We start from the raw sequence: 70910 nt of genomic DNA on the forward strand, positions 1-70910 counted from the left end.
GGGGCTGTATCACACATGTGGTGAGTGAGCCTCCTGATGTAGCCTCGGGAGTGCTAGGATTATAGGTGTGGACTACCATGCCTACCATCACGTCTGGCTAATCAGTTTAAAAAGTAGGTTGGTATGTTTCCCTACGTGAGGAGGCAGGAGGATCACTACAAGTCTGAGACCAGCCTAGGCTAGGAGAGACCGTCCTTAAAAAAAAGAAAAAGTACTTATACAGAAACTAACTTACAGAATGGCTGACTAAGGAAGTACCTTCAATAGCCTACTCCTCCTTAGAAGCAGTAAGAATGCTAGCAGAACCAGTCACAATCAGTATTCTACAAACTTGGAAATTAGTAAAGGATTCTTTTTTTAAAGGCTGGTGGCTCTTGAGGCTCAGTGGGAAATGGTGCTTGTTCCCAAGCCTAATGATCTGAGTTTGATTTCTACAGACATGCTGTGGCACTTCAGAATTAATAATTAATTTTAAAAACATTAAAAATAAGGAAAACTTAGAAATGGCTGAACCTCAGTAAGAACAAATAAATCATAGTGCATTTAATTCAACTCAGTCTCTTCCTCCTCTCCACACTGTAGGAAACCTGAAAGACACAGCCTCCTAACCGTGGTGCCAGGAAAAACAGAAGCCTGACAGCTACTAGGGCGACAGAATGCATCCAGCACTCCTCAGAGTCCAAACTCAAAGAACCATCAAGTGTCCGCCTATCCTTCTCAGGGCCTGTTTTTATCTGAGCTGACTCCAAGTTTAGTTAGGAAACATGAACAGAGAATCTAAGAAAAGCAATCAGCCACAGTTATTGATCATCAGATGAGCAAACAAGAGGCTGACAAAAAAAAAATTTAAAAAAGAACAAGTACTAATAAAAACTAACACTGGGCAAGAGGGAACCTCATTTCCAGAGCTGATGTAATACAATGTCTAGTTCTTATGTTTTCATCCCAGTGTTGAAGATTAAACCATGGGCCTTCTGTATGCTAAGCGAGAACCATTACTGAACCACACTCCAGTCAGACAAAAAAATTAAAATTTAAAATCAAAATAAAAATTTAAGACATCAAAAAAGGAAAGAAGTAAGTCAATATAGAGAATACATGAAATCACCAATAGGAACTATCTCTCAGGTAGCTAATATGCTGCTCTCATTAAAGAAAAACTTTAAAGTAAGTATTACAGATTATCATCAAAGAACTAAGTCATGTATAAAGTCATTAGTGAGTATGAGAACAGGATGAGAGAAAAGCATGGTAACAGGATCACACTCCATTTTAACAAAGAAAGAACACCAGAACAGAACATATCCATAAAAAGAAATAAACCTGGCATGAACACGGCACAGCAGATCTGCAATCCCAGCCTTCCAGACACAGAAGCTAAAGGACCATCCCAACCTCAAGTCAGCCTAGCCCACATAGAGACTCCTACACTGTATTAGCAAGGCAGACTCAAGAACAAAACCTATCAGCCAGGCAGCAGTGGCGGAGGTGGCAAACCCTGTTATTAGCAGCTCAAGACACAGAGGCAGGCAGATCTCTGTGATCTCAAGGCCAGCCTGGTTTAGTTAGTTCCAGCACAGCTAAGGCTACACAAAGAAACCCTGTTTTGAAAACCCAAAACACACACACCAAACAAACAAACAAACAAACAAAAACCTCAAGGGGCTGGTAGGATGGATAGCTCAGCAGGTAAAGGGGCTTGCCACCAAACCCGATGCTCTGAGTTTATGCTCCAGAATCCACATGGTAAACAGGAGGATCCCAAAGTTATCTTCTGACCCCCACACCCAAACTCTGCACATGGGAGTGCTCACACACAATAAATAAATGTCATAAAAAAACTAAGGACACAAGATTTACTTCTTTGCATGCGGACACACATAAGAGGATTAAAAGGATCACTACAGCATGAGAATTGAGGTCTTTGTACTGTGCCCTGTACTTTCTGATCATCTAAATCATTTATATACTCGTAACTTCATGTATTTTTAATAACTACTTAAAATACAAAATTTTAATTCAAGATGCTTATATCCTATGAGCTTTTTTTATACAATGTGAATCGAAAAAAATTTTAAACTACTGTATTAGTTTCAAAGTGTAAAATGTGCTTGGAAATAACCGTAAGTTCCCAAAGAGCATCGTGCATACCTGGCAACCTGTAAAGGCTGCTCACTCTGAAGTGTCTGTTTATCTGCAGCCAAATCCCAGAGGGCTGGTGGTGCCAGGCCAGTGTCAGACTCTTTAATACCTATAGAGAATGATGACAAGATTCAGCAAAATGTATTACATCGCTCTAAGACTAACTTTCTCAACCCCAGCTCTATTGGCATTTGGGCTGAATAACCCCTTTTTCCAGGGAGTGTCCTGTACATTTTGCAGGATGCTCAGCAGCATCCCTGCCTTCTGGCCACTATATAGCACGAGTACTACCTTACTTGTACCACAGGCACTAATGCCTAACGCCTTCAGACACTATCATTATCCTATAGCCCTCCCACCCACAACCACTGCCCCAAAGCAACCAAAACCAAAAAAGCAACGCCTACTTGACTTTTGTTTTTTTGTACTGTAAGACTTCACTATTTAAATTCCCAAGAAAGTGCCAACAATCAGGCAATAGCCATACTGGAAAAAACAAAACAAAACAAACAAACAAACAAACAAACAAAAAACCCACATTTTTATCCAATATAAGTTTTAGATATATTAGAGTTTGCTCAACTATTTCTTCTTTGACCAGAAGAAATATTACTTGTATAAAGGATGATGTTACTCAATTACATAAAGATTAAATACAGCTATAAAAAAGTATATAGTAAAAGAGTATTAAATGTGTTTATTAAGATTTTTTAAAAAAAAAAAACCTAAAATTCATGATTTAACCTCAAATTTTACTTCAAATTTCTACTTAAAAAATTTTAGCACAATCAATAATTCATTTAAAGAAAGGAAGTAGGGATAAATACATACCAGTAAGCTCATTAATTTTTTTGAGAAGTTGTTGAATGTCGTCCTCAACCTGCTTGATCTGCCTAGAATAAGTACTCTGACCCTAGGTGATAAAGATCAGTTTAATTAAAACATCTGAATATCAGCTGTTTACTCACGTCAGCTACAACTTTCAACAGTGACAGTCTTACTGTGTCAGAGCCTGGGGAATGAGGAGGCAAACCATTTCAGACATGTTCCTAAGCTGTTACTTGTTACTTCCTGACAGTTTCAGCCTGCAGTTGATCTGCACCTTACCAGGTACCCCTGGCTGGCCTCCCACCGTGGCAATCCTGAGTGCTGGCGACAGATGAGAGCTACCACACCTAGCTGAGAAGTACCCGATTTCTATATACCTAAAATTTCCACTTCAAATCTAATTCTGACACATACATTTTAATTTCAACAAACCTCTATACATGTCACATATCCTTCAGTATTTTGCCACTCCTTCTTAGAGGCTACATGAAGATCAGGAGTGAGTTAAAATACCCTGCATACCCACTCTGTTGCCACCTAGACACTTTGGGCAGACAGGCAGCTCTTCTTAATTACTGTGAACTCTTAGCTATTCCCTTCTCATCAGTTTAGAGACAAACAGTTCTTGTTTAAACACAAAACATCTACACACACACACACACACACACACACAATGTTGTAGCCATTTAAAAGACTTACGTAAGTTTTCAACAAGGCGATATCCCCCTCATCCAGAGCTAAAACAAAACAGAAACAATATATGACATGAAGTTCAACAAGACAGGGCACCTGGTGAACTTTTCTGTTCAAATCAGTGTTTTAACTGAGCTCCAAAAACTGAGTAAAAATGAGGAAGAGGGAATGAATTACATACAAGATTGCCGTTTTATATACTTTATATACTGCACAAACAAAACATACTCATTATGGATCTTGGTTAAATAGCCATGCTATACTCATACAATGAAATACAAAGCAGCAGCAGGGCAGTGGTGGCACACACCTTTAAATCCCAGCATTTGGGAGGCAGGGGCAGGAGAATCTCTGAATTCAAGGCTAGCCTGGTCTACAGCCAGGGCTACACAGAAACACCCCCCCCCAAAAAAAAAAAAAAAAGATAAAACCAACAAAAAAGAAATCCAAAGCAGCCATTAAAATGATAACAGTTCTTATTGAAAGCTATTCAAGTATATAAGTCAAATAAAGTTTAAAAATTGCTGAATATGCATATAATTTCTCTTTATATAAAGGGTATTAAAGCAGATGCTGAGACTCATAGCCAGACTTTGGGCAGGGAATCTTATGAAAGAAGGGGGAGACAGAAAGACCTGGAGGGGACAGGAGCTCCACAAGGAGAGCAGCAGAACCAAAAGATATGGGCACAGGGGTCTTTTCTAAGAATGATACTCCAACCAAGGACCATTCATGGAGATAACCTGGAACCCCTGCACAGATGTAGCCGATGGCAGCTCAGTCTCCAAGAGGGTTCCATAGCAATGGGAACAGGGACTGGCATGAACTCAGTGGCTGGCTCTTTGATCACCTCTCCCTAAGGTGGGAGCAGCCTTACCAGGCCACAGAGGAAGACAATGTAGCCAGTACTGAGACCCGATAGGCTAGGGTCAGATAGAAGGGAAGGAGGAGTTCCCCCATCAGTGAACTTGGGGAGGGGTATGGAAAGAGATAAGGGAGGGAAGGTGGGATTGGGAGGGGATGAGGGAGAGGGTTACAGCTGGGTACAAAGTGAATAAACTATAATAAAAAAAAGCTAAGCATAAAAAAATATGAAATGTCATGTAATAGTGATGTCTGGAGGGAAGCAATGTTAAGGGGGCAAGTGAACAGGGCACCAATTAACAGTATCAGTGTGTTGATTGGTGCATTCATGGTATGCTTCATAACTTACATATTATCTTTTATGTATTAAACGATTCATAAATTTTTCAGGATTGCACGCATTGTTCTGAGAAACTGTTGGAGAGAAAGGGTTGAGTACAAAACCCTAATAAGTTATTTCTCTGATCTTCAAAGAAATATATGAAGAGGAGTCTTAGATGGTGATTACCTAAATGTTATCAGTGGTCATCTGGTGTCACAAATGATTTAATCTGTAAATGACATATAGTCTATACTTCTTTAATGGTACACTGTGCACTGTGAATTTGCCTAGTCACTAAAATTTAACTATGACCTCCGTGTCGATAGGCATGTGCTTCTGTGTGCATTCAAGAACAGAAGGCTCATCGATTTCAAACAGAGGTGATATGACAGGGAGGAGCCAATGCAGTACAGTTTCAGAAGCTCAGCCACCAGTCTGACAAAAATGAATCCCAATTCTGGCATCTGTTAGTGGGATAGCCTTGGACAAGTAATATCACTTCTGTAAAAATAAAGAATAAACACCTATCAGGATCAGTTGTTTCTAGAATGTAACATTAAAATCTGTAAGATATACATTGTGTGTGACTGTGTGTGTGTGTATGTGTGTGTGTGTTGTAAAAGAATTCTTTCCTTCCACAAGCAATGGTCCAGCATTTGCAAGACTTCACAAAATATATTTTCTATGGATATAAAAAAATCAACCATAGGGGCTGATGAACTGTCTTAGAGGTTAAGAGAACTCGGCTGCTCTTCCAGTGTACTGAGGCTGGATTCCTATCACCAACATGAGTTACTCACAACCATCTGTAACTCCAGTTCCAGGGTATGTAATGTTGTCTTCTGGCCTCTGCAGGCACACATGTGTTACACATACATACATGTAAGCAAAACACCCATAAACAAATGTTTTTTAAAATCAACTGTACATATAATAAAGAAAGCTTTTCAATCTGGGAAGATAATTTCCACACGAAGGGTTCCTTTTTAAGTGTGAGTAGAAGAAAAAGCATTCTTGATTAACAGCAACTAGAGCAGTCTTGGTGAAGCAGTGTTCTTGTTAGGGAGTAATAGGCCTTAGGTAGGGGAGATTTAGGGTACTGGTAAGATAATCCATGAATGATTAGAAGAGTTTGTAAAGACCACAGCATATGTTAACATTAAAAAACTGTACCTTAGCTGGGCGTGGGTGGCACACACCTTCAATTCCAGCACTTGGGAAGCAGAGGTAGGCAGTATCTCTGTGAGTTTGAGGCCAGCCTGATCTACATAGTGAGTTCCAGGACAGCTAGAGCTACATGGTAAGACTCTTGTCTCAAAAAAATCCACAGACCTGTACCTTAGGGAGAACTGGCTAAGCAACAAAGTGGAGTACATGAGGCCAATCAGAGGTCACAAGACTCTCAGAATGGTGCAAATCACAAGACAAAGTTGGGCCTAGCATGTTAGTAGTTGGAGGTGCCAGGTGTAGTGGCACATACCTTAATCCCAGCAACTCAGAGGCAGTGGCCAGGTGGATCTCTGTGAATTTGAGGTCAGCCTGGTCTTCAGAATGAGTTCCAGGATGGCCAAGGTTACACACAGAAGTCCTGTCTTGAAACAACCAACAAAACCACACACACACACACACACACACACACACACACACACACAAGAAATAAAGAGAGAGAGCAAGCTGGATGCTCAATCCCTAGCACTGTAAAAATAAAAACAAAAACAGAACAAAACAATTAAGAAGAAAAGAAAAAACCAGGATTAGAAAAACCTGGAGAAAAAGAATCCGAAGCACAGAGCAACATACTAAATTGGAAGCTGAAGAAGAGAAGAATCAAACACAATTTACAAGCTTTGTACCTGGGAATTCAGTGCACAGAAATAACTAGGAACTGGCTGGCAAAGAGATATACTTATTTCTGTCTCAATATTGCTAAGCTTCGGGTATCTCTGCCTGTAAAGAAGAGTCAGCAGAGTGGCTGGACTGCTATCCTTCGGGTGCAGAGATTTTATCATTCCAGAACTGACAGAATAGTTCACTGTGCCAACTATTTTCACAAATAAGTTTATGCAGAATACCAACCAACTTTCTTTCTGAGAGTCTGCAATTTCGCTATGTACTAGGCAAAACCTGCCTAGATATTCAACTCCAGCCAGAAAAACAAAACAAACAAAAAAACTGGGCTCTGGCCCTGAGTCTCCAACACCCTTCCCCGACTGGTAATTATTTTATATACGCCTTTGTATCTTGTTGAGGCAATCAGGAGCATCTATCTGTGCAATTTCTATTCCTGGTGTCCTCTGGATGTCACCTCGTGTCCTCTGTCCCTTTTGTCTTTGCAGATTTTGCTTTGTATCTATCCATAATAAAGTCATAGGCACAACTAAATGTCTAAGTTCAATGGCATGTTCTATTAACTTCAGAATCTAATAGTGGTCTTAAGACTCCCTCACACACCAGAATATCCCAATGTGGCAATCCAGAATGCAGAGATATTGGACAGGAGAGTTTTAGTGCCAACATGAAGATTAACTGGGTTCCAATCCTTCTGGTCTTGGCTACCACTGGAGAGTAGCAGCCAATGGACCTCAACAAAGACCGGTGTCTACAGCTCGCTAAACACACCAAGTGCTTTGACGACATGGTCCAGGAGGTGTGACTTTATTTCTCAAGGTCTCCAAGAGCAAACGGAGGGCAAGTTCATCGAGAAGTTCATCATCAAGTTCATCCTCTTGGTGGGGATGCACCAAGAGAGGAAGCAGTACGGAGCTGAACAGAACATTAGTGGCCACGAGGAAAGCGGCTACCAAGGACTGATCCTACCCTACTTGCCACCTCCCACAATAAACTTTTATAAAGGTTAATTGAGAGTTATATCTGAGAAGAGACAGTTCCAGATGAGAATGGATGAAATCACCAGGAAGGAAATGTTAGAGAAACTATTACAGGACAGAATGAAGGAAGGAGAAACAGCAGGGAAAGATACACAATGAAGGTCAGTTACAGAAGCTTAGTAAGGCCCAGGTTACCTAGTAACCCAGCTGACACAGGACCACAGAAGCCGCCCCTGACCAAAGAGTCATGTGAGACAGTGATTAGAGACAAATGTAATGTATATTATGGACATATATTTCATCCCACAAATACAATTATTCCCAAACTACACTGAAGAAAAATAAATGTAGGTGATTTGTTTATTATTACATGGCCAATTAGTAAGAACCAATGTCAAGATTTACATCTAGGTCCTCCTTTCTGCTGTTTAGGCAATAAAAGAAAGGAAAGGAAAGGAGGGAGTGAGAGAGAAAGCAAGACAAGGAGGGAGGGGAGAAGAGACAGTAAAAAAGAAAATGGGTTGCAGATTGAAAAAAAAATATTTCCTCAACTGTATGTTTTTAGGACAGACAAAGTAGATTGCTAGTATATTTACAGAAACAAAAGGAGGAAATTCTGTAGAAACACAAACAGGGGCAGAGACAAAGTCCTAGGGGAAAGAGAGAGATAAGACCAGGAACGGAGGAGGAAAGACCTGACAGAAACTAGCACAAGTCCTCAGAGGCAGAACTGAGTGAAAGGAACCATAGAAGAGAACTCCTGGGGAAAGGTGAAAAAAGTCATCAGCCAGGAATACAGAACTACACTGAGGGCTTGCAGAAGAGGTTAAAAGCTTGACCAAGACTACTCCAGCAAACAAATGGGGTCAGCAGTCACAAGACCATAATCAGCAGGAGGGGCCAGGAGAAATCAAAGCTGGAATTGAAGTAACTTGATCAACAAGGTTAAACTGCTTTGAACAATGTGGATGGCCTGTGAGCCGAAAGAGACTCAAAACAATGAAGTTCCCAGAATTAAAAAAGGGGGAGCAAAAGGTGTAATGGGAAGCTTGCCATTTCAGGAGTGAAAATAGTGTCTAAGAGCCATCACCTGAGACACAGATGAGGATGAAAGTCAGAAGTCAGGTGATCCCAGGGTATCAAATTGCTGAAGGGACTCAAAATGATGCCACAGAACCAAGGCAGAAGCCAAAAGTACATGGGGCTGGAAATTGCAGCAAAGACAGGCTTAAATAAAAGGTCATATTTCTCCCAGGTTACCTTAGGAAAACAATTTAATTTCTCTAGCACTGATTTCATCATCTAACATACGGGGACTTTCCCTTCAGCATTTCTGTAAAGAGCACATAAGATACACGTAAAATCCAACACACTGTAGCCATACTTGAACTCCAAAATAGTCTTACTCTTTTACAAAACACCATTTCCAGAGAAAGACATTGGTTACTACAAACAAACGAAATACAAACTTTCTGACTAAGCTTTCCAATAGATCCTGAGTACCTCTGAAACTTTCAATGGTGTAAAACTTTTACCAGGCGTGGAGTGAAGATAAAAAAAAAAATGCCTTCTCTGGGGAAGAGGCATAATCAGTGAAGGATGGATGCTAAAAGAGGTTGAGGTTGTTAAGAGAAAAGTGAGTGGAGAGAGGCATGGGAGGAGATGAGGGAGGGAAGGTGGGATTGGGAGGGGATGAGGGAGGGGTTTACAGCTGGGATACAAAGTGAATAAACTGTAATTAATAATAATCATATGTGAGACACTACAACACTGAAAAACAAGTCTTTAAGGTTAAAAAAAGTTAAAAACAAAGCATGAAGATGAGACTAAAAAAAAAGAGGGAGTAACTACATGGAAAATGTTGACCACATCTCATACACCAAATGAAAAAATGTCAAGTCTAGTCTCTATGGGGAGTAATTTGGCAAAATGACAACCCTGCTTCTAGAATTTAGCCTATAGCTTCCATGTGGTGAGTTATATGACTCGGTCATCTATAGGCTGGAACATTCGAAATCTCCATCAATAATTAAACGTTTCTGTACAACCATAACATTTTGTATAGAGACAAGCACTTGCTATCATGAGTCTCTAAATTCAAGATGCTGATATACAGCAAGATACATTAACACACACACACTTCCATGTATATTTAAAATTATCTAGAAAGAAATGTAAAATGGCAACCCATTGCTTGGCTGGCATCAGCATTGGTTAGAACATGGGGACATGGACGAGAGACTTTATCTCTTCTGACTCGAGTTCTGAACGTCGCGTTTCAGGATCGTCGCTACACAGTTAGCACCAAGCTACCACAGCTGGGGAGGGAGGGATGGGGCCGGGAGGTAGAACTCAAACCTCATCAGGCCACTTTTTGGAGACCTGCAAGGCCACACTAGAGACGGGAACTTTAACGCCTGATAAAACATCGATTGAAAAAAAAAAAAAAGATTAAAAATAATCGGTCGTCGGGATAAGAATCCAGAGCTTGAAGTGAGCAAGGAGAAACTAGGAGGCAGGCAGGGGCTGCGGCCCAGGCCTGTCAGCACTCGGGTCCAAAGCGGGCAGAGCACCGAAGCGGCGGGACTCCCGCGCCTCGGCGGGGCCGGCGCTGGCCTCTCCCGGCTGGGAGCGCGAGCCCGCGTCCTCTTACCTCTGATGGGCTTGTCGTCCTTCTCATCCTCTTTGGTTTTCCGCTGGTCCGCACCTAGGTAATCCGGCATTTTAGCAGGCGCCAAGCGTCTCCGCGTCTCACTGATTACACAGCACCTTCCTCGCTTCCGGCGGTGTCTTCCCTTTCTCTTCCCCACCGGAAATAGCTGAGCGCACTGGCTCCCATTTACAGCTGCGCCTAGGGGCTGAAGAGACTGGCTGGTTGTGCTGAGCCCAGACTTCGGAAAGATTTCATTTTAGGAGACATTTGTACCCCCCCCCCCCCCTTACCAATCCTGATCTTTTTAGGTACCCGAACAGGAACTTCCAAGATTAACCCTGGCTCAGTTGATGAGCTTAAATCTTGATTTCGTCATTAATAAAAAAGACATACAGTCGGGTAATTCATTACATCTCTAAAATTTTAATTTCCTCTTGACTTCACAAGATTGGGAAGGCACTAAATAACTGTGTGTAAAACGCCTGACAGTTTAGACACAGTTAATTGGTGGCTAGGTCTACAAATAGAATGAAGGTAATGCATTTCTGTTAGGGAATGTGTATTCAAGTTATACAAAAAAACTACAACTTAACAAGAAAACAATCTGGTTTTTATGATGGGAAGGGGAATAATGTTTAAAAGATAGGGAAGTAGGAACTTGGGCAGACATTTCTCTAAAGTATACACACAAATGTCAACAAATGAACACAAAGTTTCAACCCTTGGAAAATGCAAATCAAAAGCACTTTGGTTTTTTTTTTTTTTTTTTTTTTTGAGTGGCTATTTTTCCTCCTAAAGACAGGGTCTCTCTATGCCGCCCTGGCTGTCCTAGAACTCGCTATGTAGACAAGACTGGCTTCAAACTTACAGACATCTATGTCCCTGAGGGCTGGGGACAAAAGGAGTGCATTACCACACCCCATTCATGGACGGCTGGGTTTTTTTGTTTTGTTTTTAGAAAATAAAGTTTGAGAGAATGAAGGAAAAAAAATAGAACCTTTGTACACTGTTGGTGGGTGAAATGGTGCAATGGTTGTTGAAAACTGAAAACAACTAGAATAGAATCTATATAAGCTAGTAATTCCAAATATTTGGAAGTGGGTTTCAAGGAGATACTTGTACAGCCATGTTCATGGCTGCATAAGCAATAAAAGATAAGTAGGAATGAAGAACAGCCCAAGTATCCAGATATATATAAACAGATAAAAATGTGGTCTTAAAAATCTGGCCTTAAAAATAATTCTGTGACCATTATACTAGTGAATATAGCATTCACACAGAGACAATGATAATATAATATATAATGTAATGTAATATAACTAATATGTGGTTACATGATTCCACTTACATGAGGTACACAGGGATCGGTAGTGGTTTATGACTGAAACCTCAGCACTTGGGAGATTGAGACAGGGTTTTCACGAATTAGAAGCTGGCCTGGGTGACATAGGGGGTGAGGCTCCTCTATTTTCTACGTCTTGGCCTCATGTAAGGAAAAAGACTCCTTTTCCACGCAGGAACCGATGAGTCTAGGAACTGTTCCTTTGGGCTCCGTGGTCTCCAGCCGGTTTAGAGTCGATAGAGGAAGTAGGCGGCCGCGCACATTGGCGCGAGTGTGGGGGGGTGGGATTCGCGTCCGCACCGCGAAAGCCCCATCCCGGAAGTGCTTACTGATCGTCTCCATGCGCCGGTTCCTAGGCGTAAAGCCTGGGCGCGAGGCTGGGACTAGCAGGTAGAGCGGACGCAGAGGGCCTGCCGGACGGACGGGAGCCGCGGCGTCCGCGGGACTAGCTCCAGCCACTATGCTGCTCCTGCCGAGCGCCGCGGACGGCCAGGGCACCGCCATCACCCACGCTCTGACCTCCGGTACGTGCCCACCAACCCATTTTCCGTCCTGCCCCAGGCAGGCGCCCCTGCCTCAGCCCCCTCCCTAGCAACCCCTGCGTCGGTACCCTTGACCGCAGCGGTTTGCTCCGGGGCTTGTGGGGCCAGGACGAGCCCTCGTTGCTCCTTGCTCTAATTTAAAGTGTCCCTGGTTTATTAGAAAGGAGGGTGGGGGCGTCTTCCTTCTGCACCTGTGGTTCCTCCTTTCTCCTTGGGCTGCTGACTCATGGAGCGGGCTGAGCAGTTCAGGACCGAGCCCCCCAGCACCCTGAAAGATCGAAAGCACCCCCTTGCCAACGGCGGAGAGACCCGGCTGCATGCACCCACGTGCCGGGAGTTGTACAAAGCCGGGTTCGTGCTGTTAAGCACCTCTACCTTTGCTCCTGGCTCTGATTTTGAAGTGTCAGAACTCAGAACTTCCTCGTACCATTGGAAGCCCCCTGCGGGTGCTTTCGGAGAGCTTGGCTTACACTGAGGAATGGTTGAAAGTGCAGTTTAGACTCTTGCTGGAGGCGTTTTGGTTTATAACCCGGCACGGCCGAAAGTATTGCAAGCGTTCGGCTCCCCGATTTTAGTGATCTGCATTAATTCCCGTAGCCACTTACCGTGGGCACTTGTTGAATGTGAGTTTTAAATGTTTCCCATGGCACGTGTTGCGTCTGTGAGTCTCGATGTAATCCTATACTAGAGAAAAAGGCTCCTGAGGCACTGTTTTGAAAGCCACGCCCCCGCCACACAGCCGGCTCATATTAGCATTTGAATCCTTTCCCGTCTTAGGTGCAGGAAATCTTAATATCATAAACCAGTTAAAACGTGAGTAACGTTCTTTTAAAATGTGAACCCAAAACCGTGCAACAAAAAAAATTGCACTTTGGTTACTTAATGAAATTAAAATGTTGATCTCACTTTTTTTGGACTCAGATTATCATTTTTGAATTTTTTTTATATAGATATACAGTGATTGATTCCATAATACCTTCTCTATAGCAGTTTGTGGTTTTAAAACTGCATTCAGATATTCTAGTAACTGGATGAAATATATGTGTTATATGTATTTTATTTATTTATATATATTTCTTTTGTCTTTGTTTTTTTGTTTTGTTTTTCTAGACAGGGTTTCTCTGCATAGCTGTGGCTGTCCTGAAACTTGCTCTGTAGACCAGGCTGGCCTCGAACTCACAGCAATCTGCCTGCCTCTTACTCCCGAGTGCTGGGATTAAAGGAGTGCTCCATCACTCCTGGCTTGGTCCTAGATTAAAACCCAGGGATTCAGCTGGGTGTGGTGGTACACACCCAGCACGGCCTCTGTTGCACAGAGAAACTCTGTCTTGAAAAAGCAAAACAAAACCAGGGATTGGAGGTTTGTATCCAGCCTGTGTCCCCAGGACATAGACACAGTAATTAGTCTCCAACATTAGGTTGGAAAATTGTCTATTTGAACAGATTGTTGCCAGAGAATCCTTAGAATTATTAACTATGTTAATAATTAAACTATTAATAGTTAATGGGTATAGTTATTGTTTTCTCAAGGTTAGCTCTTGGTGGCTTTTTATCTTTTATTTTATTACTATTATTGGTTCCTCGCTCTCCTTTCTCACCTTCTAGGGAAAATATTGATTAGCTGCTGAATTTCTTTTTCTTTAAAAAAAAAAAAATACTGGGTATTTGAGTGCCACAGCATGCATGCAGAGGTCAAAGGAAAGCTTTATAGAGTCATTTCCCTCCTGTCTTTATGTGGGTTCTGGGCATTGAACTTAGGTCATCAGCCTTAATGGCATGTTAACCGGAAGAGGTTGCTGGAACAATAAATGTTACCAATGTTAATTTGCTATCTATGATGCAACTGGGTGTTTGCAATTATTTTTATAGCTGATGGCTTCAAAATTATATTCTGACATCATTGTTTTGCTCTTCCTAAGAAATGGTGCTACCTTGAAAAAGCCGTGTTCAATAGATTAAGTCTTACTGTTCTCCATCACAGCCTCTGCACTCTGTCAAGTTGAACCTGTGGGAAGATGGTTTGAAGCTTTTGTTAAGAGGAGAAACAGAAATGCTTCTACCTCTTTTCAGGAACTGGAGGATAAGAAAGAGCTATCCGAGGAGTCAGAAGATGAAGAGTTACAGTTAGAAGAGTTTCCCATGCTGAAAACACTTGATCCCAAAGATTGGAAGGTATTTACTGTTTGGAGCTTCACTTATTGGAAGCATCTACACATGGGCTACATTCCCAGTTTTCCCATCAGTACACTGTATTTGAAGGCAGTTCAACATGAGAGGCATAAGTAAGCACTTTTAGTGCTAAGCCCAGAGTTGGCATAGACCAACCATACTATACTGCCTCAGCTGTAGATGTCCAGTAAGGCCCCAGAGCAAAAATAATGTCTCCATGGGAGTGGTCATATTCACCTGTAATCCTAGTACTTGGGAAATAGAGACAAGAAGGTTAGAAATTCAAGGTCATCCTTGACTACATAGCAGTTAGAGGCCAGCCTGAGTTACCTAAGGCCGTATCTTAAAAGAAAACAACAAAATCCAGCTGCTCTTTAAAAAATGAATTGGAAAATAGTTGAAATGGTAAAAGAACATGGTATGGAGAGTTTCTCATGGGAGAAGAAAGGGTTTATTTTCTCTTATACTTCCAGGTAACAGTCCATCACAGAAGAGGTCAGGACAGGAACTCAAGCAGGGATCTGGAGGCAGGAAATGAAGCTGAAGCCATGGAGGAATGCTGCTTACTGGCTTGCTCAGCCTGATATCTTATACCATTTAGGACCACCCCCAATGAGCTACTTGACTGTTTTCTTCAAGACTATATGCCCTCATCTTCTCTTCATGTGATAGCTAGTTCATTGTCCAAGACAAAATGGGCAGTGTGGGTTATTGCGGCCTTACTACTATTGCTTCCTCAATGTGTAAATTCACTAGGATGTTAACCAAAGCAGAAATGAAAACAGGTACTATGTCTCCAAAGAAGCTGCATCCATCCGTGTCTCAAAAATTCCACCCTACTTACTCCCTGTGTTTCCTGGTTCTATGCTGTCATTGCCCACTGACCCAGCCTACTGGGTCTAGTCTCAGAAAATATCAGAGCCTTCACCAAGCTTGTGTGCATAGACCATCAGGAAGGCTGTATAGTCATCCACATGTCCCTAACTTAGATGACTGCATATCCCATGCTATCTAGAGCCTCACTGGATTCTGCTAAGGATATTTCACTTTTGTTTGTTTGGGATGCTGAATATTGAACTCAGGGCCTCATTCATGCTAAGCAGGTGCTCTGTGGCTCCAACCCAGAAGCCTCCCTTTGGAAAGTGGTCTTTAATGGTAGCAGAACACAGAGTTGGATATGCTCTGTTCAGACTAACCTCCCTTTTGTGTGTTTATCAGAATCAGGATCACTATGCAGTTCTTGGACTTGGCCACATCAGATACAAAGCTACACAGAGACAGATCAAAGCTGCTCGTAAGTACTTGTTTTGAAGTAGTTGAATATTTAATATAGTAACTGTAACCCCAAACTCAAGCACATGAGACTCTTAGAAAAGGAAGGTGGTGGGGGAATCTTGAGTGTTCTCAGAATTCAGGTAGAAAGTATGAAACGATGAAGTTTTCTACAGGAAAAAAACCAGGTCACAAACAATAATCGGGAAATTCGTTTTTTCTGTTTGTTGGTTGTTGTTTAATTCATTTGGGGGTTTGGTGGTGCTGGGCATCAAGTCTGAGAGCTTGAGTATTAGTTCTGGGGTTAAAGGTGTGTGTTAGGACTGAGACACACCAAATAAACAGATTTTTACAGTTCACAATCTTGGGGTTCACAATGAGAACAAATATCCTGCAACATTTCCCCCTTTTTGTCTAAATAAAGGCTTTTTATCTAATATCAATAAACTATATTATTGGGTAAAAATTACATTCACAATGTTCAGTCTGTAATAGCAACTTGAAGAAAGTCCTATCTATCATATCTTGGTGTGTTCAAAGTTCTTTTCCTAACTCAATTTCCAATGATTTGCATTACCAATTAAAACACATCTTTTTAGACCTAAAACATCATCTTAAATCCCAAACAACTAACCTTAATTGTAAGCCTGTAACTATCTAGTCTTCAACCTCATCAGAAACCTGACAAGGAAAAATATTATCTGAATAAACAGGAGGTGCAGAGCAAGCAGCTTCCAAACTATAGAAATGACAGACAAAGTTGGTTGCCTGGACAATACCCCAAAATTTCTCTGTAACGTTGGAGCATCATCTTCAGTCCTCTGGCTCAGACTGTCTGACAGACGTTTCTGTGAAGCAGGTATTATGAAGGACTTGCCTACCTTGTCCTTGCAAAGCTTAGCTCGTCCACCTTCATGCCTCTAGTTTGTCCACTCTGTCTGCAGTTGAAGCAGAGGCATTTTCTTGCTTAGTGGCTACTTTGCCACATATGAAGCGAACACCATATGGAGATTTTTCTGATGCTCTTTGAAGTGGAATGGGGGTGCTGCCAGGAGCTGACATGTCTCATTGTCAAAAATGTCTTAAATTAATAAAATATCTTTAAATGCCATATTCTATAGATCTCAGGTTTTTGAAGACTATCTATCTCTAATATATCTAAATTGCTTGTTTCTGATTAACTAGAAAACAACTGTGATTAACTAAATTAGTACCTAACAAAACAAGTTTGATTGATTATTAGTTTGCATTTTTTAACTATCCTAAACAGTTTGTGATGGTAGATTTCTAAAGGACTAGAACTTAATATTGTATTTTTAAGAATTACATAGCTACAATACCTTAAAAAGAGTTGCTAGATAGTATATTTTAACCAAAAATGTAAACTTAATTTTTTATCAATGCACAAGAATCTATACCAATTCTCCACAGTATTGAGTAAAAGAAGCCAGATACAGACACCTGTATCTATGTGAGGTTCCAGAACACACAAAAGCAGCCTATGGGAAAATAGATTAGAAAGCCTTTGCCCAGTTTAATAGGGGAGGGGAGTTGCCTGGGAAAGGCATCCTGGGAAGGAAATGCAAATGGCCTCTCTGTCTTTTGGGCTACATCATATTCCCCTGTCAAGTCACTGAACTGTATACCTAAAATCTGAGTATTATTAAAATGTACTGCTGAATATTTTATCTCAGTAAAATGAAATAAACAATCCAAAGAAACAATTACATTGGAGATTATATATAAGTTGGGCCTGGACAGAGATGAAAATTATATTAATGGGCTCATTTTTTGAAAGTAGAATCATTACTACAAAGCTTAAAAGGTTGAAAACTATAGAGTTGTATCCTAAGCAAGTTAATTGCCTTAAAGTAGTATATAGTTTTAAAAATAATGTGTGAAGGTGTGCTACTCCATTTTATTGTTTGAAAGAGTTATCACTAAGTGGTGGAGGGAAATAGACAAGACAAATGATATCTCCAAAATGAGGTTTATGAAGAGGAAAGTAGTTAAGGATAAAATTATAGGCTATTCTTTTACCTGAAATCATGATGTACAATGGACTTGAAAATGTCAATAAAATTGGCTTAAGATTGGAGAAGAAAAATTTCAAGTTACTAAAGAATTACCCCTCGAAGCAGTGATATCTGATTGATTTTACAGATAAAGCAATGGTCTTAAAGCATCACCCAGACAAACGGAAAGCAGCTGGGGAACCAATCAAAGAAGGAGACAATGACTACTTCACTTGCATAACTAAAGGTGAGGAAACACTTCACACTCAGGATTTCTTAGAGCTCTTCTGTTGTTTGCAGCAATGGAGGTTCCTGTGCATGCGTGCCGTACTTGACTTAACTACCTTTCTAGTGGTTTCCACAGAGCTTCACACAGTGAGGCTGCCTTGACTTTTAACATGCACACATAACAGTCTGTTGGAAATGCAGATTCTCTGGCCCTGTCCTAGACCTGCCTGCTGCATCTGCATTTTGTCAGGATCCCCAGGTGACAGGTCTTGTTTTGTTTTAAGATAAGCCCAAGTCCCAGGTGATTCTTACCATCTCATCTGTACTTGATCATGTATATGTGCACACATACATATGCATGCATGAACATATACGGGTGTGTTTGTGTAGTGCGGCCATCAACCACCCTACCACTGAACCACAGCCCAGCCCCCGACCCCCAACCCCCCCCCCCCCCTTTTTCTTTTTTATGTTGAAGAAGTGAGGGTTTCACCAAATTGCCCAGGTAGCCTTGGAGTTAGTTCAGGCTGGGCTTTGAGTTTCCACGCTCGGCTCTTCCTTCCCAGCAGCTGGGATTTACAGGCCTGCACTGTCAGGCCTGGTGTGAGTGCCCTGCTTGGTGGCATGGCTTCTAAGCTTTTCGCCATTTTAGATCGTGTGGAACTAAACTTACTCTGGGGTTTTGCTAATTTGAAATGGATTGGGATAGAGGTGACTCTCAGTGGCAGAACACTTGCCTGGCATGTGTAAGTGTACAAGCCCCCAACTGTGCAAAAAAATAATTAGGTTGATTATAGAATAGCTGTTGGCATAGCCTGAGCCTATTCCGTAAACCAGTACAGGGAGCTACCGTTTCAGTGGTTGCTTACATGTGATTTTATATTTTGGTGGTGCTTTTGTTTTTGAGATAGTCTCTCTATGCAGCCCAAGACTGACCTCACACTTGAGCTCTTCTTGTCCCTGCCCCCTCAATGCTGGCGTTGTAGGATTATGTCACCATATGGTGTGCTGCTACTTTTCAAACGATGGCACGTAGGTGCACTCCTCAGATTTCTTCTCTATGGCCTGCTCTTACTCAGTGGTCAAGCAGGCTTTAGAACCTTAAAAGTTAACAGTTTTGTTTTCAGTTTTCACCCCTGTCCCTCAATCCATCTACCTTCTGGAGTAGTGTTTATTTTGAGGCAGGGTCTCACTCAGTCTAGCCCAGGCTTCCTTGGAACTCACTATGTCCTGGCTGGCCTTAAATGCAAAGCAGTTTCCTACCTCAGGCCGCCAAGTTGTAGGATTCTAGGTAAGCCACCCTGCTCAGCATCATGCCCAGCTAAGAGTTAATGTTCACAATTGTTTTATGATGGCCTAAAGATGTGGCTTTGGCATTTGTCCAACTGTGCAGTGCTTTGACACTTGTCTACTTAGAAGAGTTACATCATTTTATGTCACATAATAGTTGACCACCTAAATTAAGTCCTCTCCCACCCAAAATTCAAAATTGTGAAATATGAAAAGAACTTTTTTTAGCAGGTCAAGATCTTTATTTCCTTTCCCCCATCTTGTTTTGCCATAATGTTGGTGGTCAGACCTCGCCCATCCCCACAGAGCCACATCCTCAGGCAAATATTTGTCTTCTCATAGAAGAAAACTGGTATCTTCATGTGGTGTCATGTTACTTTTTTCTCAGCTTATGAAATGTTGTCTGATCCAGTAAAAAGACGGGCATTTAACAGTGTAGATCCTACTTTTGACAACTCAGTTCCTTCTAAAAGTGAAGCAAAGGACAATTTTTTTCAAGTGTTTTCTCCAGTGTTTGAAAGGAATTCCAGGTGAGTGAAAGCACCGCCCCTCTTCAGTCATAGTGCTCACATGGCTGGCTATGTGTTCTTCTGTCCTCCATCAGTGGCTTGTTCATAAAATAGCACCACAGGCTCTCTTCCTTCCGTCTCTGCATACTGAGCCCTGATAAAAGCAGCCTGTCTGCCTTAGTAAGTAGCCTGTGGTGCTGAGGTTTAGGTGACAGCACGGCCCTCTCGTTGCCTTTTACCAGTGACTGCCTGCATGTCGGTATTAGCAGTTGAGGAAAGCTGTTAATCTTTACTTGATGTTGGCAGTGAAACCCTGGGCGGTGTTGCATGCTGCACACAGGCTCCACACGTGCTGCATCTGCAGCCCCGGATTCTTGTATTAGAATCTTATTTCATAAAGCTTCTCTGAGGAAGGGTAAATTATCAAATTCTTAAGATTAATACATACTTTATTGCATTTAAATGACTGCAAGTAGTAGGCAGTATTAGCAGTTTTCTACGTTCTTGGCACATTTTCTGGCCTATCTTAGCTGCACATGGAGTCACCTGGGGACCATGAACACTGCCTGAGGTGCTGCTTCCTGGAGTACTCTGCTTTACTCTAACATCTCAGTATTCCCAGTGAGTGCGATTCCGTGTGGTCTGTTCCCAGCCACTCTGACTGAAGCTGTAGACGACATGGGGTTCTGTATGTTGTTTAATAGAATAGAATAGCGGGGCCACCTCATCCCCTGGTCCTTTTCAGAAATAAAGGTGAAGGGTGGAAATCCACCTGCATTGCTAGACCTACAGCTTACTTCTATGCTGCATTCTTTTTTAATTAGTTTATTTTATTTACATTTGTGGTTTGCCTCCATGTATGTCTGTGGAAGGATGTTAGATCTTCTATAACTGAAGCTTCAGACAGTTGTAAACTGCCATGTGGGTGCTGGGATTTGAACCCCGGTCCTTTGGAAGAGCAGCCCATGCTCTTAACCACTGAGCCACCTCTCCAGCCCCCTGTGCTGCATTTTTAGGGGGCAGCAGTGAGTGAGTTTGGGAAGAGTCCTCAGCATGTCTGGCAGCTGCCACACTGTACTGTGTGGGGTGGGAGACAGTTGGATTGTGTTTCACCATTATCAACCTGCTCTCCCCTGCATCGCTAAGGACACCACTTCTGAGAGTTACACCTTTTAGTTGTAGAGGTTAAAGGGCAGAGTGCTAGAAGGGATTAATTAGTAAAAGCTGTTATTTTTAAAGGACTTGTTTTAGGTTAGGCTCCTGGTCAAAATCTTTCATTTGAGTCAAATTTTTGTTTTAATATTTCAGATGGTCAAATAAAAAAAATGTTCCCAAACTTGGTGACATGAACTCGTCATTCGAAGATGTAGATGCATTTTATTCTTTCTGGTAAGTGAAAACACTTACATGATAACATAATTTTTTTTTAAAGATATTCATTAAGTACTTGATTGCTCATCAGTTCACATTTGAATAGCAGAACTTTTACTGAACAGGTGAAATGAATAAAGATTTTCATGTAATGCTTTGTCTCGTCTGTATTTTCTTTTTATGGTTTTTTTCAGTCCGCTTTCTATTAATGTGTTAATGAGCTCAGCTATCAATGACTTGATTGCAGTAGAAAATAAAAATTAGGAATTAACCCATTCATTGAGCCATCTTTTGGAGGGGCCTGGTTTTTTAAGTAGGGTTTCACTATATAACCTTGGCTGGCCTCAAACTCACAGATATCCACCTTCCTCTGCTTCCCAAGAACTGTGACTGAAGGCGTATCTGCCACCCTACCTTATTAAGCCATCTTAAAAGCATTTGAGTTCTCTGGCTAGGCTTAATGATTCATGGCTTTAATCTCTGAGACACAGAGGCAGGCAGATCTCCATGAATTTGAGGCTAGACAGGACTACATGGGGAGACCCTGTCTTGGTTTGGAAGAGTTGAGTTTTTGAAGTAGATAGTACCTTTTACCTCTAATTTTCAGTAATCACTATATTTAGTGCATTTTATTTATAGTATGGCTTTTTAAAAAATGTGTATGAGTGTTTACCTGCATTTATATCTGCATACCTGGTGCCTGTGGCAACCAGAAGAGGGCATTCATTCATTGGTTGTGAGTCACCATGTGGGTGCTAGGAATTGAACTGCTGTCCTTTGGGAGAGCAGCCACTGTTCTTAACCACTGAGTCATCTCTCCAGCCTCATGGTGTATTTTTTCAATCTGGCTAATCAATACAGAAACAAAGTTATTCTAAAAAAAAAAAAAGATTTGAGTTTCGTCAGTTGGAGTGGCTTTTACATTAATATGACAAACCAGAAATAAAGTAACCATTAACTATAGAGTCATCTTAAGACTTGACAGTTAACATGAAGAAAGGAAAAATCTCAGGGAAATGAAAACCCTGAGAAAAGACAGCAGGGACTGCAGCTTTTGACTTACGTATGAGCAATGAGCATTTTTTACACGTCATGGCAGACAAATTCAGTGCTGATTTTTAAACGTGTTTACATTGAGTACTTGAACAAAATGTTCATTTAATATCAAAAGGGAGGGAAGGGTCCATTGAAACAACTGATCTGCTTGTCATTGCTTTTAAAAGTAATACGTAGCTAATGTAATTTTTAAAGGATTTATTTTTCCAACTCTGTCTTGATTTCTTTTTTGTGTGTATTAGGTATAATTTTGACTCTTGGAGAGAATTTTCTTATTTAGATGAAGAAGAAAAAGAAAAAGCTGAGTGGTATGTATGCCAGTCACTATTAAAGGAACACACAGTGGTACAGAGGACCAAATCTAAAGCATAGTGTCACTGAGCCATATATCCAGCCTTTTCTTTAACACAAATTGTGTATGTGTGTGCTAGAGATTAGTCTTAAGATGCTGCATAAGGTAGGCAAGTATTTTACCACTGAGCTGTATCCCAGCCACTTCATCATTTATTATTTATTGTGGGAAATTCAGATTTGTCATACCCTGGGTATGGAGACCAGAGAATAACTTCCTGGACTTAGTTCTCTTCTCCTACGCCTGATTCCAGGGGTCAAACTCATCAGATCCTTGGGCTTGAAGGCAAGCATGGTCACCATCTTGCCAATATCCAGACTTTTAAAACATGTTTATCATCTGGAATGTGCTTTGATCATATTTACCCTCTTGTCTCGCTGCCCTGGAAGCCTTCCTGCCACACACGTTCTTCCTTTCTTTCCTGTCTGTCTGTTGTTTAAATACCCATTGAATTTAACCAGGGTTCTTTGCCTGTTCCTGTGTGTAGTTCTGAGCTGCTACCACGGAGGAAAAGTTACCCTTCCCTGGCAGCTGTTAACTGCCAGCAGCTCCTCCGTGAGGGGTAGGCCCTCATATGTTCCTCCTCTATCCATGATGCATTTTGACAGGCTTAACCTTGTGCGGGAGCCACAGCTTCTGTGCGTTCATGATTGCCGTGCCCACGTCATGTTCAGGAGACATCTCACAGCACTCCCCATCCTGCAGCTGCCACAGTCTGTCTTCTTCCTGTTCTGTGATGTTCCCAAGCCTGGGGTGTCATTGAGCAAGGGCCGTGCTATACACGCTGCACAGTCAGTCATTCTCAGCTTGTTAGCCACTTCCTACTGTAAAGAAGCTTTTCTAACTAAGAGAAAGCTGCACTAATCTGCGGATTCAATATTTGTATATATTTTATATCATGTATATTATAGTAATATATAACACGTTAAGATACATGATATAGATATAAATATTTAGAAGGCAATGTGACAATGTTTCTATTTAGCAAAACAGTGATAGTAGATTCCCCACTATGGCCTATAATCTTTCCATCCATGAGCTTTTGACCAGGTTTGCATTACCAGCCATGAATTCTATCTTTCGGAGTGGACTTTAAATCCAATCATAAAGTGATGGTCACCCTGTAACTGAGTCATGCCACTATTACACCAGTAAGCACATTTTGGTAATAGGCTGGGTTTGTTTGTTTAAATGTTTGTTTTATGTATATGTGTGAGTGTATGCACATATGCCCACGTGTATATGTGCATTATGCACATTCCTGGTGCAGCAAGAGGCCAAGAGGACGTTGCATTCCCTTGCAGGCAGGTGTAATCTGCCATTATGAGTGCTGAGCACCAAAGTCAGGTCCTCTGGAAGAACAGCAAGTGTTGTCAACCTCTGAGCCTCCTCTCCAGCCCTGATATATAATGTTCACCTAGCTTCTCATGAGCTAGGTGGGGCCAAATAGGTTAGGATACACTTAAGAAATTGTAAAGGAAAAATACTGTCAGAATAGCTCAGCTCCATAAACACTTCTCTTGATTGCTAAAGCTAGTTTTAGTTTTGTTTTTTTGTTTGTTTGTTTGTTTATTTGTTTTCATTGTTAATGTGTAGGGAAATTTTTTGAACATAAATACCGGAAAAAACAATCAAAATTAATACTAAACACAGCCCATCTTTAAATAACAAGAATGAGGTGTTTTGTGTCTTACAGTCGTGATGAGAGGAGATGGATTGAAAAGCAGAACAGAGCAACAAGGGCACAAAGGAAAAAGGAGGAAATGAACAGAATAAGAACATTAGTTGGTAAGTATAATTAATGCTTTGGGGGTTTTGTTTGTATTTTGGGGGTTTGGGGGTTTTTTTTTGGTTTTTTTGTTTTGTTTTGTTTTGAGACAGGGTTTCTCTCTCTAGCCCTGGCTGTCCTGGACTCGCTTTTTAGACCAGGCTGTCCTCTAAGTCACAGAGATCCACCTGCATCTACCTCCCTGAGTGCTGGGATTGCAGGTGTGCACCCCATCCCCAGCTGCTTTTTTTTTTAAGTCATTTTAATTTTAATTAATTGAGAAGATTAACTTATTTTTTGTATAGATAATGCTTACAGTTGTGACCCAAGGATAAAAAAGTTTAAGGAAGAAGAAAAAGCCAAGAAAGAAGCAGAAAAGAAAGCAAAAGCAGAAGCTAGACGGAAGGAACAAGAAGCCAAAGAAAAGGTAAGACATCGGTGTGTGATGCTGCGGGCTTCAGGCCCTGGAGGTGGAATGATTAGAATCTGTATTGGGTACCGATGTGAGTGACTTGACTTCAAGGTTTTGTTTTGAGGCAGGGTCTCATAACTGGCTTGGAGCCCACTATAGACCAGTCTGGCCTTGACCCTGTGGAGATGTGCCTGCCTCTGCCACCACACCCATCCTCTTTGTGACTTTGAGACACGGCCTCTCCCACTCCGCAGCTGTGCATGCACCGCTTGAGCCTAGCTTGTGAGTGACTCTTAACAAGCTGGTTAGGTCTCTTTCAACAGAGTCTTATTGAACAAACAAACAATCAAAATTCATCACTGAAAACATCCTTCAGATTTCTCGTATTTCTTATTTTAAGTTGTTTTGTTTTATTCGAGGCAGGGCCTCAACTATGTAGCCTTGGCTGGTCTGGAACTTACTATAGGCCAGGCTGGCCTTGAACTCAGAGATCTGCCTGCCTCTGGTCTCTGCCTCCAGAGCACTTGGATTAAAGTTGTGCCACTATACCCAGCCTTAAGATTTATTTTTATTTTTGCTTGTATATATGTGTGAGTGTCTGTTCTACTAGTGTATGTCACATGTGTACTCATGCGTGATGAAGGAGAGAGGGGCATTGGATGCCCTGAAGATGGAATTAAGGCAGTTGGGTACTAGGAACCAGACTTGGGCTTTCAGGTGTGCTCTTAACTGCTGAGCCTTGGTTTATTTTTTTAATGTCTGTTTAATATTTTCTAATAAGTAAAATTTTGTAATTTATAGAGTTTGGCCAGTTGTCCTTAACTTTTTTCTGTTTTTAGATTTTTATTTATACATATGAACACTATTTGCATGTATGCCTATATGACAGAAGAGAACATCAGATCCCATTATAGATGGTTGTGAGCCACCATGTGGTTGCTGGGAATTGAACTCAGAACCTCTGGAAGAGCAGACAGTGCTCTTAACTACTGAGCCATCTCTCTAGCCCTCTCTGTCACTTTAATTAATCATAAGTTGATATCATCTTGTTTCTAATTCAATAAAAAACTGAACTTTTACATAAGATCATAATGCTTTTAGAAACACTAGTATTTTAAAACATTATTAAAATGTTTTTGCTCATCTCTTTAAAGCAAAGACAAGCTGAATTAGAAGCTGCTCGGTTGGCTAAGGAAAAGGAGGAGGAAGAAGTTAGACAGCAAGCATTGTTGGCCAAGAAGGAAAAGGATATCCAGAAAAAAGCCATTAAAAAGGAAAGGCAGAAACTTCGGAATTCATGCAAGGTACGCCAGACTGCTGGGGCAGCTGCCCACATGAACACCCAAGATGAAACATGAAGGTATTTCCTCTTTCACCATGCATAAACATGTGAACACAGTTTATCTTCAAATGCAGGCTTAGGGGTTTGCTGTGTTTTATTTGGTTGTTTTTTGAGGTAAGGTCTCATTTTTACTACGTTTTTTTATGTGTGTATATAGGTGCACACAAGCGATGGTCCACGTATGGAGAATAAGTTTTCTCCTCACACCATTTGGGTCCTGGGGATTGCACTTAGTTGTTATGCTGGGAGGCAGGTTCTTTAACCACTGAGCTATTTCACCAGCCTGAATGAGGGTCTCATGTAGCCTTGCCTGGCTTTGAAGTGTGTAGCTATGGGGCCCTAGGGAGATCACCTCAATACCATGATTTCTTCCCCTGTACTTCTCATGAAGCTGAGACAGTCAGTGAGGCAATCTGCAAGCAGCGTGTGGCACACTCAACAAGTTTTTGCTCAGATTCCTTGCAGTAGGAGAGATGTAAACCCTTCTGCCTCTCCTAAGATCCCAACAACAACCTGAGGGACGATTCCTCCAAGCTCACTCTGGGGAGCCAGTGTGTCTGTTGTCTTTCTTACAGTATAAGTGAGGAGTTACTTAAAGGAGTTGTGGTACCTCTGTTACACCTCCCACCCCTGGTCTTTCCTCACCTCTTTACTCTCAGCCCTCCCTAAGGCTACATGCAGTTAACAAAGTTAATGTTAAGCAGGTGTTAGGGAGTGGATGGATGCTCACGTGAGTCTTGTGTCCCTCCCACCCCTCCATGAGAAGATGTAAACAGTCAGCTGGGCAATGGTGGAGCACGCCTTTAATCCCAGCCCTTGGGAGGCAGAGGCAGAGGCAGGTGCATCTCTGAGGTCAAGGATAGCTGGTCTACAGTTGGAGTTTGAGGACAGCCAAGGCTATACAGAAATCCTTTCTTGGGGGATGGAGGGGAGTTAGCCAGGCACCATGGCACATGCCTATAATCTCAGCAATTGGGGGAGGCAGATGCAGAGGCAGGTGGATCTCTGTGAGTTCTAGGCTAGCCTGGGCTAGAGTCCAGGACAGCCAAGGGTATATGGAGAGATGTTTCTAGAGCAAAGTAGGCTACTGTTGGCTCAGGTTGTGTGGTACAGTTAGCGGAGTGAACATTACAAGTGCCTTAGTTCCTTGCATGGAATACAGGGGGAATGACATTGTTACAGAAGACAGGAGAACTAAAGGACTGAGGAAAATGATGGGTCTGGTGTGTCATGGTGAGCCTATGGGAACACTGCACTGGATTCCTGCATGTGCAAGGGTAGAATCACTACAGATCATCAACATCTTGATAGCACTAGAAACCATGCAAGTAGATGACATCACCCTGGGACGACATGAATGCGGAGAGTGGGGGTGGGGACACCCCCTAGGAAATAGCAGTATGGAAGCCTGAGGAAACCTGACAGATAGGAGAATCTTTAGTGGTAGTTAAAAAGCCTGGGTGTCTGCCCACAGGAAAAGCAGCATTGGGACTTCAGTGAGAACCATAACCCACAGGTTAAAAGAAGCAGGAAATGAGAAATGGAAGGCATGACTGTTGGCAGCAACGTTTTCCAGCTGCCAATTATTTGTACATTCATGTACATAAATCTGTTCCATTATGAGTATAATCTTCAGTTAGTCAGATTTTTTTGTTAATAGCTTCTGTTACTTAGCATACTATATTACAACCCCTTTAAAACTTTTCATATTTAAGTTTTCCAATAAACTTTCCCATTCAGCACATTCAGACAGCAGAAAACTGGGGGTGAGGAGGGCTGCCAACTTCCTGATCCTGAAGTATCAGAGCAATTACTGTGAGTTTCCAGCATCCATGTGTATTCTGCACTCTCTTCTCATTTGCACCCCAACTCACATTTGGTTTGCTGATCAGTGAAAACACTGAGAATACAGCTGGTGTATGGGAAGCTCATGCTTTCGGCTTGGCTGATGGTGTGCTTAGATGTTTGTAGTGTTGGAGATGGAAACTGGAAACATTTGCATTTGTACTTCTAGAACTGGAATCACTTTTCAGACAATGAGGCAGATCGTGTTAAAATGATGGAAGAAGTGGAAAAACTTTGTGATCGGCTTGAACTAGCAAGGTATATCTAAGATGCCTCTGACAGCTTCTTACGGGTTCCAGATAATTTTAAACCACCCTTATTTTTCTTTTTGCAGTGTGTGTGTGTGTGTGTGTGTGTGTGTGTGTGTGTGTGTGTGTCTTGAAAATGGAGCCTGAGGTTTTGTGCATGCTAAATAAAGGCTATGCTATGGAGCCACACTCCCAGCTTTCACTCTTTTCTGTAGCTTACAGTGTTTGAACGAAATACTGACATCATCTACAAGAGAAGTAGGAAAAGCTGCACTTGAAAAACAGGTAATAGCATACATCACTTCTGCTTATATTTGCCATTTAATTATTTTACTTATTTCTTCACCTGATGTGTAGGTTACAAAAGGCAAAGAGCATCAGATTCTTCTGTGTGTTTCCTACTATATTTTGTTTATATTAAGTATTTTGCTGATTTAAAATTAATTTAATACACTTTTGGTTTGGTTTGGTTTTCAAGATAGGCCCTGTGTAGCCCTGGCTGTCTAGAAACTCACTCTGTAGACCAGGCTGACTCAAACTGGGAGATCCGCCTGCTTCTGCCTCCCAAGCTTTGGAATTAAAGGCTTGAAGCACCACTGCCTGGCTAATTTGTATTTTTCAATCATGTAGTATTTAGTTTGGAGTCTTTAGCACATTAGTTATGGTTTGTTTGTTTGCTTAAGTATTGATTTAAAAATTGTTTTGATCATTCCCAGAGTATTTCATAGGCTAATATTTATAAACAAAACAAACAAAAAACTTTGTTATGTCTAATCATACCTTTTATTTTATAGAAAAGCAATTAGGCAGGCCCCGAAACTGAATTCACTTCAACAAGTATCAGTGCCTACTATATATACTAAATGTAAAGTCTGACAGTCCTATTACATAGTGCTGTGTGTCTAGGTGTGTTTTGGGGAATGTGTAATGCTACCATTGTCATAGAACAGTTATGTCAAAAGAATGCGCCTGAGGCTCAATTAGTGGAGGGCATTCAATAAATGCCAAAGCTGGAGGCTGCATGGGAATGGTGGAGGAAAAGATGAGTGAAGGGTTTGAACCAGCTTTGGAAAGGAACGTAAACTAGAGATAGTAGAAGATTATGGAAAGGAAGACAGGAAAATAAGTTGATTAGCAAGAATTGAGCAAAACTGAGTTTTAAACATGACCAGTTTCCATTCCCACAAGCTATTTCAGTTAGCAGATGGTTCAGTGTTGCACTAATTATCTGGTGTTGGTGAGCAGGCGCATAAGACAGAGAGAAAGTAACTATAATTTTTCTGTAAGAAAGACGAGAATCAGGAGAATGTTTCAGAGTTACAATTGTGGGGACTTGATAACTGGTTCTGTGGGCCTGAAAGAAGAATGAGGCACAGGTGACCGCAAGGCAACAGCCTACAGGAGCTTCAAGCCATATAAAGGTTTTGTTTGTGCATATTTAAAGGTAAGCGGGGAGAACACTGTAAAGGCTAGAACTCCCAACATAAGGCAGACTGCTTTCCTGTAGGCTTACATTTTTGTAGAGAAAATGAGCTTAAGAGATTTGAGGTAGCTAGTGTGTGAATAGCACAAGACCAGTCACCTTGCCAGTGAGTCCAAGGGCAGTTCAGGCTGTGGTGGCCTTTGGAAGGCGCAGTGAGAAGCCAGGTGAAAAGCTGGTGCTTGCCTAGTCTCACCAGTGGAGTTTAGGTTGGAATGAGGTGGGTGTTAGGTTGAGGAATACAACATGGCAGTCAGAAATGGGGGGAGGACACGACATGCTTTTTAAGACTGACCTAGCAGTATTCATGTAGATAGAAGAAGTAAATGAGCAGATGAGGAAAGAGAAGGAGGAAGCTGACGCTCGGATGCGGCAAGCATCTAAGAATGCAGAGAAGTCAACTGGTGGAAGTGGGAGTGGCAGTAAGAACTGGTCAGAAGATGATCTGCAATTATTAATTAAAGCTGTCAACCTCTTCCCTGCTGGGACAAACTCAAGGTACTTGCTTTCTTGAAAATTTTCAGTACACAGTGGGGCCTAGAGATATTAGAGAGGCAAGAGGCAGCTTAACAGAAACGGGTGGAGAGAAGCCTGAGTGTAGAAAGACTGCCTTTCACTAAGTTCTGTCACAGTGGGAAATGTGAGAACTAGGTCCATTCTGAATTTGCTGCACTCATGCATGTACCACTTCTCCATACGTAGAGCAAGGCGCATCACAGGGCGCAGCTCAGGCTTTAGCTGTTCCCATTCACTGGTCTCATACACCACGGCTAACAATAGGGGCTAGAGTGTATGTCATGTAGTTTCCCCTTTGCAGTTTTTTCTTTCCGGGCTTTTTACCTCAAACCAGATCTTACTTCAAAGTCTAGGATTCCAATTCCAGCCTTAAAGATCCAGACTCCCTCACTGCATATGAGCAAACTGAGGCTCTTATTTTTCAGTCATCTGTCCTTTTAAAGAATACACTAAACCAGCAGTGCAGATAAGTTATTTCTGCTGGGCTTTATTTAAAAACAAGACTACAGATGGTTGATTCGAACCTATTAAGAAAATCTAGGAGCTGGAGAGATGGCTTAGTGGGTAAGAGCACTGGCTGTTCTTCCAGAGGACCTGGGTTCAATTCCTAGCGCCCACATGGCTGTCTGTAACTCCAGTTCCAGAAAATTCAACACCCTCACACAGATATACATACAGGCAAAACACAGGTGCATATAAAATAAATAAATACTTAAAAAGAAAATCTAATAGTGGTAATTAATAACATCATTAAACTAACTTAGAGTTCTTTCTATAGATTTTTAAGAGCTATAGTTCATAGAACCAAACTCTACAGTAAAGATGTAATGCTTTTTGTTCTGTTTTTCTGTATTAAACTTTTATACTGGTTTCTCTAGATGGGAAGTCATTGCTAATTATATGAACATACATTCTTCTTCTGGCATTAAAAGAACTGCGAAAGATGTTATTAGCAAAGCTAAAAGCCTCCAAAAACTTGGTAATTTTTAAAAAAATTTTTTTTAAATTTTTAAAAATCAGCTTGTTGCCTTGAACATATTTTTTTTTAAAGTAATAATCAAAGATTTGGTTTCTCTTAATTTTATGTTTTTCTTTTTTTTTCTTTATTTCTCAGACCCTCATCAAAAAGATGACATTAATAAAAAGGCTTTTGATAAGTTTAAAAAAGAACATGGAGCAGCTCCTCAGGCTGACAGTGCGGCCCCATCAGAACGATTTGAAGGTAAAGTATATTTCTGTAGTAGAGAGGCTGATTGGGGTTCCAGGCCACCCCAAAGTCTGTAAAGCTTGGGATCTGTTTCTGGAATGACTAGAAAAGTGACATTTAGCGGTCTGAAAGGGACAAAGCAAATGTATCCAACTAAGTAGCAAGTTTACTTAACTAGCCATTAGATGGGAATAGAAGCTCTTCAGAGTCCATTAGAGGAAGAATGGGCTTTTCAGCAGATGCTGCTAACCAGTGAGAGGGAATTATACATGCATATATACACACATATGTATGTCACCTTTAGAAATGTGTTTTACATATGCTGTGTCAGAGGGGGCACTTAACTTGATAATAGGGGAGACAGGTACCAAAAGATTCATCTAGGAAGGTGCTCAAAGATCATTTTCTACCATTCACACTATGAATTTTCAAACAAATTTTGTCTTAAACAGGTCCCTGCACAGATTTTACCCCTTGGACAACAGAAGAACAAAAGCTTTTAGAACAGGCTTTGAAAACGTACCCAGTAAATACTCCTGAAAGATGGGAAAAGATAGCTGAGGCAGTCCCTGGCAGGACGAAGAAGGACTGCATGAGACGATACAAGGTTGTGGCATTAACAGATTTATCAGTTCATGTACGGTTTAGTTGGCGTTCTTATTTGTCAACTAATGGTTAGTGATAACAGTGCTGATTTTAATATCGTAATAGTTTGGGAGCCAAAATTATTACAGGAAAACAAGCCTAACCTTATTCCTGGCAGTTGGTGAACTTGGCATCTCTAGTACTATCTTTTTGTTGGTCTGGGGACAAGATCTCATTGGACAGCCTAAGCCTCAGTCTCCTGAGCACTGATGAGTGGCATGTCCCTCCACCCCTCCATCACTCAGTTACAGTACTGTCTGTGTTCAGGTGAGAGTTCTCATTTCAACAACCTGTCTCTTCCTAGGAACTCGTCGAGATGGTAAAAGCAAAGAAAGCTGCTCAGGAGCAAGTACTGAATGCAGGCAGAGCCAAGAAATGATGCAGGCAGTCCTGGCTTTGAGCACTTTCATAATAAAACTGAAAATACTGTACAAACTATCACTCGGAATTATAGTCCTCATTTAAAAGTGTGCTATTCCAAACACAAAGTTCAACCTTACACTAAACCACAGGGTTGTAGTCAACCTCAAAAGTACAGATGACAGATTAACACAAAAGTTCCAAGTAAGTATTTATTTTTTCATTTGAACAGCTTTTCAAAACTCCAGATCTCTTAGCTTTATAAATATGTATGTACAGACTATTTGATCAGAAAAATTAGTCACGAGTCCAGCGCATGTTACTACAAATCTGGTTAAAATCAGGTAACCGCTCAATAGGACCTGTGGATTCAAAAGAAGACAGTTAGAACAGGACTCCAACTCCTTAGCCAACTCTGTGCAAGGAGAGGAGCCAGGCTTACCAAGAGCAGCAATAGCTGGGCTTTTGTTATAAATGTACTTGGTACACACTTCTCGAACCATCTCTGCATTCACAGCCTGCAATAGGGACAAAACTAACATTAGGACATCGTAGTGCAGACAGACTCTACATACGAGACTTAGGGAGCCTCAGCTTATAACTGACTCTTTACCCGAAGTCGATTACTTACGTCAATTCTTGCTTCAAGCTCAGGGATGGGAATTCTCCTGTTGTAGCACAGCATCTGCCTACCGATGTCTTCACAAATTGGAGTGGAACCTGTTCAGAGGAGGAAATGTAGTATCCAGACAGATATCAACCCTGACGACAGCAAAGCTTCAGAGCAGGGCTGACCTCCGAGCACCCCCAGCCCATCCTCTAAAGCTCTTACCGTCAAGCTGCAGCAACATGTTTGTTTTCAGAAGGTTTTTTGCTCGTGCCACTTCACTTTCCGTAACATTTGTACAAAGACGCATCCTAAAACATTTGGAAATGGCCATAAGTTATAAAATCTGGCGAATGTTATAAAATCTAACTTGCTGACTTAAAGGAACAAGATCGGTATACCCTATGTTGTAACACAACATACAAATGACTATATTTCAATTCAGTAAAAAGCTGAAATTACTAATCCTAAAGCTAAAGTACTAATTACTTTTGCAAGTACCATTAACATCTCAAAAGTTCTAACTTTGATGAATTGCTAATTAGCAGAGACAGTAATACAATGTAAAAACAGAATAATCACATTGTGGGGCTCAAGAGACGGCTCAGCAGTTAAGAGCACTGTCTACTCTTCCAGAGGTCCTGAGTTCAATTCCCAGCAACTACATGGTGGTTCACAAGCATCTATGATGGGATCTTATGCCCTCTTCTGGCATGCAAATGCACATGCAGATAAAGCACTTACACACATAAAATAAGTAAATAAATCTTAAAAAAAATAAATAACCACATTGTGAGAATAGTCTTAAACCTTCACAAATATCCCCCTATGAGGTTGACATTGTATGCTAAAAGAGAGTTGGGTTAATGGGTCACCCCTTGGTTTCTCAAGAGAATCAGCTGAGTATAACAGCCCAGTCATTAAATTAATAATCAGATATATCTCAGTTAACTAAACTTAGAGATTTAAGGCCATTAATAACGAAGGAAACCAAAATTTCTAGGAAGCATTTGCACATTTTTCTGCCTTGGCCTACTGGTCGGTGGTTCGCAACCTGTGGGTCACATATCAGATACTTACAATTCATAACAGCAAAATTACAGTTATGAAGTAGCAACAAAATACTTTTATGGTTTAGGGTCACCTCAACATAAGGCACTGTATTAAAGGGTTGCAGCATCCCTGCTTTTGGTGAGGGTAAGTTCACATTCACTTTCCTAACCTATCTTTCAGGCTAAATTACTTTTTTTTTCCTTTGGGATACTAGTACTGGGGTTCAAACCAGGGATCTGGGTATAGTAGTGAGCGGTCTACTATGTCTTCACCCCTCATGCTTTCAGAGATATTTTTTGAAGTTTTAGTTCACTTATAAATGTTTTAGAGTATTATCAGCTTTGCATGATGTTTTGTGTTTTTTAAAGATTATTTATACAGCATTCTGCCTGCATGCCAGAAGAGGGTACCAGATCTCGCTATAGATGGTTATAAGCCACAAAGTGGTTGCTGGGAATTGAACTCAGGACCTTTGGAAGAACAGCCAGTGCTCTTAACCACTGAGCCAGCTCTCCAGCCCACCACAGTTGTTTAAAAGAAACATTAGTTGTTAAAAACATTGCACCCACTCCTTTAAAAGCTAAAGTTACCATCATTAGGAAACTGGCCTAAAATAACAGGTTTAGGTTAAGGCTTTAACTAGTTCAAGGTTTTTCTCACCATTCTTTTTGTACCGCATGCAGCATGTCAGCAACTGTGGCTTGTTCACACACCATGTAGAGTCCCCATAATCCTGTGTCTGTGTAGGAAGTGTTGAAGGACTGGAAGCTGTGGCAGAGATTGCCATGGCAGGTAAGCTGGGCCAGCTTGCTAGATAAATTCTGTAAAGGAGAGCATCCAACTGGGTTTATAAACTGGCCATGTGAATCCAAATCTCCACAGAGAAGTGAGCTCTGTGTCAATTACTGAGCACTAACCCTACTGGGCTAACCAGGATCGCATTGCATAGCCCTGACTGGCTTAGAACACACTATGTACATCAGGATGGCCTCAAACTCAAGAGATCTGCATGCCTCTGCCTCTGGAGTACTGGAGTCAAAGGCATGGACCACCATGAGCCAACTCTGCTCAAGTTCCCAGTTTTAGCAAGCAACACCTCAATAATAACTTTAGAATTCAAATAATTGCATTCATCTGGCTCAATATATACTCTAAACACAATGAGTTCTTGCAACTAGGTTAGTAGCTGCACTTATTAAGATAGTACAGTGCTGATACTGGGCCATGGAAGGCTCTGACTATGCATCCTGAAGTGAAGATGCACAGAAAACCCAAGACAGTTACAGGAAATGTATTTTGTTTGGCTCTTTCAGAGAAATTAACACACTATTGTGAAATTTAAACTTTAGAAACGTAAAATTACTACAAAGAGGTCCCTTTGACCTCTTTAACAACTTTTTACCGTGTCTGCTTTCTTTTCAGACATGCTGCTCCTTGTTTGTTGAACCTAAGGCTCAGGCATGTAAGGCACACACCACTTAACTATGCCTTATCTGTCCTTAACAGTTTCGGAGGTAGCTGTGACTTCTTGCCTCTACACTCTTCAGTGTGTACTAATAAAAAAGCGGTTTTCTGCGCATGCTAACATGCCCAGACAGTTAGGACATTAATATTATTCTCACAGTAAAAATGAATTCTGCCCTTATTTTGTGAACTATCCTGCTACCAAACAGTATGACAAAGACTATTTTTTTGGTCCTGGCTTAGGTGCAACCCAAGATGAGTTAATATTTTAAGCCAAAATCATGGTAATCTTGTTTTGCACTTTCAAAAATGGGTAGAGTCATACAAGGAATTTATATTTAGAAAAACCTGACACTTTCCCACCATTTACATGAAGTTACTTTAAAAATCACTTACCATCCCTCCTCCGAAAGAGCGATCCCAGTTGCCTATCAGTGTGTTTGCTACCATGAGACAGATTGTGTCTGGATGTGCCCAACCGACTGCCTCCACAGCTACTGCAAGGTGTGCCAGAGGCATCTTGTCATCCCTCACTCGGATCTGGGTAAGGAGCAGCAAAATAACTAGGTAAGGAATGGGCCCATGCTATGAACTCTGTTAAAATGCTCACCGTGACTCTATTTTAACTATCAGGTAGCATTACACTGTGGCTCACACATTTTCATGACGTACAGAGGAAGTTTCATTCCAGGACACCTCATCTGAAATACCACCTGCTCAAAAGGAGTTGCCTTATTGCACTAATATCTTATGTCTACCAATATGATTTTTTAATCCAGATTTAAATCAGTATGTGGCATAAATCTGTGTAGCTGCCAACATAAGACCTCCTTCCACATACTACTGTGGGCATCATAACGTGGCAAACTAGGCCTGATACAGAACACTGAAGCTAAGCAGTAGATTCTCTGCACGTTTTGACTCTAATAACAATCTCCAGAACTGCACCTGTAGGGCAGATATGAAGCCAAGAACACACCCAATTCGAACGTAAAAATTCAGTTTTTAATCAGGTGGTTTTTTTGCATTATACAAAAAGAAAAACACAAAGTGAGCAAATAGGAACATTGCTCTTATACCCTGCTTCCTCAGAAAAGAAAGGCAAGTCAATTAAGTGAAATAGGAAGGAATATAACCAAATGAGCCTATCCTCTCGATTCTTTTCTGTGTTTCAGTTTATGCTTTTTCTACTAGAAATATGCACGTAAGGAAATGTTTACATTTCTCCTTGTATGTGTGGACACGGGCAGACCATGGGAGTCTGTCCTGTCTTCCCACATGGGAGTCTCAAGGATTGAACTCAGGACCAAATTTAGGTTACCATCCTGATGACCAGCACCTCTGCCCACTGAACTATCTCTCCAGCCCGAAACACACATTTTGTACACTCATTTCCATGGTTTGTTTTTTGTTTTTAAAATTTTTACTCTCTCTCTCTTCCCTCTCCTTCCCTGTTCTGCCAAAAGAGGATGTCAGACTTCCTGGAACTGGAGATACAGGTACCTGTGAGCTGCCCAGTGGTGGGTGGTGGGAACCCAGTTTTGGTCCTGAGTGCAGCCAGCACTGTCACACTGGTAAGCCATGTCCTAGCCCTTTAGACTCAGTTTTCAGTGTAACATAAGACTTCCCAAGGCCAAATTCTAACCAAGAGCTTGCCATACCTCGCTTCCAGTGAATTTGCAGGGAGGCAAAACTGGTATTTCTCCTTTGTGTGCAAACGAAGAGTCACCAAAATGAAACTTTGCTAACTCAAGCAGTTCGTCATGGCAAACACCTAAATTGAAGGAAAATATTTCCTTATATATATAGAACATCAATACAGTCAACACAACCAACTGCCAGTCGTATGCGTTACCTAAGTTTGACAAGGAATGATGTGATGTATATTACACATGAAGAACTTACATTCACTAAACCATTTAAAGTGACAGATATTCTTGGCTTAGTAAGGCCTAGGCTGCATACCTTTCCTTCCCTGTATGCATGTTCACCTACATAGAAACATTCAGAGATAATGTTAAGAAAGCTTGAAAACCCACTTTCTTTGTATTAATCTGCTGGAAATGTTTTATTTGTCTCTGTGACTTTTCTAGGCTTTATAATTTCCCAGTGCCACCTTCTGACCTCTGCAGGCACTAGGCATTATATGTAGTGCACCTGCATACATGCAAGCAAAACATGCGTAAAACTAAATCTTAATAAAGTATTTCTCAGGGCTGGAGAAATGGCTCAGTGGCTGGGTGTGCTGGCTGCTCTTCCAGAGGACCAGGGTTCAACTCCCAGCACCCATGTGGCGGTTCACAACTATCTGTAACTCCAGTTCCTGGGGATCAGGCAACCTCACCAAGACTTACATGCAGACAAAACATCAATGCACAAAAAATAAAAATTAGTAAACCATTAAAAAATGAAAAATTTCTCTAAATAAAAATGTATTAAAAGCATAGTTTATATCCATAGTTTCCAAATAAATCTGTGATGTAGATCTGTGATGTAGCTCGGCGATGTTGGTATATGCCTTTAATCCCTATACTTGGGAGGCAGAAGAAGGCAGATCCCCAAGTTTGAGGCCAGCCTGGTCTACAGAGCAAGTTCCAGGATGCTACACAGAGAACCCCTGTTTTCAAAAACAAAATCTGTAATGTAAAAGTATGACAATCTAAGACAATACAGTGTTTTTGAATTGCCATGTAGAAAAGTCTCTTTGGGTATCAATCCAGAGGAAAAGAACACAAAATCATGGCAGGACAAGGAAATACAGTCCTGACACCTGACCCTTTCTTCCATCATTGTAGAGCTGTCAGAACTGTAACTGTCTTGGTTAAACAAGCAGACGCACAGCTTGTCCTCTTATAGCCCAATCTAAAACACGGGGGACCTATGATTCTTTAAAGGAAGTGAAGATGAAAGCATGTATTTGGTGTATTACAGCTACACCTCGTGATGACTAAGGACTAAATGGGAGTGGAGACACGAAATCAGGAAAGGTCAGGAGAGGCTTAAACTGGCCTATTGCATTTAAAACACCAACATTTACAAACTATGATTTATAAATCATCAGGCATGGTGGCTTCAGCTGTACCAGCACTCAGAAGACTGAGGCACGAGGATGGTTTCAAGTTCAAGGCTAGCCCGGGCTATATAGCAAGATGATTTCAAAACAACAAAAAATGTATAAGCCAATAGGACGAAATGCTAATAATCTAGGACATACCATTAACCAACTCCAGTAATGTCCAAATGAACCTAGGACCAAATTTTGTATCCATATGCTGTTAATATGACAATGAGGCTCCACCTAACCAGGGCAGTTCCCACTGTCTAAGCCCTGTAATGCCCACCATTTTAGAAACAGTGTGCCACACAATGTTTGCGTGTGGGTACCCAGCTTCATTTTTATCACCACACCCACACATAAAGCCCAGAAGTGACTTTAGAGTGACTCCCATTTTAATTTGTAATATTCCTAAAAAGAGAGAAGTCAAATTCACACAAACCACAAAATCAATCTGTCTCCAATGCACTCTAATATTGAAAGAGACAAAGTTAAGTCAATTAAGTTGACTGTAACCATAAACTCAGGCTGCCAGGTCCTGGCAGAGTCTCAAGCTAATTTTCTTACATTCACAGACTTCACATGTCCCTAAGTAATCTGATGCCAGATTAATTTATCATAATTAATAAATTTATTATTATTACTACTACTACTATTATTTATTTATTATGAATTCAATGTTGTGTCTGCATGTACACCTCCACATCAGAAGGGCACCAGATCTTATTATAGATGGCCGTGAGCCACCATGTGTTTGCTGGGAATTGAACTCAGGTCCTCTGGAAGAGCCGTCAGTGCTCTTAACCTCTGAGTCATCTCTCCAGTGCCACCTTCATGCTTTGATTCATATTACACATTCTGGTGGCTCCCTAGGTATTTCCCCTTTGCATTACTGAGTGAGTGACTGAGCACAAGAATGGATATACCCATTCCAGGCTTGACCAACGATGAAGCTATTTCTCAACTAAAAATCTCAAGACTCTCTTATTATATAACACTATCTCCCAGTTGTCTAAGTAAATTACACTGTGCAAGGGCACTTATGCACTGACTAGATCGTTGAGTTTTTCTGTAAATGAAACCTACTAGAGAGTCTGGTTCCAGTACTTCTGAGTCTGCCAATAAGCACACTTTCAGGATGTCCCTACAGGATCCAACAACCATGTCTAAACCACTTGGAGAAGTGTGACTAACCTCCAGCAGCAGCCAGCACGATTCTTGGTCCCTTATAATGTGTGGTTATGTAATCCACTAAGTCCTTGCGATTTATAGATCTGTAAACAGAGTAAGAAATAAAATTTACTTATTGCATCTTATTTTATAGGTAGAGTCTCATTCTATAGCCTAGGCTGACCTAGAACTCACAGTAATCTCCATGTCTCACAGGCCACCACACCTACAAGTAAAGCAACTATAAAAGGAAATAGGAAGAGCGTATCTTCACGCACTGTACTTAACTTAAGGGTACCCTACACATGCTGAAAGCAGTCACAGATCGAGGCTACAAGTAGAAAACCTCCTGTCCTTTATGTCCAGAAAGACATTTGTACCAGCAGTCCTCGTTTAGTTCCCAAGTCTCTAAGCACAGCCAGACACAATTTCAAATTATCAGGATGAAAATGACTTTCTGAAACACATACTTTGTATATGTCAAAACTTTTGTGCAAACTTTTCATGTGAGAAATATACCTACTTGATATTTTCAGTTGGTCCCAGAATTGTCCGTCCAAGCGCAGTATTCTGATAAGCTGTGGCATGAAGGTAATCAAAAACAACTTCTTGCAGGTTGGTTTCAACCTCCTGCATCTCCCGAAGGATTACTCCACGCTCACGTTCAATCTCTGCCTCTCCCAGTGTGCTGTTCTGAATTATGTCAGCAAGAATTTCTACAGCTAATTGAAATTAAAACACCGGAAGAAACACAGGCATTAAAATTTCTTAAACCAACATCAGAAACCATGACAGTAACCATCATTCAATACTGAGCACGATTAATTACACTTTTTAAGTTCATTAGCACACTAAAATAAATGTAAAATAGGAATCCTGTGGTACAAAAGACCTTGGAGAAAATCCTAAACGTTATCACTTTATACTAATTCTAAGTCAGATATTCCACAGAAATCTGGTTGTTAATACAGATGGTTCGAAGCAAAAAGTATAAAATAGCTGGGAGGTGGTGGCACACATCTTTACTCTCAGCCCTCAGGAAGCAAAGGCAGGTGGATCTCTGAGTTCAAAGCCAGCCTGGCCTACAGAGTGAGTTCCACAACAGCCAGGGCTACACAGAAAAACCTTGTCTTGAAAGACCAAAAGAAAAAAATACACAGGCCCATGGACAGAAATACTTCTACCCATATTTGCATAGCAATGAGGCTGCAATTTAACAAAGAAAAAAAAAATCACTATAACCCAAAATATGCCGTGAGGAGCTACTCACAGAACTGTGTCTGCTCAAGCCTTATCTTGATAAGAAGCCAAAGGTGAAGTAAATTTTATGGGAAAAAGATAAGGCTAATTTATCCTCAGGACAATAACAATATAAATTTCATTAAAAGTAAAATAAACTAATAACCCTAGGTTTCACTAGGGTTTGTTCTAGTGCAAATTTCTTTCTTATTTCAGTTCCCTTTATAGGGCCTCATCTGAGCCAATTAACTTCAAATACCAAGAACAGGATATAACAGGCTATTGGAGAAAGCTCATTCTGAGATGATCATGAAAAGGGGGGGGGAATTACCAGTGAAACTATTCCCTTTTTATAATTATCAATAAAATCCAGATGGGAAAAACACAACCACGAGAACCAGTGAGGAGGAGCCTGCAGACAGCTGGAGGCGTGGATCCCACAGGAAGACCCTCCTTTATGTGGGACTCTGCTAGTCTAGACTGGACCTTTCTAAGGTGGGCAGTGGCCCTATTTCCTCATACTTGTTTGAAACAAATGTTTCTTCTGAATGTATATTTAATTCTGTGAACTGGTAGAGCAGTAAATATACTTCATTAAGGCTGTCCAAGTTTCTTTTTTTGTTTTTGTTTTTCCAGACAGGATTTCTCTGTGTAATAACCCTGGTTGTCCTGGACTCGCTTTGTAGACCAGGCTGGTCTTGAACTCACAGAGATCCGCCTGCCTCTGCCTCCCAAGTGTTCTGCTATCTTGTCAAAACAATTATTTTATAATTGTTTCTGTTTTATAAAATTTTATAAAACAAAATTTTCTGTTTTACTGAAATAATCATTAATGACCACTGTTAAGATCAAACAAGGAATAAAAGTGGTTAAAAATACCGTACTTTACAGGTGAGACTCTGGAGTAACTATGTTCGAGTCAGTGTAAGAGCCCTTTTTTGTACCAGTCTTCAAGTCTGTGTAAGGAGGTAAAAGTAAGAACAGATGCCCTTTGTGTTCTCTTTTTTACATTTCTAGGGGTTTTACAACAGACATAAAACAACAACAACAACAACACGGTGCTAAATTACGTCTGCACCCTCGTAAAAATTCCATTTTGGCAGTACAGATAACAATACCTCTTGGCAAATCTTTAGAGAATGCTTTGGCATAGTACACAGTCTGTTCTCTGGAGGTGTAGGCATTAAGATGAGCACCCATATTTTCAATCTCAAGTTCAAGGTCTAACTGGGACCTCTTTTTGGTGCCCTTGAAAGAAAGAAGAAAACACAATTATAATACTTTCCTTTTCTCCTTTATCTATTCTAAACACATCAGATAATAAATAAACGGAACAAAAGTCAATGTCTGTCAAGCAAGGACAAGTTTATAAAGCACATTAGGTTTAAAAAAATATCCATTAAAGATGGTTTTTTTATCCCTGTATCCCAAGAGAGAACCCTTCTTTCAATGTCAGAAAGCAATTATCAGTAATTATTTCAAATACAATACTGGAAAAATAAAAACAGCACATGACATGTTAGTGAGGTAGTTCTTGTCCTTAAAATACAGCATTTTTATGCTGACTTCCTTTCATAGAGAAAGCATTTTAGTAAAGTTTCACAACTTGCCTTGAAAGCCATATGCTCCAGAAAGTGAGCGGTTCCATTATTCTTCTCATTTTCATATCGACTTCCAGCGTCAATCCACAGCCCAACCTTGATGAAATCAACAATGATTAAGCACATTCCCTGGAGCTGGAGAGACGGCTCAGCACTTAAGAGCACTGAGTGTCCTTGCAAAGGACCTGTTTAGCTGGGTGTGATGATGTACGCCTGTGATTCCAGCACTCAGGGAGGCAGAGGTAGACAGATATCTGTGAGTTCGAGGCCAGCCTGGTCTACAAAGCAGGTCCAGAACAAGGAAGGCTACACAGAGAACCTGTCTTGAACCTCCCCCACAAAAAAAAAAAATAAACAAAAAGCCCCCTCCCCCCAAAAAACAAACCCACCTGAGTTTGGCTCCTAGCACCATGTGAGGCAGTTCACAACAACCTACAACCCCAGCTGCACAGAATGGGAGAGCCTCTTCTGGCCAACTTGGGCACCTGCACTTACAGACACGTTACTAAAAACAGTGAAATAAAACTCAGCCTTCGGGGACAGAAGGTAGCCTCACTCCTTTTTCTGGCAATCATTTCCAATCTCACCACTTACATTTTCTTTGTCCACAAAGAATTGACAGTTCATTTGTATAACCTGAAACTTGAAATTTTCACCGGGCTGTTAAACATATCAAACTCAGCTGGACGGCAGAGTTGCATCACTTTTAATCTGAGGACTTGGCAGGTAGAGAGACAGGTGGGTCTCTGAGTTTGAGACCAGTCTGGTCCAGGGATTCACAGAGAAACCCTGTCTCGGAAAACCAAACCAACCAACCAAACTAAACAAATCTGGGACTCAAATTCTTAACATAGCTCATTAGTACATCCAGTTAGTAACTGTGCTTTAAACAACATCAGGGATTGCCAGAAAGTCCGGATCAAACACACACAGCTTCATAGCCCTAGACACAACCTTGAACGACTCTGAACTTGTCGATAAAAGGTGAGGCAAGTTTTAGAACCCTATGTGGGAAAGCTAACTAGGCCCACAAACCTGCTGCTGTCATCGAACAGATGTAAACAGCGAGAGGTTCATGCTCTCACTGTAGGTAGCAAAGTCTAACTGGAAGGAAAGGCTCAAGAGAAACCTGGCAAGGCAAACCACTCCACAAGGCAGCACTCCCTCCCCAGCAGGCCCAGCCGCGGCTGACTTACGGTGCACGTTGACAGCCCAGAGTTCTCAGAAGCTACTCTGAGTCCATTTTCCAAACATGTTACTCGAGTCTCAGGGACATTCAGAACAACCTGTGCAGCAGCCTGTGTGCTTCTTGATCTATATCCTCCGAAAGGTCGGGGCTGACAGCGGAGGAGGAGGAGGGAAGAGAGCGGAAGAGAGCAAGTATTACTGTTCTGCTACTCAACGCCAATCAGGAAATGTTCCTTAACCAACCGTTCTCTCAAACAAGCAATACTGCTGACCACATGCCTTTCTCTCCAGGAGCGTGAGCAGTTACTACCATTGCACAGACAGAGACAGAGACAGACTTGACTCAAGGACCTCTCTTACAGATGTTTCATATTCACTACGGAAAAACTACTGCTCACCAAAGACCGTGTGTGGGCAGAAAGCAGAGACCTGAGAAGACACTCCAAGTACGCTCTGCCCGACTGGTTTGACCAACCACAGATCTTTCCGCAGCTTTTTCTTTTCACATTGTAATGAGGAAAACTTATTTTCTAAATTCTGACCCCCAAAACTGAGCCTGGCCTAACCATCAGGCATGCAGGGTGGGTGCTGGTTTGAATAGGATTGGCCCCCACAGGCTCACAGGTTTGAACGCTTGGTCAGCAGGGAGAGGCACGACTAGAAGGTGTGGCCTTGTTGGAGGAAGTGTGTCACTGGGGGTGGGCTTTGGGGTTTTAAATGCTCAAGCCAGGCCGAGCCTTCCTCTCTCCTCCTGCTGCCTGCAGACCCAGATTCTTCTCTAGCGCAGAGTCTGCCTCTGTGCTGCCATGCTTTCTACCATGATGGTCATGGACTAAATCTCTGAACTGTAAGCCAGCCCCAACCGATGCGTTTTCGTTTCTAAGAGTTGCCGTGGTCGTGCTGTTTTATTACAGCCACAGAAACCGTAACTAAGACGGGTACTTAAAGAACCTTGGGAGCACGGCAGCTCTCGTATACGGAAACGCAGAGCTAACGTGTGTTCATCTGAGGAAGAAGCTTGTCTTAGGTGGAAAAACAGGTAACATTCCTCACTGATTGCGTCCAACTTGCAAGCACTAAGCATTTAGGTGGGCAATCGCACTCCTTCCTGAGTCGGGCGAGCCACGGGGAGGAGGAGCTGCCGCCGCGCCCCGTCCCGCCCCCTTCTCGGCCTGGCCGCCTGCTCCCCCGGGTAGGGATCCGGAAGCCCGTCCCGGAGGCGCCGGGATCCACGCCGGCGCGGCGGAGCGAGGCTCACCTGAGCAGCGGCGCCGCGGGGAGGGAGCCTTCGGGTAAATCCCCACAGCCCCCGTCGGGCCACGGGCAACAGCGTCCAGGATACAGCGGCCGCCGCCATCCCGGCTGTGCAGGAAGTGGGGAGGTGCTTCCGGGTCGTGACGCCCGGCCCCAGAACAGGAGGCGGGCCCCACCCTGTGGCGGCGACGGGAATTACAGCCTTGGAAGCTCTTCCTGGGTTCCGTGTCTGGGCTTTCTATCTCCAATCCGTTCACCCCTTGACTGCCTCTCCAGTTCACACCAAATAATCCGAATCTGGAGGTCCGTAGAAACGATGCTTAACCCATTCCATTAGGAATACCTTTGGCGGGGTCGCTACTGAAAGCTGGATGCTTTACAAATCTAGTCTTACACTCTGTTACCAAGATTTAATGTTGTTTGCCTCCAAGTCTTAGAGCTCTGCCTGGACAAACTGCTTTTTCATATTCCTGGGTACCTCTTTATGAAACTAAAAGTTGTTAAATAGACGCCTCAGCCGTTTGCCCCAGGGTTTGAAGCCTAACAAAAATTGCACGCCCTTTTTAAATTAAATGTTTTAACTGAATTTATTATTATGGGGAGGGTGTGGGTGTATGCCACCACAGGCATGTGGAAGTCAGAGGACAACTTGATGCAGTCAGTTGTCCCTTCTCCCTTTACATGCATTCATGGGGGTGGAACTCAGGAGAGGGGGCTTGCCCTGAAAGTGAATTTACCTGCTGAGCCTTCTTGCGGGCCCCTAGTGAGTGAGCGAGCGTTTTTCTGTGGGGCAAAAGCTATTACTGTGGTCTTTTTTCCAGACATGGGAACTAAGGTATTGGCTATTTAATCCTAAAGCATATGCTCTGTAATGCTAGAAGTTGGAGTTCTGTCTAACTTGGTTCCTCCTTGCCTGATGCCTACTTTATCTTCCAGGTGTCATTTGCCACCCGAGGACCTGCCCTACCCACCCAGGCTCTTCTCTGAACTAGACGTGCAAATCCTGTGGGTGCCTCAGTGTCAATTTGTACAAAATAGACTTCCGGCCTTGACCCCAAATCTCCCCCCAGAGTTGTAATGTTAAGCAAACAGTCACGTGTCCTTACACCCTGACATCCAAACCAGAAACTCCATGTCCTCTTCGGTCCTTGCCCTGTTGATATTTTATTGATAGTGGCCATTCTGACTGGAGTGGGGGGTTGACGTTTAAATACCTCGTCTCCATCCGGCCTGTGCTTTGTATAAGTCAGGGAGCCCTTAGGCAGTAGCCTTGTGGTCATTGGGGGCAGCCTTGAGGTTTTCTAGCCTGGTCCTACTTTCTCATCTCCCTGCTTCTAAGCTATGATGCCCCCATGCCTTCGCCATCATGATGCGTGTATGCCCTCTGCAATTGCGGTATTGCTTGCTCTCAAGATTCCCTGTCTGCCTTCCAAGGCTGGAATTACAGGCAGGCCAGCAAGCTTGCCAGCATTTACTTGGGTTCTAGGAATGTGAACTCCAGTCCTCACACTTGTTCAACAACTATGTTAACCACTGAGCCATCTCCCTGCCCCTCATTCCTGATTTTAAGGGAAATGCTTTCAGTTTTTCTCCGTTCAGTATAATGTTAGCTAAAGGCTTATTGTATATAGCCTTCATTATGTTGAAGTATTCTTCTATTCCTAGTTTTTGCATGGATTTCATCGTGAAGGGATTTCTGCATCTGTCGATACGGGTTATATGATTTCTATCATTTTGTCTTAATATAGTACTACATTTATTGATTTGAAACATCCTTCTATCCATGGGATGAGACCAGTGTAGTCATGGGGTATTTCTGTAATTTTTGTTGTTTTCATGCCTAGCCAGTTTCAGCATCAGGGTGGTGCTCACACTGGGAGTCCGATGGTGCTCCTTTTCTTTCTGTGTTGTATGGACTAGTTTGAGGCACACTGACGTTACCCCTCCTCCGTTAAGAGGTTGGTAGAAAGTCTGTGCTGTGAGGGCTGTTCTTTGCTAAAGGACTGTTACTGCTCTGAGCCTATCACTTATGTGGAGCTGCCCAGGTTTTTTTAGATCCTCTCCATTTAATGTTGGCAGGTCACGCCCGTCAAGGAATTTATCCATTTCTAGTTTTCCAAAATTTTGAAATAGAAATTTTCAAACTAGGGATGTCTTTGGAATTTGCTGCCTCCCCCCCACCCCCATTTCCCCTCCAGGTGTGTTTTTTTGTTATTGTTTTTGTATGTGTGTTTGTTGTTTTGTTTTTTGCTTTGTGTTCAGTCTCCACTGTTTCTGTGGCTCCAGTGGTTTCCCTTGCTGTGGGGGTCTGCTCTCATGCCTCTGCAACCCAGTAAGCTTCCCAGCGCTCTTTTGATCCCACTTCATTGTTAGGCTTTCGCTTGGGACCTAGACTGTGCTCTCCTGTTTAGTTACATTGTTTACTCACTCTGTGTGTGCGTGGGCACAAGTGTGTCTGTGCCACATGAGAGTCGGAGGGCACGGCACAGGAGTTGCCTCTCTCCTTTCCCCTAGTGGGTCCTGGTTGCCAGGCTCGGTTGCCTTCACCCACTGACCTCCCACAGCCCAAATGGGATCTATTTTAGCACCGATCGTGGGCTTCTGAGAAAAATGTATGTTCTGTGTCTTTTGGGTGGAATAGTCTGTAGATATTTGATTTCTAGAGTCGTTTAGAATTTTTTTTTAGTTTGGATGCCTTATTTGAAAATGAGCAGTGGAGCATTGAAGACATTCACTGTAATTGTTTCAGTACCTACCTGATCTTTGATGTCCATTAGTGCTTGTCTCAGTGTATTACGGCTGGTCTTGAAGTTACTGCATATCCAAGGATGGCCTTGGCTTTTTGACGGGATTACAGGTGTCTGTTTCCGTGTTCAGTTTTTGTGATGCTGGGAAGTAAACCCAGGGCTTCATGGATGCAGATAAGCATGCTATCGACTGACCTGCATTCCCAAAACTGGATCTTATTTTTCCTTTTCCTTATTTTTTTTTTTTTTTGTTGTTGTTGTTGAAGATTTTATTTATTACGTTTACAGTGTTTTGCCTGCATGTACACCTGCACACCAGAAGAGGACACCAGATGCCACTATAGATGGTTGTGAGCCACCATGTGGTTTCCGGGAATTGAACTCAAGACCTTTGGAAGAGCAGCCAGTACCCTTAACCTCTGAGCCATCTCTCCAGCCCCCTGGATCTTATTTTTCAATTCAGTCTGCTGATCTTGCATCTTTTTATTAATGAGGCAAGAGATTTACATTGATGGCTATACTAGGCAAACATTTGCTAATTCCTTTCTTTTTTAGTGTTTCCTGTCTTGCTCCCTGCTTCCTGTCTATCACAAAGTAAAGCTCTTTGCCACCTGTGCTTACTGCCATCCTATTCTGCCAAGTATGAAGAACCGATCAACCGTGCAAAGAACCTAACCTGTAAGTTGCTCCCTTGACTATTCTGGTCAGAGCAATAAAAGTGATTAATACAAAATGGCTGTTAGAAAAGTGAAAAATCAAAGAAATGTGCTGCCCCTATGCATATAGCAGAATGGCCAGATGAAAACTATATGCTGTTATATATAGTGTTATAGCAATAACACTATATGCTGGCCGAGATGCAAAGAGAAGAGCTTACTCATATCCTGTGAGAAAACGTGAAATTCCAGAGTGGTATAGATTCTTACTCTGCAACCGCAATTGTAGTCTTGGGCCTTGTTTCAGGGAGCTGAAAAGTTATGATAACCGGACAAATAGCTAATCGAATATTCATAGCAGTTTGATTCACGAAAGCCCAAACTGCAAACAACTCAATGTCTTTCAGTATGAATATGGTTAAACAACATGGGTTCCATGCCTGTAATGGACTAATCAAGTCATATTCAGCACTGAAAAAGGAAAGAACCGTTGATAAATGTGTTGGGTTTATTTCGGGGGAATTATGCCAGTCTTAACAGGAGCTGCACGGTGTGATGCCACATGGAGTACATTTTTGAAATAACAAGTTTATGAACAGATTGGTAGTTCCCATGGGAAGGAGGGTGTATGTATAAGAAAAGGAGGAGAAGCAGGAATGAAACCATTCTCCAGCGTAACTGAGGTAACATGATCCCACGTGGCCGGGGGATGGCTCAGCGGGTGAACTGCTTCCTGCAGAAGCTTGAGACTGATGGTCATGTAAAAGCTGGGTGTGGTGCATGGCTTTGTAAGCGCAGCACTGAGGGTGCAGAGACGGATCCCGAGGGCCCACTAGCCACCCTGGAGGGGAAAAAAGCTCTTTAAATGCATGCAAACGAGTCATAGAAAACTAGTGAAACATGAAAACATCAGTGCATTATGTTATTGTCAGTTTCTTGGCTATGAAACTGTATTATACAATGTTATCGTGGGGCAGCCTAGATTTCAGACATGCATAAAACTTGTTACAAGCTCAGGTGAACCTGTAATTATTGCCACACAAAGTTTAATCAAACAGAAAAGGAAAGAATATTGCTTTCTCCCTCTTGGTCATTATGCATGACAGTCAGTGTTCAAATGTGCAAAGTGTGTCTGTGTGTGTGTGTGCGAGTACACGCACAGACATCGGGCCCCAGAGCTTCTTAGGCAAATTGAAACAGGAAGAGAAATTGAGGGTTGTTCGTCTGGCCGTAACTAATAAGGTAATAAAGGGAATGGCAAACGAATTGGAGCAAAAAATCTTTGCGCGTCTCATAAAGCCTTCCTGATCCAGCCGTTCCTCAGCGGCCCCCTGCCCACGAGGGCACAGTTGGAGTGCTGTGAGATGTGTAATGTGACAGTCTGAGCAGCTCCCTTCGCCTAGCTGTGGCGCTGGCAGCCTTTGTACAGTCTGGACGCATCGACATGTTCCGGCTCCATTCCCTTTTGTCTCTCACCTCCCGTTGGAGGTTGTTCTGAGTAGGCCGTCATGAGTTGAATGTATAATCACCATGGGAACTGAGGCTACCATCAATCCCTGGGAATGTATCCCAAGGCCCCCACACGCCTATTGTCAAAGTACCTCTTGCATACTTTTCTGTGTGCTGAGTGGTTACACTTGAGTGAGTGTGTCATGGTTCCCCGGGTCTGTATGTGCTGATTTGTCCTTGAGAGCAGAAAAAGAAACCATATGACAGTTTACACAGACAGCATCACATTCCCCATGCTCCTTCTTTGTGCCTGTTATCTAGGAATCAACTATAATCAAGTACAATAGAAGAGAAAAAAAAAAACTATCTGAAAAACTCCAACCCATCTCAGGCATGCCACCAAACAAACATCCTCCACGGGAGCCTTAGCCCAGCATGCGCAGTCCTGGTAAATGTGATTTTCTGTCTTCATCTTCATTTCCCTCTGGTTTAAACGACCCCAAATTAAAAGGCTCTTCCTGTCCCCGGTGGCCTCTCTTGGGTACAGGAATTGAATTGTCTCCCATTTTGTTGTCTAGTGGTGTTTCAGGATTTTCACTGGACTGTCCTGTACCGAGAGCGTCTGCCTCTGCCTTCCCGTCACACCCTCCAGGAGAGTCTGTCTATAGAAGACATCAGTGCCCTCAAGGCAGATGTCCCCTGGGAATCCAGCAGCAGGGAACTTGATAAAATGCAGGGCAGTGGGCGCTGAAGTGTGAATGCCGTTCCCAGAGGGGTACTGTTGTGGACGTTTAGGAATTAGGAGCTAGACACAGTGCTTTGGGTCGTTGAGAAGGGGCCCTCGGCGAAGACCGTGGGGCCCATCTTCCCACATTGCTGCTGCCGTAATGTGCCACCACCAGCGCACACTCAAACCATAGGGACACCCAGCTTTGGACTTCAGTCTCTGGAACTGTGAGCCACAATAAACTTCAGGGTTTTTATGATAGTGATGCAAAGCTGCCTTGGCTCACAGAGTTAAGATTTTAACTCATATGAAATGCCCAAATATCACACTGTAAAGTTTTCAAGAAAACCAAGTCACTTTGTTCCTAAGAAGCTACTCTTAGGGGGTGTTTGTAAGATTCCTGCACAGATGCTGGAGAGATGGCTCGGCAGTTAAAAGCACATACTGCTCTTGTAGAGGACCAGCATTCAGTTCCTAGCACCCATGTTGGGAAGCTCACAACTGAAACTCTAGCAACAAGGAGCCAACAGCTTCTGAGCTCCACAGGCACCTGTGCTCGCATGCACATACCTTTTTTAAAAGTAAGATTCTTACAGCAAAGTGGGACATGGTAGCATAGGCTTTTAATCCCAGCACTCGGAAGGCAGAGGCAGGCATATCTCTGCAACTTTGAGTCCAGTCTGGTCTCTATAGAAAATTTCAGGCCACCTGGAACTACAAAGTGAAGGAGGAGGAGGAAGACTTCTAGAAAGGGCTATCACTCAGTTGGAGAGAGCTTGCCAAGCCTGACAGAAGCCTTGGAGTAGATAAACTGGGTATGGAGACGGAGGTAGGGAGAGAAGATCACGATCATCCCCTGCTTCATAGCTCTTCCCAGTAGAACACTTGAGTTCTGTCCAGCCTTGTATCCATAGGACCTTGCCTCAAAAAGAAAATGGGGGGTGAGGAGATGGTTCAGCGCATAAGGTGCCTGCCACGCAGGCATGAGGACCCGAGTACATCCTGTGTACCTATGTAAAAGATGTATGTGTTGGCACACAGATACAACTGGCTTACTGGCTTGTTCTGCTAGGCTTTTTTTTAAATAGCCAAGCGCTGCAGACACGGCTTCCGCTACCTGCTGACATGTGGACCGTTCTTCAAAGCACTCACTTTGCCTGATGGGAACTGCCTTGCTGGAAGATTCCTGAAGCTTTCTTCTCTTTCTTTCTATGTTTTAACTTTTTATTGATTCTTTGTTATTTTCATGTCATACCCACCCTCCACCCTTTCAATCTCTCCCCAAAAGAAAATTAAAAATAAAATCTTGTTGTGGAAGCTGTAGTTTGTAACAGTGTGTCCCGCGAATCTCAATTTATAATTGTTCACTGATGTGACTCATTGGTCTGGTTCAAGGCCTCCAGCTTCTGCTACTCTATCAATATGGATCCTCATCAGGACTCCTCTTGGATATCCTGCTGTTGTCCTGTGTCATGGAGATCCTATCTTTTTAGTTCTGCAGGACCGGCCCCATCACACACTCCAAAAATGCATAGATGAGGTAGATGTTGGGTTGAGCCAATTTAAAGTCCTGGATCTGGGCCTGGTAGCTAAGCTGGTTAACCTGCCAGCTTTGCCATACCCACATCACTAGGTTGAGATCTCCAGCACTGTGCCAGGTAGTTTACCCAGTGCTAAAGCTGGCAAGGGGCAGAGGCAGCTCTCATGCCCTCATGGCCAGCCCACCTTCACCCACACCGGCAGGGCCAGCTCTACTGTGCTGCCCAGGCAAGGTGCAGGACCTGCTCTCCTGAGTGCTGCAGCCGGTGAGGGGCAGGGACAGCTCTCCAGCTCTCCCACCTGCCTCAGGTGGTGAGGGGCATGGGAAGAGAGTTGGTTTTTGTTTGGGGGGGGGTGGGTGTTTTGGTTTGGTTCTAGTTTTTGTTTTTTCAAGACAGAGTTTCTCTGAGATTTCACCTTACACCCATCAGAATGGCCAAGATGAAAATCTCAAGGGACAACACATGCTGGAGAGGTTGTGGAGAAAGGGGAACGCTTCTCCACTGCTGGTGGGAATGTAAACTGGTACAACCACTCTGGAAATCAATCTGGCGCTTTCTCAGACAACTAGGAATAGCGCTTCCTCAAGATCCAGCCATACCACTCCTAGGCATATACCCAAAAGAGGCGCAAGTACACAACAAGGACATTTGTTCAACCATGTTTGTAGCAGCTTTATTTGTAATAGCCAGAAGCTGGAAACAACCCAGATGCCCCTCAACTGAAGAATGGATGCAGAAACTGTGGTACATCTATACAATGGAGTATTACTCAGCAATGAAAAATAAGGAAATCATGAAATTTGCAGGTAAATGGTGGGACCTGGAAAGGATCATCCTGAGTGAATTGACCCAGAAGCAAAAAGACACTCACGGTATATACTCACTCATATAAACATACAATATAGAATAAACCCACTAAAAGCTGTACATCTAAACAAACTAAGCAAAAGAGAGGACCCTAACTAAAATGTTCAATCCCCATCCTGAAAGGCAAAGAGGATGGACATCAGAAGAAAACGAAAATAGGAAACAACCTCGGAACCCGCTACAGAGGGCCTCTGAAAGCCAGAAGAAAACAGGAAACCACCTTGAAACCTGCCACAGAGGGCCTCTGAAAGCTTCTGCAGTATAGACTGTCAAAGCAGATGCTGAGCCTGATGGCCAACTGATGGGCAGAGTGAATGGAATTTTATGTAAGAAGTGGGAAATAGTAAGAGCTGGAGGGAACGGGAACTCCACAAGCAGAGCAACAGAACAAGATAATTTGAACACAGGGAACTTCCCAGAGACTCATACTCCAACCAAGGACTATTTGTGGAGATGACCTGGAACCCCTGCACAGGTGTAGCCCATGGCAGTTCAGTGTCCAAGTGGGTTACATAGTAATGGGAAGAGGGACTGCCTCTGACATAATCTGATTGGCCTGCTCTTTGATCACTTCCCCCTGGGGGGGGAGCAGCCTTACCAGGCCACAGTAGAGGACAATGCAGCCACTTTTGATGAGAACTGATAGACTAAGATCAGAAAGGAGAGGAGAACCTCCCCTATCAGTGGACTTGGGGAGTGGCATGCATGCAGAAAGGGGAGGGAGGGTGGGATCGGCAGGGGAGGAGGGAGGGGCTTATGGGGGGATACAAAATGAATAAAGTGTAATTAATAAAAAATAAATAAAAGATTATAATAAAAAAAAAAAAAGACAGGGTTTCTCTGTGTAGTCCTGGCTGTCCTCAGACACACAGAGATCTATCTGCCTCTGCCTTCCCAGTTCTGGGGTTACAGATGTGTGTCACCATTGCCTGGCTCTTCCTTGTTCTTATAACACATTTATAGACTTCATTTCTATTTCTTCCTGCAGTATATTGTATATAAGTGAGATAGTAAGTGCTTGCTCACGTCATATAATGGGTATAAAACAAGAGTATGAAGAAATTATCTAAATTCAGTGATGTTTTAACTGCCTTTTTTTTTTTATAAGAGGAGGAACAGTGATGTCGTGGGTGGGAGGTTTGTTCTGAGAGTGCCTTCTCTAGCAGTCACAGATGGTGGTTGGACAGGATCTGTAGTCCTTACAGTATGCTGCTCAAGAAGAGGAGCTGGGTTAACCGCATCCTCTGTCCTGAGACCAACAGAAACGTCTTGCCTAGCCCAGTAACTAAGCTAACAGAAAATCTTATGTTTTTGACTGAGATAGGGCCTTGCTATGTGGATCAGGCTGGCCTCAAACTTGTGGCAACCCTTCTGCTGCTTCCTTCTGAGCTCTGGCCTTGCAGGTGTATGGCACCACGCCCTGAGAGAAAGTGTCTCTTGAAAAACTCTCTCCTCAAAAAGTGTCAAGATGAATGAATCAATAGTAAGTGACTCCTAGTGGCTTAAAAAAGTTAAAAGTATTAAGAAGTGTCATTAAGGGATTGTCCTTTGTGTCTGTATCAAACTACTAGATTTCCTGTTGGCTCAGTTATTCTGGCTTGACCAAAACAGTTTTGTCTCCTGCCGGCACCCTCACCTGTAGTGTCCTTTCTGAACCACTCTCAATCTTAGTACAGAGTTTCCCAAATGCATTTTAGAAAATAACAAAAGCTAGCTACACAGGCAGTCAGGCCCTAACTGATCCCCAGAGCCTATAACTCTGTAAAGACAAATAAAAGCCTCTGCAAAGACAAACTGCCTAAACATTACTCACTCTTGCTCTGCTCTGGCTATTGTGCCAGCAGCAGTGTCTGGGATTTGGCCTGGAAGGTTTAATAAAAATGCACTATGGGGCTTAAGAGTGCTTCAATAGCTCTGCCTTTCACTCACTGAAGCTGCAGATAAGACCTGAAAAGACAGAGCAAACAAATAAGACAGGAAAGGTTCTGTGTGAATTAAGCAGTACTCTGCTTTCCACATCCTTTATGATGTATATAAACAGTGTTTTCAGTGTGCGTTTCTTTTGTAGAGCTGTTCATTAGTGGACTTTAAATTGCATTTTTTTTTTATATCCCATAGGTTGCCTTCCAACCAATTAAGTTGAAAATAGTTGTGTGTTTTTTTTTTCTCTTGCTCCATGATTAATCACTGAGACTAGACTGAAGAGTCTTCAGGGTGTTGAGATGTATTTTTTTTCTTTTTTGTAATTTTTAATTGTAAGAAAATCTGATTTAAAGTGAAATCTAATGGCTGCAGATTGCTGCACTGCTCATTTGGCAAAGCTCGTGCTTTTGAAACCAGTGCTTAGGATTTTCCTTCAGGGAGGGCCATGCTGCAAGGTCCACACAGTTTCTGCTTTCAGACATTAGCTACCAAGAATATTAGAAGACACAAGAAATAGGCCTGTCACTCTGTTTTAAATCAGTCAACTTCTAAGATAAGCAGACCTTTCTCAGGCATAAAAAGAGGGCTTGAATGATTCATGAAACCCTTTCCACACATTAAAAATGGAGGGATGGAGGAATGTTGAACAAAATGACTCACTTATTTGTAGCTCATAAATAAACTTCCTTTGGGAATATATACACACACACAGACAGACAGAGAATGCAAGCGCTTTCTTTAAAACCAATATTCATGCCAGGTGTGGTGGTGCATGCCTATAATCCCAGCACTTGGGAAAAGGTAGGAGGATCACCAGCGTTTGGATTAAGAGCAGCCTCATCCACATAGTTCCAGGTTAGCTGGAGGCGCACAGTAAGACCCTGTCTCAAAACCTGCAAACCAACCAGCCAGTAAGCAAAAATTATTTATGTTAGATTAGATCTAAAAATTATTTATGTTAGATCATTTGTTTTAGATGATTTGTCTGACTCTTGTATATCTATTTTTCTTAAAAATATTTTATTTGGGGGCTGGACAGATGGCTCAGTGGTTAAGAGTATTGGTTACTCTTCCAGAGGACCCAGGTTTGATTTTCAGCACCCATACGTTGACTTAAAACCATCTATAACGCCATTTCCAGGAGAGCCAACACCCTCTTCTGGTCACCATGGGCACCAGGCACACACAAGGTGCACAGACATGCATGCAGGGAAAACATCAGTACAAATAAAGTAAAAAAAAAAAATATTTCATTTGAAATTGCATTGCTATAACACCCATATTATTATTCTATATGAACTGAAAAAAAATGTGTCTTAGAACCTGCTACTATGTAAAATTACCATAGAGTGGGTAGTTTAAACAATAAACATTTCTTTTAAAAAAAAAAAACCTTTATTGATTCTTTTGAGTTTCACATCATGCACCTCAGTCCCACTCCTCTCTTTATCCCCTCATATCTGCCCTCTGCCCTTACAGTCTCCCCCGTCCCCAAATAAAACACACACACACACAAAGAAGAAACAAAACAAAACAAAACATAGAAAGCATCTCATTGTGGAAACTAGAGTGTGACTGTGTCACACAGCTAGACCCTTCTGTCCATACGTCTTCACTTGCCAATGTTCATTGCAGTGACTCATTGGTCTGGTTCGAGGTCTCTGGCGTCTGTGACACCATCAATATTGGGTCCTCATTGCGACTCCTCCAGTTATCCTGTTGTTGGCCTGTGTCATGGAGATCCTGCAGCTTTGGGTCAACAGGACTGACCCTTTCACGTGCCCCAGTAGTCCACAGATGATGTAGATTTTGGGATGGCCTCAGTGGCAGCTCTGGTTGGGACAGCCTCAGGCTGTCCACTCACATGCTGTCTCTCCACCCTCGCTTCTCCAGCCCTCTCTTCTGCTGCTCTAACTGTTCCACTTCTCTTTCTCTCCTGTCCGTCCACCACACATACTCGCAGACTGTAGTGGACCACGTGCCTGGCGGGCCTCTGGACGACCTCCTGTCTATGCTGCGGCTGTGGCAGCTAGTGGGCCTCAAGGTGTTTACAGCCTGCCCGTGTGACATAGCAGTGGGCAGGTCCATAGACACCTCTGCCTCCTGCAAGGCGGTGGTAGGTCAGGCTCTGTGGGGCTCTGTGTGTCTATGGCCTGCCCAAGCCAGGCAGTGGGGGCATGGCTGTGGGCATCTTTCTTCTCCCACAGGAAGTGAGGCATGGCCATTGGCAGGTTTCTGTCTTCCTCTTCCCACCCTGCCAGCGCTTCTTTCTTTTCTTTCCTTTTCTCTTTTTTTCTTTTCTTTTCTTTTTTCGTTTTTTAGACAGGATCTCTCTACTGGCTGTCCTGGAACTCATTATATAAACCAGGCTGGCCTCAAACTCGCAGATCCAACTGCCTCTGTCTCACAAGTGCAGGGATTAAAGACATGTGTCACCACACACCTGGCTCCATTTTCTTTTTAAAAGCATGTTCTTAGTTAAAATGTAATTACATCAGTGTGCAAATAAACATAAGTACAACGTGTGGCATCTGTTTTTATTGTTTGTGTGTATACGGTTTCAAGGCTGACCACGCTTCATAGAACATAGCTTATCGGACCACTAAGGTGGCCCCTCCCTGGGTGAGGCTCGTTTTTCTTCTACCGGTAGTCATTAGTGGCTGTAGCTCTTTGTCTAGGGGTGGAGCCCACAACGTTTACCCCTTTCCATGGCAACATGGCCGTTGATATTGCCATTAGACGTAGGTGCTGGAATGCCAGGAAGTCTGCTGTGAAGCAGTCTCTGCTAGAAATGGCTGCGTGAACACTAATCTGGCATAGGGCTGGAGGGTGAGAGGCCAGAGACCAAGGCAGCAGCAGATCTGGCAAGGACTCTCAGGCTGGACTGGAGACCGCTATCTTCTTGCACCCACACAAAACCACAACATAGCTCATGTACGGAGGCCGGAGTACAATTTGGGGGAGTCAGTTCTCTTTTTTCACCATGTAGGCCCTGGGTTGTCAGGCTTGCCCGCCTCCATCTGCTCTTCAAAGGACACTAGTCCCCGTATAAAGGTCCATTCTCATGACCTCATCTAAATCTAATGACCCCCCTCCCAAAGACTCCATCTCTAATTACCGTTGAAGTGGGACCATGTACTACCGGGTTATCCCTCCCCTCTGGACCCTGGATGAGGCACAGACCACATCCAAGTCAATTTCAAGCACAAACCAAAAGCAAAGAGACCCTTTATTAAGCAAGGCAGAGACAAGGTGGCTGAATCTGCATCGGGTAGAAACAGCAGCAAATTCTTTGCAAGTGTTACATTTTAGAGGGAAAGGAGGGGGGGCTGTGCTGGAATGACCTAGGACTGGTTTGGTTCTGATTGGGGGTTTTAGTAAGTCAAATAATAAACTTATGACCGGAGCTTGGTGTTTTGATAGTTGGACCTAAGTGATCAGGATCAGGAATGAGTCAGTGACCAAACAAGGGAATAAACCTTGCCAGCTAGCTTTAGGAATGTGATCTAATGGTTTATCAAGGGGAAAGGGTAAAAGGCAAAACCAGTCAGTGCATGCCATGTTTGCCATGCTGAGGCCTGTGTTTGCCACGGTCCAGCCAGCTAGAGCATTTCAGTTATCTTAGTGGAAACTAGATTTTCAATTTGTGAATTTTGAGGGAAACACAAATATCAAATCCATAAAGTAATTAGACAATGGATACAGTTATTTACAGTTTTCTATGATCCCTTTTTCTTTCAGTTCTTTTATTTTTTTTCCTAAAGATTGATTAGTTTAAGCATATGGATGCTCTATCTGCATGTACACCTGCACACCAAAAGAGGTCATCAGATCCTACTATAGGATGGCTTACTTCTACTGTATATAGGATCCTACTATGGAGCCACCATGTGGTTGCTGGGAATGGAACTCAGGACCTCTGGAAGAGCAGACAGTGTTCTTAACCACTGAGCCATCTCTCCAACTCTTTCAGTTCTTACAGTATAGTCATCTAGTAATGAGGTTAATAAAAGCTGAGTATTGCTAATGCCCAAGCCCTAAATCTCAAATGTCCTAAAGTCTGGAAGTTCTTAAGGATCAGCATGATACCACAAATTGAAAACTCCATGTCTGACATCAGGTGACAAGTCATAGTCAAAACATGGTCTTACTAAAAAATCATCATGATGGTGAATTAGTCTTACCAACTCAACTAGATGGAGAATGACTTGGGGGATTAGTGAAGCATATCTTTGTGTGCATCCAAAAGGGTGTTTCTACAGCTCATTAGATCCTAATGGCTCTAGTTTAATCGGTGGGTTAAATCCCTTGGTGGATTCATATACGCTGGCATTATTAGGAGGTGATGGAAGGAGGGGGCCTGGTTGGAGGAAGTGGGTCACTGGAGGCGTGTCCTTGAGAGTGCAACTAACCTCTTCCTGTCTCCTCCCCTCTGCCAGGATGTTATGGCTTGTACTCTGCTGTGCCCTCCTCCTCGTTATGGACCCACACCTCCAAGCTGGTGATCCAAAGGAAGGAATTCCTCCTTTAAACTGTTACAGATCACATATTTGTCACAGTGACAATAAAGGTGAAAGCTTTGAACATAATTTCATCAGGCGGTATGCATAAAGTATAAATGAAGCATAAATGACTTCTGTGGTTAGGCTTGGGGCCTCTCCAACGTATCTCATAGTTTTCCTGCAAAGATTCACATTCCACAAAACTCTGGAATCTGAAAGACTTCTAGTTGTAGACCTTTTGTCTTATGAGGTCTTGATTTATGAGTGAAGCCTTCAAGTGGGGATTTGTAAAACCCTGACAAGACAGAAGCAGTAGAGGCTGCAGGGAAGGGACCAGGGCTGCTTCTTTCAGAGCCATGTTTAGAACAGCAGAAAAGCATCTGATGAAACGCTCAGTCTGTGACTCAACATTCTACCTGGATTATGTTGGGAAGTTTTATGGATTTGGCCTTAAAACCCTGTATCACTTCCCTTCCCTGAGGCTCCTACCTGGAGCTGAAGCCCTTCCCATTGGCTCGGCTTTCTGTTCTCTGTAGGAATATAAAATCGGCTCAGTACTATTTCACAGATTATTTTTGATACTGTTGTTGTTAGTACCTTCACAGTAATACGAATCAGAACAGACTTTGAAAACAGAGGTTAGGGAAGTGTCTAGGAGAGAAGTAAGTGAATCTTTCGTTTACTCACTCTGTGCCTAGTCTGTGGCAGCCATCACAAAGCTTTCTTTCTTGCCTCCTTCCTCCTTGATAAGCTTCTGTCTTGATAAGCTCTGAATCTAATGACAGCAGTTGACAGTCATTTTATTGATTCTGTTGGAGTCCCAGAAGACCAGCTTTTTTTTTTTTTTTTTTTTTTATAGACCTGTTGTTATGGCCTCAGCACGCCCAGTTCTTCGTCCAGTGGTTGGCTCATAAGTGTTCAATAAATGTTGTTCATTATCTTTACTATTATCTCCTCCTAAAATGTTGTTTTCTGATAAATACATTACATGCAAATTGATTTTATTTTTAATTTTTAAAGTACTAGGGATTAAAGCCAGGCCCTTGCTCATGCTAGGTGAACATTCTACCTCTGAACTACCGCACCAGCCTTACATAGTCATTTTCAAAGTCAAGTGCAATCATCATAGGGGGGCTAGCGTACGTTGGAAGGCATGGTAACTTATACTTCAGTGCATTTTTTGAAGTTTCTAGAATAAGGCTATCATCTCATTATATATAATGTTCCTTTCAAGTGTCTTCATCCCTGTTTGAGTTATTGCCACCAATCAGGAACAAGAATTACAAAAACAATACTGCCTATTGGTAACCTTTGTCTCAGTGTGGCCAAAATGCCTGGAAGCAATTGTTCAGCTCCTCATTTCAGGGGTTTCAATCATGGCTGGAAAGGCAGGGAAGGCAGGGTCGAGAGCAGGGCAGAGTTTGCCGCTGTTGTCAGCAAGCACAGATGAGGGGGAGCTCAGGCGGAGGGGTAGCTGCCAAGAACATGTTTAATGGGTCTGCCTGTTCTGCTAAACTCCTAAAGTTCCCACAGCTTCCCAAAATAGTGCCACCAGCTGGGGACCAAGTATCTGCATAATGAAGTCAACATAATTAAACATTGAACTCTCCAGACCCCTAATCGGCCTTTAGGAGGTATACTGTATACTTGCAACTTTCATCACTGAATTATCTTAATACTCTTTAGGAGAAGTGTTAGGGGATACTATTATGTATCAGCTCCATTTCATAAATGAGCATAAATCTAATATTCCAAAAAGGTAGGTATGGCTCTTGCCTCTGTGAGGGCCATTTCATACTCAAACCACAACACGGTACTTAAAGTTTCCGGGATGAATCATCAGGAAGAAGGGTGATTGAGCCAGTGAGTTGTTGGGTTTGAGTTGGGTTGTTACTTCTAGGTTGATGTTAACAAAACAGCACTAGCTAAGCCTGCTTCTCCTCACTAGCCCACAGACCAAGTCAACAGGAAGCTGACAGCTGTGTTTTCTGAAAATTGGCAGCATCGCAACACCATGCCTTCAGTGAACTGTTAATTGCAAGGAGTAGGCTGAACTCCCTAGCTCTGTAGTATGTGAAAATTCCAGGCTAATTTAAAAGTTCCACCGAAGCAATGAGGGACCTACAATCCAAAGCACTTTAATTTTTACTGGCAGCATTTCTTATCATTTTAGAATTGATAGGACCAAGATTAATCAGATTTTATATCCCTTAACATGACCGTCAATTAAAGGCTTTCCTATGTTAGTTTTACCCTCCTGATACTTCTGCTGATAGGAAAAAGCACCATCCAGGAGCTAGATTCTACAGCTGGGTTAGAAGCTGCTCAGAGAACAGGTGCCAGGAGGAAGTTAAGGGAGGTGGGACACTGGTCAAGCCTAGTGCAGGAAATTCTAACTGAAAGTAACCAGGAAGTAACCCAATTGCTAAGGAATACAGTTTGGGAATCCAGAGTGAGCACTACTTGAAATCTAGGCAGTGGATGGGGGTAAGGGATGGTGGCTATGAGGTAGTGAGGGGGCCGCATTGCTGAACTGGTGTCATGATCAAGACTGTTGTCTTTCATTTTCCTTGTTTCCTGTGGAGGCTGAGAGATGTGACAAGAGGATCACAAAGAGAAAGGCTTGATGCTGGGCAAGGCACAAACCCTCCGGCTGGTGGGAACATGGCAGACGTCTGGTTCTCAAAGGAGAATGGAGTGGACAGGAAGTCCAGCTGTTCAGGGGGTTTTGTTACTTGGACCTTGGGGTTCCCTTTCATGGGTTCCTAATCTTGTCAATAAAGGATTTTAAGGTGGACTCAAAAATAACTTGAGGATCACTTTGTTAGAGTTTAGAGAGAAAACAATGACAGAGCCTATAACCTGTAAATCTCAGCAGCTGCCAGGAGGGGGAGGAGAGAGAAAGGCGTGTCTTCTCTTAGGGTGGAAAAGCACAGGCAGGTCCAGAAATGGGGTCAGCAAGCAGCTTGTATGGTGGAAGGTGGGAGGCTTCAGAGAAAGAGTGAAAATGTCCACATGGTTGTGGAAAAAGACAATTTACTGAGAAAGAGAAACCACACTGAAGAATAGGAGTGGGCTAGTGAGCTGAGGGGGTAAAATATCCCCCAAAGCACGGCCAAGAACCCTTTATAAGATACTTACATTTACAGAGAGCACTTACTGCTGTGTGATGATGCTATTCCTGGGGAGACATCAACAAACATCAAGTCACCCCGATAAGGAACCAGTGACAGACTAATGTAACATGCCACCAAGGCCCATCTTAGCTAAATGGAGTTTCTTGGGGTTACTTGTGGCTAACTCAAAGACAGCTGGATCACTGAGAGAACTCAGCGTGGGTAATGAGTCATGAAAGCAAGCCCTGGGGCTCTGTGAACAACTTGCAGGCAGATCAACAGGTGGAGGAGTTTCCCTCCTCAGAAGTTTTTTTTTTTTTTTACTGTGCTTATATAACCTTGAAGAAAAAGAGGCCTTGTAAATCAGGGACTTCCTGAAACTTGTGAGTTATTTGCTTCCCGGACTAGCCTGGAACTCACCGTTAACCACTTGAACTCCTCTGAAGTGATCCACCTGTCTCTGGGTGCTGGGATTATAGACATGCCGCAACAACAGTCACTTGTTCTCAGGGGTCACTGGTGACTGTGAGTCTCTGCAGTACACCCATCATTTACAAAAGGACGTTTCCTTGCATGGCAGATTGTAGCTGCTGGCAGCAGTACTCTATGGGCTCATGCAAATACGTTCAAAAGACAATTTGATAAACATGTTACATCTATTTAACAAAATAATAGTAGCTGTTTTATTACTTGGTCAGGAGGTTAATTTGGTGAAGGCTGCATAATCTGATGGACTAGTGAGAAGTGACAGAAATTTAGGAAGAGACCCTAGTTGGAGGGTCCTTGGGAACATGTCCTTGAGGGTTATATTCTGTTTCTACTTCCTTCCTGTCTTTCTCTCTTGTTTCCTGGTTGCCAAGAGGTGACTAGCTTTGTTGCTCCAGGTCCACATCACCATGATATTTTGTGCTACGGACCCACAGCAATGGGGACAAGAAACCAGGAACTGAAGCCCCTGACACTGTCCGCCCAAAGAAACTCTCCTCCTTTAGGCTGATTTTCTCAGGTATCTTGAAAAGCTGACTAACCGCTTTGACCCGTGCAAAATAAGAATTATTACTCTATCTCACAAATGAGGAAGCGGGGAGAAAAAGAAGGGCTCAGAGCAGATAATAGCCCACAGTCACAGAATTAAAGAGTGGCGGCTGACCTAACTCTAAACTCAAGGTTGGTTTATTGCTCGGTAAGCACATTTACTCCTTACCGTAGGCAAGCATGACAGATCCCAACCAGCTTTTCACTTAGGGGTAACACCAAGCAAACCCCCTGCAAACCACCTCTAACTAGAGTTCAAAATAAAACAATGTTCTGGTTTGCTTTTTGTTGCTGTGATAGACACCATGACCAAAAATAACCTAAGGGGGAAAGGGTTTATTTTCAGCTTCTGTGTCCAGTTAGGTCATAAATCTTGATGCACTAGTCCATTCCGGGTTACTTAAGCACCTGTGGGGTTATCATTGACCACTGCCACCAGGAGCCCGGGATAAAAGGGCCCCTGCTTCTCTCCTCTCTCTCTCTCCCTTTCTCTCTGCTTTGGTTCTCTGTTGGGCCCTCCTCCCATCCCCCTGTTTCTGTCTCTCTGCCCTTACGGCTCATTCTAGGCCAGCCAAGATCTTGCCTCAAGCAAAACAGCAAACACAAAAAAGTGTGTTTGTGTTTCAAAGTTTACCTAGGTTTTTACAGCCTTGTTTCTACTAGATGGAGATTTTCAGCATAGGGTTCTCTTCTGTTGCTTGTCTTAAGAAAAAGGAAAACATGTCTGAGTTTCTCAAGGGGTTCAGAGGCTATTTTTAATGCCTTAGAAAGGAAACTGAATGCATACAGTTTTATGAGTCGTACCCAGAAAGGTCCACAAGGGAGACTGTTAACTAGCTACTATAAAATTCTAAAGTTGTAAGGCTTTGCCTAAAGCTCTTCAGGGGCAGAGTTGACAAATCACACATGGCCGCTTGCCAGCTATCCCAGTTAAGAGCTTCTAATCAGCAGACTGCTCTGAGAGGTAACTCATACTGTTAACTACACTTAGAAACTGACTTTGAAGCAAGGTCAAGAAAGATGCTAAATTGCATATACAATGAGTAGCTGAGGATAGCTTTGAATTAAATCATCACACAAATCAGCTTCCTCTTCTCCAGGACTCTGGATGTCTTGTTGAACCACACATTTCCTGTTCCCTTGTCCTTCCCCTTCATTCCTTGGTACTTTTCACTCTTCCTACCCCCAAATAGGCGCTTCTGAATTCAGAGAATAATCATTCATCTATTTATTCAGTCCAGAGACATAACTGTCTGTGCCAAGTACAGAAGTAGGTGCGAGAGGGATAAATATGGATCAGAATATTTGCATATGAGTATCTCACATTGTGGTCAGAGAACCAGAAATGGAAATAATCAGATTATCATTTGATAGCTGCCTTAAAAGGACTGTAAATAGGCCGAGACAGAGATGACATTCTACTTGGGAAAGTGGAAGTCTCTCCAAGGTAACAATTCTTGATTTGAGTGTCCAGGGAGTAAAGCATGGGAAGAAAGTCCCAAATAGAAGTGACATTTGCACAAGCAGAGATGTGTATGCGGTTGACAGATGGCTTTGTGGGTAGGGAAGCTGGAGGGGGACTGTAATAGCAATAAAAGGTGGATGTAAAAACCCAGGTAAAACATTTTCACAACAGACTTGTATTTTAGAACTCTATGACTTTTAGAAGTCATATAAATTAATCTCATTCTTTCACAGGAGAAAGAAACAGACTTGGGGCAGCTGACTTGTTCAGGACAGAAGCAAAGGTAATCTCAATGTCACTCTTCTGCTGCCTTCTCTGTGGCCACCAATCCAATCACAGCTCCTAACATCTGCTTATAAAATTGGTCCCCAAAGCCTAGAAACTAGGCCTCACTGAGCTCAATACATGAGTCACTAGAGAGCTTAGATCTACAGCCCCGAGTCTACCCTGTAGGTTAACTTGATATTGTATCACAGATTTATGTACATGTCATACCTGTGTGTGCTGCAGTGGTGCGGGACTTACACATGCTAGGCAAGTACTGTACCACTGAGCTACACTACCCCAGCCTTACATTGTGTTGGCAGACTTCTTAAAAACTCTTTGTTTCTTACATCTTTTTCTGTCTACTCCACCCCAATCCTTTCCAACACCCTAACACTAGGTGGGAGAGAGAAAGGGTTAGTGGGAGAGGGGCCATAGTTCTCTTAGCTGCTTCCTGCTGGTTAGGGTCGTCAGGTTCCTTGGAGCCAATCCAATCCTCGGTTCAGGAGATCTTCAACTTCTTGTCTCACTACAGCAACCAGGAGCAGCAAGGGGGAACTATACATCGGACAATGTTTTTTTATAATCCATTGTTAGACTTAAAAACTGTTTAACGGAGAATACACTGGGTTTTGAATGCTGCTCAAACAAGTTCTCACGAACCTGATGACATACAACCACACAACCATCCTGGAGGCCATACTCTGAAGTCAGGTTTTTCAGATCTCTTGTCAAGTTGTCAGGAGAACTGGTTCTTTCTAGAAGCTGCTAGAGGCTTACTTGGCTGTGGCTGCATCACTCCAGTCTCTGTGCTGTCATACTGTCTCAGAGTAAGTTTTTTTCTGTGTAAGGTCGCATTCACAGATTCCAGAAGTCAGGAGGTGAGTCTGTTGGGTTACTGATGGTGAGGGGATTAGGCAGCTTACTGCACAGAATAATACCCGAGTCTCTGAATTGGAGGCATGGGAAGATATGCACCGATGTGTGTCTGGAGACATAGAAACACAAGGTAGATGAGAGGAGTCAAGACAAGAAATGCTCCTAAACGGCTGTTTATGGAGAATCAGATAAACCTGAGAAGTTTGGTCTGCTCTGATCTTGCCAGGGAAGAAAGCTTATAGCATAGTCTCCATGTGCTCAGTAAATGCCATTCAACAATACTTAAAAAAAAAAAAAAATCATTATTGTATGTGCGCATGATGGGGCACATGTGCCACGGTGAAGAACAGAGGAGAACTCTGTAGCATTAGTTCTTGCCTTCCACCATTATTTGAGTTCCAGGGATTGAACTTAGTTAGGTTGGCAGGCTTGCATGGAAAGCACCTTTGCCTGCTGAGTCCTCTTGCTAACTGTCAGAACTGCTGAGCTGTGCATTTCAGGTGATTAGGATAGTGAATTTTTATGTGCTTTTTTTTTTTTCCACAGTAAAAAGAAAAAGCATTTCTATGGGTGTTGAAACTGTTCTTTAAAAAAGCTTGAGACAAATAGAAGTCATATGAGCTTTTGCCAATAGTTGCTGACTAATGGTCCAAAACAGTACAAAGCCCTGTTATCAGCACCCGCCTTTATGTATCAGCCCCTCCCATTTCTTACACTAACAGCGTTACAACTACAATGGAGGACTAGGACAAAGAGCGCTAAGGAGGCAGAAGGGATATTTGCTCAGGTCAAAGACAGGTAACTGAAAAGCAGTGATTAGAATTTTAGCTGTCTACCTGCCTCCCTGTTGTCACTTGGCGGTATGTGTGTGTTTTACGTGTTTTAAACATTTTTATTAATTCTTTGAGAATTGTGTACAACATATTTTGAATATACTCACTCCCCCCATTTTCCAATTCCTTCCCATTTCTTCCCACTAAACTTTGGGATTTCTCTTTGCCCCTTGCCTGTATTTGTAAATAGTTAATAAGCCTTTAATTTGAGTGGGTAGTTCCATAAATACAGACTAAGTTAGAGTTTTCTAGAAATAGTTCTCTTGTGTTGTTCTTCGGAAAAAAAACGACATTGGCTATTAGCCACTTTTAGGGACTTGTGCTAATGTACTCCTCTCTTTTATGACATTAACATTTAAAAATCAGCAACTTAGAAAACAAACAGTTACCATTACGCTCCGAGGGCTCCACTTCCTAAGGGTGACATAAATAGGAAAGACAAATAAAGCTCACGCAGTTCGGCGGGTCAGAGTCTAAAAATAAACCCTGAGTAAAATGCTTAGGGTGCAATGTTCATTTTGTTCCAAGTGAAGGAAAGCACACGGGAGAGGTTTTGCCTTGCATGATAGAATTTGCTGTACCGATTTGCTTCTTTTTATGTGTTAGGGAAAACAACTAATTCTTCCAAAATTCTAAAACTTCTGTAGTATTTGACAGGTAGGGGAATAAGCCTTACTGAATAGTGTGTGCTACGAATAGTCACCCGTCCTAGGCTTTCCTGACACACACATGGAACTTGCTTATCTAAAACAGCAGCTCCTGAGGAAACGCCCTCTGAGAACTTAGCTCTTCATGATAGATGTACACTAAGGCTCACTCCATTTTCTAACCCATAGACTCTTGTGCTGAGGTGATTGCTCTATGAACTTGGTGACAAGTCAAAAGAAACTTTTGCTTTTTTTTAAGAAAAAAACATGCTAGGGTTGTGTAAACTAAACCCTTTTCTAGGACCCTGGTATAGTCTGTGCTGGACTAATGAGACATAGATAGAATCCTCCAAGCATAATGCTTGACAGACCCCTCTAATTCACTGAAACTTTCTCCTTCAGTCCTTGAAAGGACCTTCAAAGACTTTGCAAATGGAACACATGGTAGATTTCCTGCCATCTGTGTTTCTAGAATGACAATTCTAAGACCCTCACATAAAATACTTTAGTGTGTGTGTGTGTGTGTGTGTGTGTGTGTGTGTAAACTTAAAAGCACATTTGCCCTTTTTGGATAGAAATATATATATAAAATATCAGATAAATATTCTAGTTGGTTTTTACTTAAATAAGCAATGGAATATGTAGGCTGGATAGGGTATTAGTAAGCTCAGAGAAACAAAGGAGCAAACAGCAAATGCATAAACGATCAGTGACACTCCCTCCCTCCCTCATACCCCGAAACAGCTACAAGACTTTCTGGTCTGATCCTGAAACTTGGAGTATAGTCTAACAGGAGGGAATCATTGTTTTCTTAGGTACTGAAGGGACTCTGGCCAGCATGAGGGTGGTGAAGGTGGTGAACATGGCTTTTCTCCCTTATTCCCTCTGCCTTGCTAAAAAACCGTTAGATTACATTTCTGAAGCTATCCACAAAGTTCTGTTCCCTTATTTGGCCATTTCCTTCTCCTGAGGCCAACTACCAAGGTCCAGCTATCAACTTATTGAAGTCCAGCAATCAAAAGCCCCCTTTGGCTCACTGACTTAACATGCCCAATCAAAATTAAACACCTTATCCTAACACAGGGTTTTCCATTTTACCCTTGTAAACCATCATTTGCCTATGGGCCACGTCCCTCTCCTCTCTGTCCAGAGGCAGGGCTTTGCCCTCCTCTGGGACAAATACCCCTTGCCCCTCTCCCTTGTTTCCTTACCCTTCTTCATCATCCCCTATCTCCTGTCCTTGTCTCTTATTCCCTGCCCTTTGTCCCTCTGGGGAAATAAATTCTCTGTGCTGAAAACTTGACCTTGGGTGTTTTGAGCCAATACTGTCCTCTTACAGGTATGAAAATGCTATTGTGGTTATCAAGCCGGAATCTTCTTAGAAGAGTCGGCTAAATTATTTATGCATTATTGTGTCTGAAACTTACTCAAACGGCATAAAAGTGCTTCTTTTTGTGTGTATATGAAATGTTTTCACAATGACTGATGGAATAAGGGCAAGAAATGACATGTTTAAAGTTCGTTAGCAAAGAACAGTAAGAAGAGCATAGGAGCAGTAATTTCAACCTTTCCTTTGGGTTTGTAGTGCTGCTCCCCTCCCCATTTTTAAATTTTGCTGATGCACGCCAAGAATTATTCAGTCCCACCCAAGTGCAAAAGAGCTGTTAAGCATACTAAAGTTAAAACCAACAAAACAAACAAACAAACAAAAAAAAATCAATTACAACCGCAAGCTACCCTGAGGAGCTAGTGTATAGCTACACAACGTTCTGCAGTGTTGTGTTCACTTTCTAAATGCATTACAGTTTGGTTTGCATTTTCCCATCATAGCTGTATCAATGCCTGGTTTTTCTTTTTCGTATCTTTGCCCACACGATCACAGACAGAAATATTTGGTTCTGTTCTGTGACCATATCCCAGAAGGACTTTCAGTTTTTTTCCCCTTCCATCCACTCATGGCTGAATTCGCTATGACCTTTAAGTTACTTCTTGAAATAATTTCAACCAGCTAAATTCGGAATCGCAATCTTGTGTTTCGGTCTTACCCCGAGATTTCAGAAAACCACACACTTGGAACCCCATGCGCCAAAAGGCTGGCATTAATTTTAAACGTAACTCAACACACAGGGTAGTGGAGCCATGGATACTCAGTACTTATCTAGAAATCTGTAATTAGTGTCCCTGGAACCAAAGACGGAGCGCCGGTGCCCTTCTACGTAGTGGGTCGCGACAGGCCCATTGGCCACGGGATTGTACTAGTTTTAACAACTGTCTCTGGTGTCAAGGTATGTGTTCACGTGACTTGGAAGGCGCGGAGCCAATCCGGCCATAGTCCGAGGGGTCTGCACATCAGTTCTACTCGCTGCGTTGACTTTACCAAGATGGCCTCGAGGCCTCCGCCCGCGGGGCAGCCATCTTGGTAAAGGCCGGGCAGCGCCGGCGCCGGGTAGGACCCGGCCGCGGCCTGGGACCGCACGGTCAGAGCCGACGGCCAACACCAAAAACCGGCGAGGCGGCGCGCGATGAGGCGCTGCCTGCAGCTGCTGGCGCCCTCGGCGGAGCTGGGGTGGCGGGGCCGAGGGCGAAGAGACGCGGGCGCAGGGCGTCGGGCCACCTGCCGCGGCTCGGGAGCAAGCTGGCCCGCGGCGTCCGTGCCCTCCAGGGAGGAGACGCGGCGCCGCGCGGCCCGGGTCGCCCTCGGCGCAAGGTGAGCCCGCCCCTCCGCCCCGCCCCTCCGCCCCGCCCCCGCGGACTGGCTCCGCCCCCCAGCTCTCGCTCCACTCAGCGCCTCCGCTCCAGCCCGCCCTCTAACCTCGTTCCCACCCCTAACCCCGCCTCCCCCGCCAGGCCCCGCCCCCCGCCATGGCCCCGCCCCCCTGCGCAGCGCTTAGGCTCCCGGGGAACCTTAGTGCCTGCCTGGGAGCCTCCCTGCTGTTATCCTTGTTCCTCGCGGGAGGCGGTTTGGCGGCCGCGGTTCTCCTTCTCGGGTTTGCTCCTTCGTCCCGGTGTCGGCGTGGAGCAGCCTTTCTGGGGCTGTTTGGACACCTCGGTGAAGTACAGCGGGTTTCGAGTAGGTTTCCAGCCCGCAAGCCTTGCTTCCTCCTGGAGCTGCGGCACTTGTGAGTGGCAGGCTGCTTTTGGATTTATCGCACCTCTGGAGTTGCGGAGCCTGCAGCTCCGGATCCGCTTGGGTGAAGGCGGACCGTATTTTTAGGCGTCTAGAGGAGGGTAGCTGTATTTGGGATTTAAGATGCCACCATTTCTGCGGACTCCCGGGTTGCAGCTTCACGATAGGAATACAAGTGGGTGTATCTTCATTTGGCTGTATG

At 42.8% G+C, this 70910-nt stretch overlaps 4 protein-coding genes across 6 annotated transcripts in view; 2 read left to right on the forward strand and 2 right to left on the reverse strand.

Annotated features, from left to right (window-relative positions):
- Psmc2 (proteasome 26S subunit, ATPase 2) overlaps positions 1-10473 on the reverse strand; it is a 17328-nt gene extending 6855 nt beyond the window's left edge. Inside the window, exons 1-4 of the mRNA XM_055612540.1 lie at positions 10331-10473; positions 3670-3707; positions 2974-3055; positions 2152-2251 (exon numbers count right to left, since the gene is read on the reverse strand). Of these exons, the coding sequence (XP_055468515.1) occupies positions 2152-2251; positions 2974-3055; positions 3670-3707; positions 10331-10400 (290 nt within the window). The 5' untranslated portion in view covers positions 10401-10473. The remainder of the gene's footprint in view (positions 1-2151; positions 2252-2973; positions 3056-3669; positions 3708-10330) is intronic.
- A 1488-nt stretch (positions 10474-11961) lies between these two features.
- On the forward strand, positions 11962-32377 carry Dnajc2 (DnaJ heat shock protein family (Hsp40) member C2). 2 transcript variants are annotated; one of them, XM_055612537.1, is made up of 17 exons: positions 11962-12196; positions 14196-14386; positions 15602-15677; positions 17819-17917; positions 19577-19718; positions 21006-21086; positions 22367-22432; positions 24173-24264; positions 24550-24671; positions 25811-25960; positions 28013-28101; positions 28307-28376; positions 29885-30069; positions 30966-31066; positions 31202-31309; positions 31747-31901; positions 32244-32377. In XM_055612537.1, the coding sequence occupies exons 1-17, from the start codon at positions 12133-12135 to the stop codon at positions 32316-32318; spliced, it is 1866 nt and encodes a 621-aa protein (XP_055468512.1). In that variant the 5' UTR covers positions 11962-12132; the 3' UTR covers positions 32319-32377. The 2 variants fall into 2 exon arrangements, with proteins under 2 accessions (XP_055468512.1, XP_055468513.1); XM_055612538.1 differs by having other exon boundaries at positions 12124-12196; positions 14285-14386.
- A 120-nt stretch (positions 32378-32497) lies between these two features.
- Positions 32498-45059, reverse strand: Pmpcb (peptidase, mitochondrial processing subunit beta). The gene is made up of 13 exons (XM_055612775.1): positions 44935-45059; positions 43685-43825; positions 42498-42584; positions 42006-42135; positions 40172-40370; positions 39673-39752; positions 37085-37197; positions 35820-35963; positions 34620-34780; positions 33132-33217; positions 32931-33019; positions 32742-32817; positions 32498-32661 (listed from the first exon to the last, which is right to left on the reverse strand). Exons 1-13 carry the CDS (start codon positions 45031-45033, stop codon positions 32597-32599), a joined length of 1470 nt encoding a protein of 489 aa, XP_055468750.1. The 5' UTR covers positions 45034-45059; the 3' UTR covers positions 32498-32596.
- A 25440-nt stretch (positions 45060-70499) lies between these two features.
- Positions 70500-70910, forward strand: part of Napepld (N-acyl phosphatidylethanolamine phospholipase D) — a 34267-nt gene continuing 33856 nt past the window's right edge. The window contains exon 1 of one of the 2 annotated variants that reach the window (XM_055612590.1): positions 70500-70700. The gene's annotated coding sequence lies outside the window, so the exon portion shown is untranslated. Of the gene's footprint in view, positions 70701-70820; positions 70884-70910 lie in introns of those variants that run through there. The other variant, XM_055612588.1, reaches the window with a different exon arrangement.

The sequence above is a fragment of the Psammomys obesus genome, unplaced genomic scaffold (assembly GCF_907164565.1).
Source record: "Psammomys obesus unplaced genomic scaffold, mPsaObe1.curated_primary_1811, whole genome shotgun sequence".
Taxonomy (NCBI): Eukaryota; Metazoa; Chordata; class Mammalia; order Rodentia; family Muridae; genus Psammomys; species Psammomys obesus.

Coding starts and splice junctions, on each gene's coding strand:
- Dnajc2 (XM_055612537.1), top strand. CDS start 12,133: ATGCTGCTCCTGCCGAGCGCCGCGGACGGCCAGGGCACCGCCATCACC. Junction 14,387..15,601: donor TTGATCCCAAAGATTGGAAG/GTATTTACTGTT, acceptor TGTGTTTATCAG/AATCAGGATCACTATGCAGT. Junction 24,265..24,549: donor CAGAATAAGAACATTAGTTG/GTAAGTATAATT, acceptor TTTTTTGTATAG/ATAATGCTTACAGTTGTGAC.
- Pmpcb (XM_055612775.1), bottom strand. CDS start 45,033: ATGGCGGCGGCCGCTGTATCCTGGACGCTGTTGCCCGTGGCCCGACGG. Junction 34,781..35,819: donor GCTCTTTCGGAGGAGGGATG/GTAAGTGATTTT, acceptor TCTCCTTTACAG/AATTTATCTAGCAAGCTGGC. Junction 32,662..32,741: donor CCCAGCTATTGCTGCTCTTG/GTAAGCCTGGCT, acceptor TTGAATCCACAG/GTCCTATTGAGCGGTTACCT.